The sequence below is a fragment of the Microcaecilia unicolor genome, chromosome 4, assembly GCF_901765095.1.
Source record: "Microcaecilia unicolor chromosome 4, aMicUni1.1, whole genome shotgun sequence".
Classification (NCBI taxonomy): domain Eukaryota; kingdom Metazoa; phylum Chordata; class Amphibia; order Gymnophiona; family Siphonopidae; genus Microcaecilia; species Microcaecilia unicolor.
In genome coordinates this window covers 90552271-90624359 of record NC_044034.1, presented here as the reverse complement: position 1 = coordinate 90624359, position 72089 = coordinate 90552271, and the positions used below count along the sequence as shown (strand labels likewise).

Below are 72089 nucleotides of genomic sequence, written 5' to 3'. Positions count from 1 at the left end.
CATTGATGCGGTGAAGTAGTCCTGTGCCCTTAGCAGAGAAACACCCCCAAAACATAACATTTCCACCTCCATGCTTGACAGTGGGGACGGTGTTCTTTGGGCCATAGGCAGCATTTCTCTTCCTCCAAACACGGCGAGTTGAGTTCATGCCAAAGAGCTCAATTTTTGTCTCATCTGACCACAGCACCTTCTCCCAATCACTCTCGGCATCATCCAGGTGTTCACTGGCAAACTTCAGACGGGCCGTCACATGTGCCTTCCGGAGCAGGGGGACCTTGCGGGCACTGCAGGATTGCAATCCGTTATGTCGTAATGTGTTACCAATGGTTTTCGTGGTGACAGTGGTCCCAGCTGCCTTGAGATCATTGACAAGTTCCCCCCTTGTAGTTGTAGGCTGATTTCTAACCTTCCTCATGATCAAGGATACCCCACGAGGTGAGATTTTGCGTGGAGCCCCAGATCTTTGTCGATTGACAGTCATTTTGTACTTCTTCCATTTTCTTACTATGGCACCAACAGTTGTCTCCTTCTCGCCCAGCGTCTTACTGATGGTTTTGTAGCCCATTCCAGCCTTGTGCAGGTGTATGATCTTGTCCCTGACATCCTTAGACAGCTCCTTGCTCTTGGCCATTTTGTAGAGGTTAGAGTCTGACTGATTCACTGAGTCTGTGGACAGGTGTCTTTCATACAGGTGACCATTGCCGACAGCTGTCTGTCATGCAGGTAACGAGTTGATTTGGAGCATCTACCTGGTCTGTAGGGGCCAGATCTCTTACTGGTTGGTGGGGGATCAAATACTTATTTCCCTCTGCAGAATGCAAATAAATTCATATACTTTCCACAATGTGATTTTCCGGATTTAATTTGTGATGTGCTATCTCTCACTGTTACCAATAACCTACCCTTCAATTATGGGCTGCTCATGTCTTTGTCAGTGGGCAAACTTACAAAATCAGCAAGGGATCAAATACTTATTTCCACCACTGTAGGTGTCCCCCTTCACTCATAAGGGCTATGGTAGTGGTGTACATTTGGGGTTACTGGGTTTTGGGGGACTCAGCAGGCAAGATAAGGGAGCAATGGTGAGATGTGTACCTGGATGCATTTTATAAAGTCCATTGCAGTGCCCCCTAGGGTGCCCTATTGCTTTCCTGGGATGTCAGGGGGATCAGTCTACTAAAAATGCTGGCTCCTCCTACATACCAATGGCTTGATTTTGTGTGTTTTACACTTGGACATTTTTTGTTTGAAAATGGACCAAAAAAAACAAAACGTCCAAATCACAAAACCTTCTATTTTTGAAAACAAAAGATAGACGTTTTTCTTCTTTGAAAATGACCTTCTTTCCTATTCAGATTTTGGATGTTTTTATAAAACGTCCAAAGTCGGACTTAGACATCATATTGAAAATGCTCCTCCACGTGTACAAAGAGCGCACTTGTCTTAGAGTGTGCACTCTTTCCTGATAGCTCAAATATGCAAACTGGTTTGCACATGCATGTAATATCAAGAAAGAGTGTGCACGCTTTAAGAAAAGTGTGTTTTATGTGCAGACAGCACATATTAACTTTCTCATTGCTTCATGTACAATTTCTCATTCATAATAGATTTTCTAAATGTTAAACTTCATAGTTATCCCAGTATGTTTATGATACTTTATTGTAAAATTGGATTCTCACAACAAATTACTTTCTTATGCATTATTCTTTGTTGTGTATCCTATACTGTTTAATGTAAGCCACATTGAACTCAAACTTGTTTGGGATAATGTGGGATATAAATGTTACAAATAAATAAATAAAATAAGTATCCTTAACAATGTTTGTTTTCTACCAAAAAACGAAAATAAATGTGAAAATTTATGGGTGCCCATGGGGAGGGGGTGTTATTTCATAACAGGTTGCTGATGTGGAATGTCCAAAAAATGTGCCTATTTCATGCATATTTTAAAAAGGCAATAATTTATTTATTTATTGCATTTGTATCCCACATTATCCCACCTTTTTGCGGGCTCAATGTGGCTTACAATTCATCGTGGATATGGGAAATAGAAGGGAACATACATTTATTATAACAGAGAGTTTTGGATTAAATGATAGTAATAAAGCAAAAGACAGTATAAAACATTTCTGGATAAGTCAGAGGTTATATAGTTACATGTGTTGCTCTTTGTTGTATATCTTGTCGAAGAGATAGGTTTTCAATTGTTTGCGGAAGTTTGCCAGTTCATAGACAGTTCTCAAGTTGCGTGGCAACGCGTTCCAGAGCTGCGTGCTCATATAGGAGAAGGTAGATGCGTGCATTAATTTGTATTTCAGGCCTTTGCAATTTGGTGGGTGAAGGTTGAGGAAAGTGCGAGAAGATTTTTTTGTGTTCCTGGGTGGAAGTTCTATTAGGTCTGACATGTAGGCTGGGGCGTCACCATGGATGATTTTATGGACTAAAGTACAGAGTTTAAACGTGATGCGTTCTTTGAGTGGGAGCCAGTGTAGTTTTTCTTGTAAGGGTTTTGCACTTTCGTATTTTGATTTGCCGAATATTAGTCTGGCTGCCGTGTTTTGAGCTGTCTGGAGTTTTTTGAGTATTTGCTCTTTACAGCCGGCGTAGAGTGAATTACAGTAGTCCAAGTGACTGAGTACCAATGATTGTACCAGGTTGCGGAAGATGTTCCTTGGAAAAAATGGTCTTATTCTTTTTAGTTTCCACATTGAATGGAACATCTTTTTGGTTATGTTGCTCGCATGATTCTCAAGCGTTAGGTGTCGGTCAATGGTAACTCCAAGAATTTTTAGGGTATCTGAAACTGGTAAACTTAGTTTGGGTGTGTTGATGGTGGTAAATTTATTCTTATTGTATTGCGAGGTGAGTATTAGGCATTGGGTTTTTTCTGCATTTAGTTTCAGCTGGAATGCATCTGCCCATGAATTCATGATGTGTAGGCTTTGGTTGATTTCATTAGAGATTTCCCTTAGGTTTTGTTTGAATGGGATAAAGATCGTTACATCATCAGCGTATATGTAAGGGTTTAGATTCTGATTCGATAGTAGTTTGGCCAATGGTGTCATCATTAGGTTGAATATGGTCGGTGAGAGGGGGGATCCCTGTGGGACTCCGCATTCAGGTGTCCATGTAGCTGATGTAGTCGAATTTGATGTCACTTGATATGAGCGTTTAGTTAGGAACCCCCTAAACCATTTGAGAATGTTGCCTCCGATTCCAAAGTATTCGAGGATGTGTAATAGAATTTCATGGTCAACCATGTCAAATGCGCTTGACATGTCGAATTGTAGCAGTAGTATATTATTGCCGTTTGCTATCAGTTGTTTGAATCTGGTCATGAGCGTAACTAGTACGGTTTCTGTATTGTGATTAGAACGGAATCCTGACTGGGAATCGTGTAGTATTGAGAATTTGTGTAGATACTCCGTGAGTTGTTTGGTCACCATTCCTTCTGTTATTTTGGTGATCAAGGGAATGGATGCTACTGGTCTGTAATTCGTTAGTTCGCTAGCATTTTTCATCGTATCCTTGGGTATGGGGGTGAGTAAAATGTTACCCTTTTCCCTAGGGAAGAGTCCATTTTGTAGCATGAAGTTCACGTGGTTTGTTAAGTCTGTTATGAATTGTTTGGGGGCCGACTTCATGAGGTTGTTTGGGCATATATCTAGTTTGCAGTGAGATTTGGCGAATCTTTTAAGTGTTTGTGAAATAAGATCTTCCGGTAGTATTGCGAATTCAGTCCAGATCCTATCTGCTGGGTAGACTCCAGGGTCCGGGTCTAGGCACTCCAGGAGTGTAGTGTAATCGGTTGGACTGACAGGTATTTTGAGTCGCAGTTGTATGATTTTCTCCTTGAAGTATTTCGCCAAATCGTCAGTTCCTGGTGTGTCTGTGCTGTTATTGGTGACTGGGGTTGTGTCTAATAGTTTATTCATGAGTTGGAAGAGTTTGTGTGTGTCCTTGTAATTTGGTCCGATTTCAGTTTTGTAGTATTGTCTTTTGGTTTGTTTTATAGTATATTTATACTTCCTTCGGAGTTGTTTCCAGGCGTTGACACAACTAACAATGGTAAAATCATGTGAAAAGAAAGGTGACTCTCAGTTATCTAAGCTGTGACTCCCACGTGTCTAAAGCTTACTTAGGCAACAAGATCTATGAGCCACTTATTTCAGGTTCTTTCATTTGGTGCCTAGCAAAAAATATCAAAGAGACGCCTACAAGCAATTTGGCAAAGTAGGCGTCTCTTTGATCTTTTTTGCTGCCTATTGGAGCTTGCAGAGCAAATCATCTTAACCTTGATATTGTATTTATTATCTGCATTTATGATTACATTGCTGGCTTATAAGAATGCCTGACGAAAGCTTAGGAGTCAAAACACGGCCTGTCTTGGGTTCAGTCTGTCAGCATTTTCATATATTGAATAATAAACGTGTTTTGATCACTTTGAAGATTGTGGTTGGCTACTTCCACTCCTGTGGAGTATTTTATAAAGGCTGATAGGCATCTACAGTGGTGGAAATAAGTATTTGATCCCTTGCTGATTTTGTAAGTTTGCCCACTGACAAAGACATGAGCAGCCCATAATTGAAGGGTAGGTTATTGGTAACAGTGAGAGATAGCACATCACAAATTAAATCCGGAAAATCACATTGTGGAAAGTATATGAATTTATTTGCATTCTGCAGAGGGAAATAAGTATTTGATCCCCCACCAACCAGTAAGAGATCTGGCCCCTACAGACCAGGTAGATGCTCCAAATCAACTCGTTACCTGCATGACAGACAGCTGTCGGCAATGGTCACCTGTATGAAAGACACCTGTCCACAGACTCAGTGAATCAGTCAGACTCTAACCTCTACAAAATGGCCAAGAGCAAGGAGCTGTCTAAGGATGTCAGGGACAAGATCATACACCTGCACAAGGCTGGAATGTGCTACAAAACCATCAGTAAGACGCTGGGCGAGAAGGAGACAACTGTTGGTGCCATAGTAAGAAAATGGAAGAAGTACAAAATGACTGTCAATCGACAAAGATCTGGGGCTCCACGCAAAATCTCACCTCGTGGGGTATCCTTGATCATGAGGAAGGTTAGAAATCAGCCTACAACTACAAGGGGGGAACTTGTCAATGATCTCAAGGCAGCTGGGACCACTGTCACCACGAAAACCATTGGTAACACATTACGACATAACGGATTGCAATCCTGCAGTGCCCGCAAGGTCCCCCTGCTCCGGAAGGCACATGTGACGGCCCATCTGAAGTTTGCCAGTGAACACCTGGATGATGCCGAGAGTGATTGGAAGAAGGTGCTGTGGTCAGATGAGACAAAAATTGAGCTCTTTGGCATGAACTCAACTCGCCGTGTTTGGAGGAAGAGAAATGCTGCCTATGACCCAAAGAACACCGTCCCCACTGTCAAGCATGGAGGTGGAAATGTTATGTTTTGGGGGTGTTTCTCTGCTAAGGGCACAGGACTACTTCACCGCATCAATGGGAGAATGGATGGGGCCATGTACCGTACAATTCTGAGTGACAACCTCCTTCCCTCCGCCAGGGCCTTAAAAATGGGTCGTGGCTGGGTCTTCCAGCACGACAATGACCCAAAACATACAGCCAAGGCAACAAAGGAGTGGCTCAGGAAGAAGCACATTAGGGTCATGGAGTGGCCTAGCCAGTCACCAGACCTTAATCCCATTGAAAACTTATGGAGGGAGCTGAAGCTGCGAGTTGCCAAGCGACAGCCAGGAACTCTTAATGATTTAGAGATGATCTGCAAAGAGGAGTGGACCAAAATTCCTCCTGACATGTGTGCAAACCTCATCATCAACTACAGAAGACGTCTGACCGCTGTGCTTGCCAACAAGGGTTTTGCCACCAAGTATTAGGTCTTGTTTGCCAGAGGGATTAAATACTTATTTCCCTCTGCAGAATGCAAATAAATTCATATACTTTCCACAATGTGATTTTCCGGATTTAATTTGTGATGTGCTATCTCTCACTGTTACCAATAACCTACCCTTCAATTATGGGCTGCTCATGTCTTTGTCAGTGGGCAAACTTACAAAATCAGCAAGGGATCAAATACTTATTTCCACCACTGTATGTGTATTTATTAAATACCAGCAGAAATTGTATAACTGCACCCATGTGCAATCAGGGCAATTGTGTGTATTTTATAAAGGAATGTGCATACTTTGCAGCTCTGCCCTCACTCCACCCAAGAATAGGCCTACACATGCATCACATACAAGTGTGCCCTCTTTTGTCACTGCAAATATTTGTAAAGAGCAATTCTATAACAGGGCACCTAGTAGAAATTTTTTCTATAAAGGAATGTAAGTGCCTACTTTTCTTCATAGAATACTAGCATAACTATGAAACAGCACTGGGTTTTAGTGTTTGTTCTGTTTTATTAGTTTTCTGATGATTATGGTTGTTGATTTTATGATTATATATATTTTTATGGAATCTGCCTAGCTAATAGGTGGAATATAAATGAATAAATTGTCATTGTAATATATGTTTAACCATAGGAGCCAACTTTTCGTAATTATTGGGGGTGCTAAGCCCAATGGAAATAACCCCTCCCTGGATACATACAAGGAATTTTCTCAATATTGGGGGTGCTCAAGCACCCACAGCACCCACAAAGTCGGCTCCTATGTGTTTAACAGTTATTCCCAAGCACTTAGGCCAGCCATAGAGCTGGTGTGTTAGTACCTAGGAGGTCAATATGCAAAGTGATTTAACTGGCCAGAAACGGCTCCTGGCTGGTTAAATTGCATATTCAGGGCTAACCGCAAAGTTTCAATGGTTAGCACTGCTGAAAATAACCAGTTAGGGCCAAACTTAAAACTGGCTATTTTGGGAGTGTTTCAGGGGCGGAGTCAGCACTTGGCTAGTTAAGTGCCGAAGACTGGCCAGATTAATTGCATAAATAGAACCACATAAGAGCTAATCCTACCTTTATGCAGTGCCCCATAGCCGATTAAGTGCTAAATATCACACTTAACCAGCTCTAGAAATCAGGAACTTCAATGCCAGTGCCCAGACATGGCCCGGCACTGGATTTCTACATTTAACGCCAGTGGCGGTCAGCAAAATGCTGATTGCCACCGGCGAGGGACGGGCGGGAGTTCCGTACCGCCCCAAGTGGATGTCGCTGGGAGCTGCGTCGGCTCCGCTGGTTCCCTGCTCTCTCTGCCCTGGAATAGGAAATAACCTGTTCCGGGCCAGAGGGAGCAGGGAACCAGCGGAGCCGACACCCCCCCAGCAGCGTGAACCCAGGGTGGACCGCCCCACCGCCCCCCCCCCTTCCTACGCCACTGCTTGCTAGGCATATTCTGTAAAGTGGTGCTCGTAAACTCTAATGTGTGCTGCCAAAAAGGGGGGTGACCATGGGCATGGAATGGGTGGACCAAGGGCATTCTGAAAATCTACACGGGCAGTTATAGAATACACCTGCTCCATGCCTAACTTTGGCATCAGTATTCACACCACGTTTTACTTCAGGAGTCCCTGTGTGTAGTTGCTCATCTTGTTTTGACAGTGCACACCAGAGAGAAGAAATTTTATCTTACCACAGCTTTTTGAGAGTTTGGTAGCTTCACATCTTCAGAAGACTTTGTCATCTTCCTGTAATTATTGTAGCAACTACACACAGAGACTCCTGAGGCAGGCCTGATCGGCCGAAACACGCCAGTTTGTTTCAATAAACTTTTGCTGTGAACTTTTTCAAGTCCAGTAGAAGTTTGTTTTGGGAATCACCTTCCTTGTCTCCTTCGCTGTGACTTTGTACTTTGGTTCCCCAGTGCGGAGGTTAGTTTTCTTCTGTGTTTGTCATGCACTACGATTTACTTGGCATAAATGGACACACCTAAAGTTAGGCACAGGCATGGCCGCTAGGCATATTCTATAAACCAGCTCAGTGTATTCTATAAACTACACCTAAATCTAGGCGTGGTTTACAGAATATGCCTAGGCAGAAATATTTTTGGTGCCAATTTTTCAGGTGTCACATATAGAATCTAGCCCTATATAAGTTTAACAGGTATTTGCAGAATAGCACTTAGATGGAATTTTGGCAATTACACAGGTATGTGTGCGCATACGTGTTTAAATACCATTATTCTAAATATGTATGTATGTATGTATGTAATGGGCACATAAATGTTAGCACCTATGTTACAGAATTGCCCCCTTAGGGTGTAATTCTCAATAGATTGCCTAAAGTTAGGCACCAAAATCACAATTCGGACGTTTTTGGCAGATGGACATGGGTTTTTGTTTGCCAGTTTGAGATGTCCATGTTCTTTGAAAATGAGTGCCGTGGAGAGGCATAATCGAATGGGGCACCCAAGTTTTCATGAGAGCATCCTCATAGGACGGACCCGTGAAGGGGCGGGGAAACCCGTATTATCAAAACAAGATGGGCATCCATCTTTCATTTCGATAATATGGTTGGGGACGCCCAAATCTCAACATTTAGGTCGACCTTAGAGATGGGCGACCTAAATGTTGAGATGGTCGACCTTAGAGATGGTCATCCCCGGTTTTTGGCCATAATGGAAATCGAGGATGCCCATCTCAAAAACGACCAAATCCAAGCCCTTTGGTCATGGGAGGAGCCATAATTCGTAGTGCACTGGTCCCCCTGACATGCCAGGACACCAATCGGGCACCCTAGGAGGCACTGCAGTGGACTTCACAAATTGCTCCCAGGTGCATAGCTCCCTTACCTTGGGTGCTGAGCCCCCCAACCCCCCCAAAAAAAACCCATTCCCCACAACTGTACACCACTACCATAGCCCTAAGGGGTGAAGGGGGGCACCTACATGTGGGTACAGTGGGTTTCGGGTGGGTTTTGGAGGGCTCACATTTACCAACACAAGTGTAACAGGTAGGGGGGGATAGGTCTGGGTCCGCCTGCCTGAAGTGCACTGCACCCACTAAACTGCTCCAGGGACCTACATACTGCTGTCATGGAGCTGGGTATGACACTTCAGGCTGGCATAGAGGCTGGCAAAAAATGTTTTTTTAATTTTTTTTAGGGTGGGAGGAGATTGGTGACCCCTGGGGGAGTAAGGGGAGGTCATCCCCGATTCCCTCCGGTGGTCATCTGGTCAGTTTGGGCACCTTTTTGAGGCTTGGTCACAAGAAAAAATGGACCAAGTAAAGTCGGCCAAGTGCTCGTCAGGGACGACCATCTTTTTCCATTATCGGCTGACGACGCCCATGTGATAAGCATGCCGCAGTCCTGCCTTTGCTATGTTTCCGACATGCCCCCGTGAACTTTGGTCGTCCCCGTGACAGAAAGCAGTTGAGGATGCCCAAAATCGGCTTTCGATTATGCCGATTTGGGCGACCCTGAGAGAAGGATGCCAATCTCCCGATTTGCGTTGGAAGATGGGCGCCCTTCTCTTTCGAAAATAAGCCTGATAGTAACATAGTAAATGTCAGCAGGTAAAGACCTGCATGGTCCATCCAGTCTGCTTAACAAGGTGGTCAGAGTTGAATTTAGCACTCTGCACAAGTTCCACTTCTTCATGATTAAATGCTGGTGTACTTTAGGTCCATCTCTCCCTGCCAATTTTGGAGCACAGACCATAGACGTCTGCCCAGCACTGGACCTAATTCCCAACTACTAGGGGTTGGCCTCGAAGCCCGCTCCAGCAGTGATGCAACTGGAAAATTCCTGAGCACTGTATGCTGAGGTGAAGGCTTGCATTACATCTGGCTGATCATTATGGAAAAAAAAATCAAACTCTGAGTAGATCAGTTACTGAACCTGGGTCACAGATGCAACAAGCTGCAAATGTAAAAGTCTTCATATGCAATCTCCAAAGAAAAATGATACAGATGGACATGCAGGATTCGGATCCTTGCATACATACCTCCCTCTCTCATTCTCTGGACTGATGCTTGGGCATTGTTGGCCAAAGTACTTAAGTAAAAGTAAAATAAATGTATATTTTAATGCTTAAGTAAAAGTAAAAAGTGCAGTGAAGAATGCATTAAAAAATGTACTTAAGTAAAAGTAACAAAGTTATTTCTTAATATAATACTTTTTGAGTAAAAAGTAAAAGTACCACAACTACAATGAATGCAACTATTATTAACATTTTTATCCCATCAACTTTATTGCTCTACAATTCAATCCACTTTGCTTTTAGTAAAACTGAATTTTTGAAAATGCGAGTGTGCTTGTGAGTCATTAATCCAGTACAGCTGAAAAGGTGTTTAACAACTGCACTAGCAGAAAGTGGATTTTTCAGCCTGATAAAAAGTTCCATCAAATCAGGCCAGGTTGCAGTATTATTGATGTCTTCTGCCTAGGTCTACAGGTTATGATCAAGGGAATCTCTGAAACACTTGACTTCCATATAGCAAAAAATACATTATCATCATTTATTGTCAGTATCATCTGCATTAAAAGAAGTGCTGTCTAATTCATCACTTGCATCTTCATCTTTATCTTTAGTATCATCGTCATGCTATCCTATTACAAAGAAGGCTTTCACAAAGTTGGAATCGTCTGTTGTTCTAATAATATTTCATCTAATGGCAAACTTTGAATATCTTCAAAAATTGATACAAAAGCATCAAATGTGTGGGAACCCTTCAGTCTTAAGGCCAGACAAGCAGACTTCCTCCCTAAAGACTCTTATCAATCCAGTCAATAATTACCCCAATATAAAATTTCCCATGGGATGACGTGCAGTCTGTTGTGGTAGAGACATATGTCTATTCACTTAAAATTGCTACAAGCTTTAGATTCATCTCCACTTTAAAGTGACCCAACTCATCACTGTTCTGTTTGGCTGGAGGCCACTAACCAGTTCAACAAACGCAGGCAGCTCCACTGTTCTTATAGGTTATATTCACTAAACAGCAACATTTAAGATGAGACGATCCACTGTTTGCGTGACAAGGTTTACAACAGCAAAATCCTGTTCCAGGTTTTGATGTTTCATTTGATTTACTGAGGAATCATCATTTAGGTCTCTCTGCCACTTTTACTTTTTACTTTTAACTGCAAGCTTCAGATGTAACTGAGTAAAAGTAGAAAACTTTTGGTGAAATTATTACTTCAGTAAAAGTAAAGTGTTATCCTGTACTTCTTTACAAGTAAAAGTAATAAAACTTTTACTAGTAACTAGTTACATTTACTTAGGGGCCATTTTACAAAGCGTTGGTAAGTCCAATGCGGTTTACTGCATGCTAACCCAGAACAACCGCCAACCCAGTGCACCAAAAATGGTGCACACTCGAGAACTAGCGCTGGTGGCCACGTTGGGCTGGCGGTAGTTCTTGAGTGTGCACCATTTTCGGTGCACTGGAATTTTTTTTTATTTTATAGCACAGCGCTAACCTTCTGGTAATCAGGCATTGCCATGTGCTGCCCAGCTACCACCGGATTACTCTGAGAGCCCTTACTGCCACCTCAATGGGTGGCAGTAAGTGCTCCCCCGCATGGCTATGTGGTAAGAATAATCTGACCGCATTACCATTTTTTTAGAGGCTTTTTACCCTCTGCGGTAAAAAGACCCTGGCACAAGGGGAAAATGGCCTCTGCCGCTACTGCAGGGCCGTTTTCCTGTGTCTTGGTGAAAGGACCCCTTAGTTACTATACTACACTGTGCTTGGGCTCCTGACTCCCTAAGGACCCTTGTACCTGTTTTACAAATGCTTGGATCTCTGCACCTTTCTCCCTTGGATTGGCGGACCAAATGGGTAACTCTCATTTTTAATAATAATAATAAAGCTTATATTCTGTAACTACCATCTTAGTTCAATGCAGATTACAAAAGACTAAGGGGGAAAGTTATCAATATGGGCTACCGTACTATGATTTTGACTGTCATAAAATAATTATTTTAACTGGATTAAGAAAGCAGAAATATGGAGGCAGCACAAACAAGGGAGAGAAGACTGTATCAGTGCAGTATGTTTCCTGGATTGCTAGGAAATGCAAAAACTGCAGAATTAGTGGATTGAATATCAAATTAGTGATGTTGATTTCTGACTTTCATTTTGACAAGTATTAAAGACCTCCATCTGGACTAGAGCAGTAGGTCCAAAGATGAAGGCACGGCATTTCATCTAGCGAGTCACCCTGACCCACTGACTATCAATTAACAGCTTACTGCAGAGGACACTTGCAATTTATTTGTAACATGTTACAATGTAAGAATTTGATGACTGCTAAGTCTTGACTCATAAAAGAAACCAGAAGTATTTTATTACATGCTGACACAGCACAGCTTTTTTTCCTTGTGCACATGTTCACTCATATGGGCTACAGTTATCTTTTTTGCCTCATCCTTGTCACAGACCGGGGGAAGGGTTCCAAGTAGATCACAAGTGATGTCACATGGGCCCAGATGCTCAAACATTGCCGTTAAATACCGCGTGTGTTTATATCCACTGTTGAACTTACCAATTTTGAAACAGCGACCGAGGTTCAAAGGAAATCGCATGCAAATCAGATGCACGGAAATTCTGCAAGCGGCTCGGTAGAGAATGTGCCTAGTACATGTGCAGATCAGTCTTGCGGTAAGCGTCGATGTTCTACACATGCCAGGGAAAAAAAGGTGACAACCACATTGTAGATGTGTCCAGTGATGTCACATGGAGTTTCATTTATTTATTTTGTTCCACAACAACTTTTTAACACAACTATTATGTACGGGACACACACACATATAATACATGCACATGGTACATTTCACACATGTGCAGATACTATTAACAAATGCAATCAGAGTAGCCTAGTACAGGCCATATGACAGTATATCAAGTGGAAATAAATAAATCAAATAGAAATCCTAGAGGTATGATTTAACATATTACCTGAATAGCAATTGAAAGATTAACATTCAGCCTCTGTCTGAAACACCGCTGTCCTTTACGTTTTGAAGCATGCCTCCAATATCAGGATTGTTTGAAATCTCCAGCCTTTTGTTAGTTTTAGCACTGTATAAGTGGGTCATTAATACAGTGTCCCTGCTTAAGGCAGCAACAGTTAACAAGCATGAGAAATCAGTGACTCAAGAGCTACATCCACTGGCAAAATCTTAAAGTAACACAAACGAGAAGGCAAACAGCTGGTGGCTCATATGAAGCTGATTTGTGGTGAATGTGGCAGAGAGATTGAGTTAGTTTACTAGCAAGAAACTCACAGGGCTGGCTTAAGAATTTGGCAGGCTAAATGGTCACATGAAAGGCAGTCTATAATCATGTGCCTGCAGTTACACGTGTCTTGTGCATGTAAATACAGCAAAAAGTGCCCTAAATGCTATTCTATCAAGGTGCAGATAGCATGCAATTGCAAGGGGGGGGGGGGGGCATACATGTGGGTGGAGCAGGATGAAACACAGGTGGGTCTCTCTCTTATGCACTCAGGACCCAATTCTATAATTTATGTTCCTAAATTTATGCTTCTAAATTAAGAGCATAATCTATTTTGGACCATAGAGTATGCTCATAATTTAGAAGCATAAATTATGCTCATAAATTTAGGAGCATAAGCTTTATAGAATAAATGACCTTTTTTTTGTTGTTGTTCTGATGGGACCTGCTCCACATCAGAACGCCACCTAGGACCTTGTTATTCTGCGGTGCTGTTTTTCGGCATAGCGCCGTTCAACAACTCTGTTCAAGAGGTGCTAGTTTTCGATCATCTGGGAGGAATGCAAAATGACCTCATTTACATGAGATTGACTACATTTAAATGTCCTGTGCGCAAGTGCCTGGCACGCTTGCAGTTTATGGCGGTAACCACGTTGATCATCCCACGTTGTTAAAAGCATGCGCAAAAACGGCGATAATGGGCTTGCGCACTCACGTCGACTTCTGATCATGAGCACCTCAATGAATAGTTAAGCTCTGGAACTCATTGCCAGAGGATGTGATATCAGCGGTTAGTGTATCTGGTTTAAAAAAAGGTTTGGATAATTTTCTGGAGGAAAAGTCCATAGTCTGTTATTGAGATGATGTCACGTTCACTAAACAGGAACTGGGTTTGTGAGCCCTTGGGCCACTGCCGAGGAGCAGCAGTGGCAGGCAAAACCACCCCACACCAGAAGCAAGGCAGAACAGACGTACCGGCAAATCCAGGCTAGGTCTCTGGCGGTCAGCCAGCAAGCAGAAGACAGGTCCAGGCAAAGGTTCAAAAGGCAGGCGGCAAGCAAAACAAAGTCCAGGTCCAGGCAAAGGTTCAAAAGGCAGGCTGCAAGCAAAAACAAAGTCCAGGTCCAGGCAAAGTTTCAAAGGCAGGCTGCAAGCAAAAACAAAGTCCAGGTCCAGGCAAAGGTTCAAAAGGCAGGTGGCAAGCAAAGCAAAGTCCAGGATCAGGCAAGGTTCAAAAGGCAGGAAACCAGCAAACACAGAAACAGGTCCAGACAAAGTCTCTCAGGCAGAAGTGCACAAGCACCCACGACCAGGGCCTAAGACGCAATGCCAAGGCAAAGCCAGAGAGTTTCAAAATGGCTAATAAGCCCAGACAGGAAAGACTCAGCTGCAGCAATCACCAGGAAGCTATGGTGGCTGTGCAGGCTCAATCCAAGCAAGCAAACCTGGCAGCCTGGAAGATCCAGACCGGACTCAGCTAAAATCTGGAATGGGTGATGGTCCATAGCAGCCACCTGTACTGGACACCAGAGGGCGAGGAAAGCACAGACGTAACAGTAGCTCCTCCTCATGACCCCCCCTACCTCCACGGGAAATTCAGGTCTCCACGGGTAGCAATGGTGGAATCTACGGAGGAGCCTCAAAGCATGACCAGGGGTAACTTGGCTGAAGCTGGAACCAGAGTCAAGACTGACATCCAGACAGGTATCAAAGCTGACCCTCGGACCGCTCTCAGGACTGGACCTCAAAGCAGACTCAGGCTGTAACTCAACCTCGGAGTGGACTCAGGAACAGCTGAGCTGGAACTCCACCTCGGAGCAGACTCCGGAACAGCAGGGCTGAAGCTCAAACTTGGAACAGACTCAGCATCCTCTGAGTTGGGATTCAAAACAGACTCAGGCAGTTGACTGGAACTCAGAGCAGGCTCAGGCACTTGGCTGGGATTCAGCGCAGACTCTGGAACCTCTTGGCTGGAACTCAGGGCAGGCTCAGAAACATCTTGGCTGGAACTCAGAGCAGACTCCGTCACTTGGCTGGAACTCAGTGCAGGCTCAGAAACATCTTGGCTGGAACTCGAACTCAGCAAAGGCATGGCTAGGAGTGCCACTTGAACAGGACTCCGGGGCTTGACCGGAAGCACCACCTGGACTGGAAGTGGCGGCTTGGATTGAAGTACCCCTCGGGCAGGAATCGGAGTTCGGTTAGAAGCACCCCTCGAACTGGACTCAGAGGCTTGATTGGATAGGTCCCTTGGTCTAGGACCGGAGGCTCGACCTGGAGTGCCACTTGAATAGGTCTCGGAGGCTCCATCAGAATCACACCCCGAGCTGGCCTCAGGGGTTTCACTGGTCGTGCCACTTGAACGAGGACTGGAGGCTCAGCCAGATGTGCCACTTGAGCAGGAATCAGAGGCTCAATCGAAAACTTCCCTCGGACTAGACTCGGCGGCTTAACTGGAAGCGTTACTTGAACTGGAATTGGAGCCTCGGTTAGACGCGTCACTTGGACAGGACTCAGAACTTGGCTGGAACTGGAATTTAGCATGGACTCAGCGGCTTGGCTGGAACTCAGCATGGACTCAGCAGCTTGGCTGGACCTAGACTGGTAAAAAGCCCGCTGGATAGCCAAAAACTCGGGACTTCTAAGACGCTCTCTTTCACCGTCGGCTTCAGGAGTATCCCTTAGGGCTGGATCCCCGAGAAGTCTGCAGGGGTAGTCGAGGAGTGTGATAGAAGGATCAATAGCAGAAACGGGGTTTACCACAAGCCCAAGCTGCCAGATACGCTTCCTCTCCGCTGAGGCCTCAGGAGTATTCTTCAAGGCAGGATCAAAAAACAGTTTATCCTGATAACTCTGGAGCGTTATAAAACTACTAAGAGCAGTCACAGTGGTGGGACCGGCATACAAACTGGAACTAGGAGTTAAACCTGGGCGGCAAGCCATATTGCCAACCGGGGGAAAAATCATAGGCTGGAAACCCCGCTGGAGTGATGATCTTGCCAAGCTCATGGCCTTGGCATTCTGTCACATTCACTAAACAGGAACTGGGTTTGTGAGCCCTTGGGCCACTGCCGAGGAGCAGCAGTGGCAGGCAAAACCACCCCACACCAGAAGCAAGGCAGAACAGATGTACCGGCAAATCCAGGCTAGGTCTCTGGCGGTCAGCCAGCAAGCAGAAGACAGGTCCAGGCAAAGGTTCAAAAGGCAGGCGGCAAGCTAAACAAAGTCCAGGTCCAGGCAAAGGTTCAAAAGGCAGGCGGCAAGCAAAGCAAAGTCCAGGATCAGGCAAGGTTCAAAAGGCAGGAAACCAGCAAACACAGAAACAGGTCCAGACAAAGTCTCTCAGGCAGAAGTGCACAAGCACCCATGACCAGGGCCTAAGACGCAATGCCAAGGCAAAGCCAGAGAGTTTCAAAATGGCTAATAAGCCCAGACAGGAAAGACTCAGCTGCAGCAATCACCAGGAAGCTATGGTGGCTGTGCAGGCTCAATCCAAGCAAGCAAACCTGGCAGCCTGGAAGATCCGGATCGGACTCAGCTAAAATCTGGAACGGGTGATGGTCCATAGCAGCTACCTGTACTGGCCACCAGAGGGCGAGGAAAGCACAGACGTAACAGATGAACACGGGGGAAGCCACTGCTTGCCCTGGAATTGGTAGAATGGAATGTTGCTACTAATTGGGTTTCTGCCAGGTACTTGTGTCCTGGATTGGCCACTGTTGGAAACAGGATACTGGGCTTGATGGACCATTGGTCTGACCCAGTATGGCTATTCTTATGTTCTAATGTCTAGAATCCTGTGGATTCACCCATTTACGCTTGACATAGACCTGGCATAAGTAGGCATGTCTACATTTAGGTGCACTGATTCAGGCTTATGCTAGTATTCTATAACAGAATCTGGACACTTCTCATGGTGCATTGTGTCACCTACGTCTGAATGCCCCTTAATAGAAATGCCTGCTTAGGACACAGATTCTGGTGGTAGCAAAGGGCAGCTGCAGCCAAAGCAAAATATAAGAACCTGACAGCAATACAGCCTCAAAGAGCATCAACCCGTATTTTTTACCCATAAGGAGGCAGGCAATTTTCTAACAGCAATTTAACCAGGTCTATGGCTTATGCAAATTGCTTTTTTATGTATATACATATGAATTAAAATTTAAATGGAAAAATACAATTGAAACAGGTCCTCTTACAGGATCATGCTGGGAGGGCTGGTGCTGGGGTGATCATGATTGTTGAGTTTAAATATTGAAATCTCAAAGGGAATGCAATGTTGAATATAGGGAGTCAGTGACTGCTATTTGGGGAGGCTGAAGTGGGGTGGGGCTAAAATAGGGTGGGGCAGAGTAGGGAGGGGAGAGTTAAGATCTTTGGGGTGGTGGGGGTTTGTTTCTTGGTCTAAGTCCATAATTATCTGAAATCATGCAAAAATAAGGTCAGTGTCCCTCTGACACTCAGCCACATAGGCCCCCCCCCCTTCTCTGTGACTGCCATGATGCTCCTTTGGGTCCTCCTCCCTAACATGCAGCTTCATGCCCTCTGGGTCCTCTTGTCCCTCAGAGCCATAATGTCCCCCAACCTATTCTTCCCTCCTTCCACTTGAACAGTTTAATTTTCCCTTGCCCCCTCCTGTCCCTGACACCACTATGATAATTGAAATCCTAGCCCTTCCTGAGCCTTTTCTCCTCCTACCAGCCATGTTGTCCCTCCTCCCTTTCCTTCCTTTTTGAACCTTGTCTCTACTGTCTCTGCACATAATTCTGTTCCTTACCAGGCTCAGACTGAGTGGAAGAGGAATCACAGTATATCTGCCCAACACAAACGGGAAGGCACAGTGGCACTGCAGCAGCTGTTGTACCAGCCCCAAATCCCATGGTACGAACAACATGGCAGATGAACAGTGATGCAAATATGAGGTTTGGGTGACTCCACCTTCTAATCTTGCTTCCAAGACATGTCCAACTTTGCCCAACATACATAGCTGCAGCAGCTTGTCAAAACAGCACCTGCACACTAGGCACCTTAATTCCTGTTCTCCTATGCTGCTGCACATGCAGGCTGTGTAGCCCATGCTACTTCTCATCACCTGTGCAACGCCGGAGCAACCGTGATTGAAACATTCAGCATGCAGCACCAGCTGTTAGCAACACTGGACCAGTAGAGCACCACTGATGGGAAGTGGGGTTTAGGAGCTGCTAAGATGATGCCATCACATCAATGCCAGTGTGGTCCATCAGCCATATTGGGTTGAATCAATGCTCAAAGTGATCACGCCCTTTTCTACCCTCTTCCCATCCCCAGAGGCCCCAGTCCCTCAACTTCAATGGGTTTGGCACAATGATTCATGTTCAAGTTCAATTTATTTGATAGTCTGAAATGTCAGGAAAGCAAGATAAAATACAACAATGCGTTACCATACCTCATTTCTTATATCCTGCAAATATCCCCGACGAAGTTCAATGCGGTTTACAAATCAAAGGGTCCTTTTACTAAGGTGCGCTGAAAAGTGGCCTGTGCTGGTGTAGACACGTGTATTGGATGCGCGCAGGTTCACTTATCAGCACACTTGAAAAAAGGCCTTTTTTTGTCTGAAAACGGACATGTAGCAAAATGAAAATTGGCGCTCATCCATTTTGGGCCTGAGACCATACCACCACCCATTGACTTAGCGGTAAGGTCTCATGCGTTAACTGGGCAGTAATCATCAGCACACGTACAATGCCGATTACTGCCTAGTTAGCACCACATGCCAGAATTTTTCCGGCGCATGTAGTGGGTGCATGTAAAAAATGAAATTACTGCCCACGTGGTAGCTGGGCATAGGCACCTATGCAGCTTAGTAAAAGGGCCCCCAAGAGCTGGGTAAACTCAGGAACAACAAAACCTGACTGTCATTAAAACAGAATTTATATATCAGACAATACAAATTTCACAAACAAAAAAGCTTTGAGCGATTTATGATATAAACCATAATGAACAATCTTTCTAAGCTTTGTGGGTAATGAGTTCCAACATCTAGCTGCCTGAAACTGAAAAGTTTCAATAAAAACAGACTTATAAACAATTTTCTTAGGACTAGGATATATAAATTCTGAACATCATCTGGCTATTCTTAATCTATTATGATTGGGTAATAAGGTTATATTATTCATTTAATCTGGAGCCTCACCATAGATAACGAGGAAGATAAAAGTTCATAACTTAAAAATTGCTCTAGCCTCCACTAGGAACCAGTGCAGATTGACATATAGCAGGGTAACCCTATCATACTTTGACACAGAAAAAAATTAACCTAGCCGCCATTTTGTAGTGTCTGTAGTTTTTTTCGAGCATCAACACCACATCCTACATAAAGTAGCTTACAATAATCAAGTTGTGGTGGAAACAGAGATTATACTATTAATCTAAAATTGTCTTGATCAACACAATGTCTAACACTCTCTCACAGTAGGGAAACATGGGAAGGAAAGATTGCGATATCTGAACAGAAGGAAGACTGGGGAGGGATAAAACAGTAGGAAGGGCTGGGACAAGAATATAAATGTGCACTGCTCAAAGGGAACAGAGGCTACTTTCCTCAATGACCTGAGATCATAAGATAAGGTAAACTACAGAATCACTCAGGAGAGGCATCTGGAAAGGCTAGAGAAAAATGGGAGGACAGTAAGTAGAATGGCTGACTGGAGGCAAGAGTGAGTTGCAACAACAACAAAGGACAGCATAGCAGAACTTTGGTGCTGCTGACTAAATTGTCATGCCCTGCAGCTTGGGGTAAATAAAGCCAAAATAATTTGCTTGAGGAAGTTAGCTGTGGGAGAGATCAGCCTTATATGGGGCACCTATGAGGCTGAAGGTCCACCTAAAGCAGCTAATATCTTTGTACCAGCCTTGAAGCACTGCAGTAGCTTGCTAATACAGGGAGCAACTAGGTGGTCCCAACCACTTTATAGGATTGTTGTTGGAAGTAAAGCAATCCACACCCACCATTTGTAGCACTCTTGTCATGCTAAACAAAATGTACAGTGAAATGAAGCTTTGCAAAAGACAAAACATTTTTTACACCTAAACTTGTGTCTCCAATTCAAAGTCTCATATGTTTTTCCATCAGTGGCAGGATTATAAACCCATGAGCCATATCTTGTTGCCTTATTTTAAAATGAAAATATAATGGAATACTTCACAGCTTGGCTGGTTGCTAGTTTTAATCTGTCATAATATTTTGGCATGGATGAAGGCCAGTGCATTGGTTTAGTGGCAGTGCAATGGGTCAGTTTTGAAACTGTGCACTCCATCAGTACCCAGGACCTTCTGGAGAAATAAATGATCCTACTAAAACAGACTGTATTCTAAGAAAACTCTGGAAAGAACTAACTCATGGAATCCAAGTTCTTGTACAATAGATAGCTCCAAAGTTGAACAACCTCCTAGGCTTTCTTGCAACAGGGCCTGCTCTTTGGATCTTGCATTTCAAAGTGGAAGGATTATCAACAGCCAAAGGCAACTTTTCTAAAATGATTGGATGTGTCAAAATAACAGAATGACCCTTCCCCAGACACCATGGAATAATTTGCTCAATATTTGCGATGCTCATGCACACAGTGTACTCATAGAACTGGTACCTATGATTTTATTGGTATTCTTGCCAACTATTAGTCCAGTGGCATCATCAGCCTGTAAGTATTCCACATTGGAATCATAGATAGATTAAAGCTGTTGAGCTCCTTTTCTCATACTAAGCTCAGACATATTTCCCCAAATTCTATATATGGCACTGAAATTTCGGCATGGGCCCAAGATGCACACGCAACTAACCCCCCTGTTTACTAAAGCTTAGCTCGAGTTATCTGCAGCAGGACCCATTTTATTCCTATCGGCCCTGCTGCAGAAAATTCAAGATAAGCTTTATTAAACAACCCCCTAAATTAGTTAACAAGCTATCAAGGATGAATTAATTGGCACTAATTTGGATTTGCACACACATCTGCTTGCATGCTATTCTATAACCCTAAGCATCTAAATCTCATAAGGTGCGTGGCCCACTTTCTGAGAAGTTCCGAGAGAAGAGGACATTTCTTTGGTAAGTGAACGTTATTTTGCTTTGTGCTTTGGGAACTTAAAGATTGGGGTTTAAAGGAGGAATTGTAGGTTAGTGTTAGGCAAAATAAAAATATAAAAAGCAAATGTTATCAACTAATCTCCATAGACTTTTCCACTTAGTTTTAAAAACTTTGTACCACAGCATTAACAGATAGAATCTAGCAAGCACTGCAGGATCTAGTTTAGTATTAAGGGGGACTAAAAAGACAGAGAGAGAGAGAGGGAAAAGCAAGCAGGACCTAGTTTAGTATTGAGGGGGGGAATAAAAAGAGAGAGAGCGAGAGAGAGAAGCAAGCATCATTAACTAGTTGCCATGGTGTGCAAACTCTTTCCCCATAGTTTTAAACTGAAATTTTTTCTAGAAATAGGCATTTTTCCAATAGTTTTAAACTGAAACCTTTTCTAGAGGTAGAAACGAAACAGCCAAAACCTCTTGTTCTAAAAGGCAGTATTTTCTGTTCCTTGGCTTCTGGAGAGGTAGCTCATCCAGCGACCTCAATTAAGTGTTGATTAAGGTGTGGGGAAGTAGAATACTTGCATAGGTTGCTGAGTCAGCTTCAAAGAGCATGTTTAAAAAAGGCCCTTTAGATTCAAAACTATATAAAGAGGAAAGGTCCCACTGAACTTTCTTTCTGAGAAGTTTCGAGAGAAGAGGACATTTCTCTGATAAGTGAACGGTATTTTGCTTTGTGCTTTGGGAACTTAAAGATTGGGGTTTAAAGGAGGAATTGTAGGTTAGTGTTAGGCAAAATAAAAATACAAAAAACAAATTTTATCAACTAATCTCCATAGTCTTTTCCACGTAGTTTTAAAAACTTTGTACCACAGCATTAACAGATAGAATCTAGCAGGCACTGCCTTTGTATTGCTCCATGGTGCGACCGCACCTCGAATATTGTGTTCAATTCTGGTCACCGCATCTTAAAAAAGATATAGTAGAATTAGAAAAGGTGCAGAGAAGGGCGACGATAATGATAAAGGGGATGGGACGACATCCCTATGAAGAAAGACTAAAGAGGCTAGGGCTCTTCAGCTTGGAAAAAAGGCGGCTAAGGGGCGATATGATAGAGGTCTATAAAATAATGAGTGGAGTTGAACGGGTAGATGTGAAGTATCTGTTTACGCTTTCTAAAACTACTAGGACTATGGGGCATGCAATGAAGCTACAATGTAGTAAATGTTTCTTCACTCAACGTGTAATTAAACTCTGGAATTCGTTGCCAGAGAATGTGGTAAAGGCGGTTAGCTTAGCAGAGTTTTAAAAAGGTTTGGACGGCTTCCTAAAGGAAGTGTGTGCAGGACATCAGACTCACAGAAACAGAAGCATGCGCAGCCTTCTACATGGAATGTTCCTAGTGGAATAGCAACATTCAATGTAGAATCTCCATAGTATCTATTTTATTTTTGTTACATTTGTACCCCGCGCTTTCCCACTCATGGCAGGCTCAATGCGGCTTACATATTGTATATAGGTACTTATTTGTACCTGGGGCAATGGAGGGTTAAGTGACTTGCCCAGAGTCACAAGGAGCTGCGTGTGCCTGAAGTGGGAATCGAACTCAGTTCCCCAGGACCAAAGTCCACCACCCTAACCACTAGGCCACTCCTATTGAGCTATACACTGAATTTCAGCAGACCTCTAAACTGAAAGTTGTCTATTTTGTGGGTCGAAATCGGCACATGTTTTGTTTAAAGAACTTCATTGACTGCTTTTTGCTGCTAGGGCTGATTTTAAGACTGTTTGCCTAGTTTTTAAGATCCTTTATGATAACAGCCCACTGGACCATATTGCTCTGTTACATTATACATCATTAAGTCGATCTACCCGCAGACACTATTCTTTGCATTTAGCTTGTCCTTCGGTGAATAAGATTAAATTTAAACATTTTTGTTGACAGTTCTTTCAGTTATTTTGCAGTTAAATTATGGCATTCCATCTCCACTCAACTTAGGGGTATTTCAGATTATTATCTGTTTAGGAAATCTTTGAAAACTTTTCTGTAGAAGAAATATCTAGAAGTATGATACAATGTCTGTGTATAGCTTGATTTGCTGTAACCTGCTTTGATTCTTTGAGGGAAATTAGCAGGATAGAAAAGCTGGAATAGAATAGAATTTAACCACCTAAGTTAAGCAGACAAATTGGACCACATAAACACAGTCCTATATAAAGTGCAAAACTGCTTCGCGAAAAACTACACTGGCTCCCAATCAAAGAACGCATTACTTTCAAAATCTGCACTCTGGTTCACAAAATTATCTACGGTGACGCTCCGGGATACATGACAGACTTGATCGACCTACCAACTAGAAACACATCCGAATCAACACGAACGTACCTAAATCTGCACTTCCCAAGCTGCAAAGGACTCAAATACAAATCAACTTATGCATCCAGTTTTTCCTACATAAGCACACAACTGTGGAACGCATTACCAAAAGCCTTGAAAACTACGAACGACCACCTAAACTTCCGGAAGACACTAAAAACTAACCTGTTTAAAAAGGCATACCCTACCGATCCAACATAAATGCCTGATCTCTGCAACACAACAAAACTAAATAACATAATGGACATAACACAACTCTTCCGTTGTACGATTCCCTAGTGTGGCTGTGCCACGTGAACTTTATCTTACCACATCACTTTGTATTTGTTTACACCGGAGTCTGTAATGCCTCTCCAGTACTATGTAAGCCAAATTGAGCCTAGAAATAGGTGGGAAAATGTGGGATATAAATGTAATAAATAAATAAATATATATATATATGTGGGGTCGCTTCAGAAGTTAAGTGCTGAATATTGCACAACCACATAAGAACAGGTCACATAAACCCAAATATTCAGTGCCAGTGCCCGGACATGGCTCGGTATTGAATATCCAGGGATAACACCACCGAGGCTAGAAAACACACTCAATGCTGCTGGCTGAATATCTATCCCTAAGTGTTCTTAGAGGGTACCACAAAATCGATATTTATCGTTGTTTTTGCACTACATGTACTATTGCTAGAGACCTTTTCCAGTGGACTCAGATAGTTAAGATCGTATCACTTAGAAGTCATCAGAGCAGTAATGGCACAAAAACTGAGTGGAGGACACAAGATAAATCAGGGGAGGGGAGAGACAGTGCTATGTGAAGTGGTGTTTATTCCATGTTTATCCAATAAACACCTATTTTACATTTTTTGCATTAGAGGGAGGGGGTATTTTATCAGTGTTGATTGATTAAAACCTAAATTCCAAAGCCCTGTTTATAGATTAGGCATAGGCTGGGGGTATCACTTCCTTACTCTCATAAACATGCTGAGAACTGATACAATGAATTCAGACCATTCCAAGTAGTGTGTGAGCAATTTATTTATGTGAAGATATTATTTAGACATCCAGTTTACAAGTACAATCACAAATAGATAAATTACTCCTTGAGTGAAACTGTGTGAGCAGCAAACAAATTACCACCTTTTTGGATTTTCCTTCTGGATAGGCTAAACTCGCTCACAAGCACTTCAAGGGCCTCTATAGATATTTCTGTTTTCATGAGCTGACTGGTAGCACATACAAGACAAAGTCCCTAAAGGAGAAAGATTCCATCTTGAGGGGCCAAATTTTCAGGACCCTACTATAGAGGAAGCTAGTTATTCAGCCCTAGCTGCAAAACGATAGAAAGAACTCCTGAAATGAAGGAATTCTTAATTATGCTGTTGGGGTTAAAGCAGTTGGCCAACCTAGGAGTGGTCTAGAAAACTGAATACCACCTTGATGAAGCTGGAAGCTAGCCTTCAAACATATTTATGTTCTGCAGATCTAAAACTTCTAGGAGTTGTCTTGACACTAGTCATATGTGGGGTCTCTGAAACTAATTTGCAGAGGCTTCCAGGACACACAGCTATTCAACCACTTGACATGCCCAACAATTCTCCTAATACTTTAAGCACACAAGGTCCCCCTCAAAAACATGTTAGAGCACCTAGTCCTAACATCACAGGGCTTCATTGAATACGCTGGCATTTTTGCTGCATCGTGCTTCCCAATGTCAAGGTACAGGAAAGCCTTTAGTAACCTAAGCTGATATTGCTCTAATGAATAGATTCTAAACGAAATAAATAGGTACCAGTTGCAAATACAGCAATATTGCATCAGGCTTGAATCACTAAGGATTTTTTTTCCTATTTCTCACCTATTTTTACTAAAGTGTGCTATAGGTGCATTAGCATGGTTAATGCACGTTAATGGTTAATGCACGTTAAACGCTAATGCGCCCATAGAAATGTATAGGCATGTTAGTGTTTAACGTGCCTTAACTTTTAAGGCACATTAAAAACGCTAACACTCCTTAGTAAACATACCCCTCTGTGTTTATGGGAGCAAGCCCTTAGTCTTAAACAACAGACAGAATAATTTTAATAAATAAGAATAGTATAAAATTCAGCAATAATTTAAAAAAAAAAACACTTTGGGGAAAATTCTGTAACTGAGCATTTCCAGATAGATGCCCTGAGGACACGAGGCACCTGGGCACCCAGCTTCCAGTAAAGAATATTAATATAACCTGATACATTTACCTACCCACAGTTACACCACACATAGACCTGATTCTATACAATTTAATTGAATAACAATCTAATTAGTGCCAATAGTTGGCTTTTTAACAAGCAATTATTGGCACTAATTAGATTCAATTGAAATGTACGTGTGTAAATTTAGATGTGAGTCAAAAAATGGGATGTGGAAATGGGAGGGTCATGGGCAGATTGGGAGCATTCCTTTAAGTTATGCGCATAGTTAGAAAAGGGGAAGGGAAAGGGAAATGATATACCTCCTTTCCGAGGTTTTTGAAACTACATTCAAAGTGGTTTATATATATTCAGGTACTTATTTTGTACCAGGGACAATGGAGTTTTAAGTGACTTGCCCAGAATCACAAGGAGCTGCAGTGGGAATTGAACTCAGTTCCCTAGGATCAAAGTGGGCTGCACTAACCACTAGGCTACTCCTCCAATAGCAATGTTCCATGTAGAAGCCTGCCCTTACAGATCACCAATGCGCCCGGCCGTGCAGGCTTCTGCTTCTGTGAGTCTGACGTCCTGCACAGCCGCATTGCTGATCTGCAAGGGCAAGCTTCTACATGGAATGTTGCTAGTGGAATAGCAACATTCCATGTAGAATCTCAAACAGGGAAATGGGACTTGATATACTGCCTTTCTGAGGTTTTTGCAACTACATTCAAAGTGGTTTACATATATTCAAGTACTTATTTTGTACCAGGGGCAATGGAGGGTTAAGTGACTTGCCCAGAGTATTTGCACCATGTTTTAGTTGGTTCAAATGGCTGTGCCTAAAGTTAGGCGTGATTCCCGGGTGTAAGCGCCATTCTATAAACTGTGCCTAACTTTAAGCGAGTTTTATAGAATAGTGCTTTCTTTGGTGCCATACATAGAATTTACCCCTATGGTACTTAGGTGCACCACTACAGAACAGCGCTTTCACAGGTAAGAGGCGAGTAAATGCAGGCAACCAGTTCTAGAACTGCCTTTGAAATACTACTGTAAAATCACACTCCCATGCCACTTTGATGTCTGAGCATAAATGGTTAAATGGGGGGGGGGGGGATTCTTTATATGGCACTGAACATTAGGCACTACTTCTGCACCAAATGTTCAGTGCAAAAAAGCATTATAATGGATGCAAGGCACCAAAACGGGCAAAAATGGCAGATCCACATGAAAACACACTTGCACGCCCATTTATCAAATAGCAACTATGTTTCTTTGTGGATCTGCAAAGGGGGTGTGGCCATGGGAGAATCATGGGCAGCCCAGGGGTATTCCTTCAAAATGCGAACAGAGAATTCAGCGGATCCGTGCTCAATTTGCGTTCTGGCATTTACACCTGGTTTTAGCTGGAGTAACTCTTTGCGCCCTAAGTTAAACGTGAAGCCTGGCGCTATGCACTATTCTATACAGAGCACTGATCCCGGAACACCCGTTATAGAATACCATTCAGTGCCAAATTCTGAGGGCCATTTACAGAATTTGACCCATAGAGTAAGGAAGTACTTTCGCATCCCTCACTTACAGGCATTTCTTTTTCTCTGACCTTGACTTACAACCTCATTGAAAGTCATTTAAAAGTCCCAGTATGTCAAATCTTTTTTTCTCCAAGAGGCAGAGAATAAGAGGAAACCCTCAATAAATCAGACCCGGGGACTTCCAGATAGGCAAAATTTGAAATATCTCCTTTTGAATCTGCAAACCGCAGTTACGCAGAAACATGGTAGAAGGGGTACCTCCTTCAAGCAAGCTGCACTTTCTTCAAGCGTTCCTTTGCCTGAGTGGCAGTGCCTCATCAGACCAGACTCCTTAAAGATGGAGGGGCTCACAGGTTGGCAGCATTTACAGCACCGTAAAACAAAATCACTGAAACACCACCCCTTTACCTTTAAGTGGGGGAAGGGGGATCTGATGCAACATTTGTGACAAAATGCCATCAAAATGGAGGAGAAAGAGGAGGCATTCCTTTCACCATTGTGTGTCTTTGGAAGATGACTCCCACCACCACTGCCTTCTCTGCTCCTTATCTTTGGAAGGGGTCCCCTTTTCCCCCCTTCTTGCATTTAAGGATGCTTAAGACTCTGCAAGGAAGTCGATGGGTTCCGATGTAAAGCAAAACAGCCATATCTGGATGAGAGACAAAGCTGTAGGGCTTTTCAGAGAACCACAGAAGCCTGGACCAATGCAAATTAGGAGGCCCCAGAGTCACAGAATTCATAAGTTAAAAATATATATATACAGTATGGAAGCAGTTGTGGCAGATTTTTAGCTGTAGAACTTTACAAACTTGTTCATAATTAAAGAAAAATCCAGTAGCCAAATTAATTTCATGTTTCTGAGAACCTTTGCAGTGCAAGACCTGGGCCAAATTGCCATGCTTCCCTCCTCCCCTTGTTCCCCCTCCCAATTTAATAGACCCTGCATAGCTATGGCATTTTTTAAAAAGTTCCATTAGGACATTCCAGCTCTACTAGACTTTGCATTAATAATAGACTGTGTCCAATTTAGCTTTTCAATGCGGTTGAATGAGTCTTGTCCCAGCAGAAGAGGGAGCAGGCATGCTGTTAAGCACTGTTCCTCCTGCTGCCACTGGGGAAGAAGCTGCTGAGGGTTTATGCTTCCTGGGGAGCCAGGGACAAGCCAGTAACTAGGTAAGTACGATCAGCCACGGGGGCCTGGGCCTCCCCCCAAATTTCATCTGGACCCCTAGTTTAGCTGGCGGGAGGCTATTCCATGAATTTACATCATAACACTGAAAAAGGTAGACGCTGTCTTCAAAGTTCCACTGCTTCGTATGTTCAACTTGTTATGGTCCTTTTCTCACAGACTATGTCAGACATCAGGGAGGTTTTGTAGGATCTGTTCTAGGGCAGCTTGGGCCATGGCATGGGAATCTGTGGAGAATTCTGCCAGTGACTGGATCAGGTTCTTAACAATGGTTTTCAGACTATCGTGCGCCACATTCAGATCTCTGTCAAACTGACGCCTCTCCATTTGTGAAGCCATATGACAGCAGATGTTTCTAAATTCAATACTATCCTAGAAATAAAAACAAAACAAAATGAGAACTATGTGAAACCAGACATAATTCAATAATACCAGAAGGGATTCTATAACTTTTAAATAAACACACAACTCATCCCATAAATCAAAGAATACTATGCATACCTAATACAGGCTTTGGGCTAGACACAACACAGCAGTTAAGACAATTCTATAACTAGACTTTTGCAATTACATGCACCTTGTACCTACAAGTGGTGATTTAATTGGCACTTAACACATGAAAAGTTCACTAAGTACTATTCTATAAGGGAACATCTATGTGCTATAGTGCATAACAGCAAGGGGGCATTCACATGGATGGAGCATGGGCATGTCTCCTACTTACTCCCACTCCTTATAGAATACTCTAATTTGTGTTGTTGCAATTGGGATTGTTATTTGTGCTTATCTTTTTGGTATTATTTAGGGTGTTGATCTCTAGTTTGTTTTGGTTTTTAGTTTGGTCTTTCCAGTCGGTGAGGGGGGTGTCATCTTGCTTGTAGTAAGTCCAGGGATTTTGTTCCATTCGTTGATTAAGGCGGCTTGTAACCCTGTTATCCATAGCATTATCGCGCAGTAGAAAAACCATGATCTAATATTAGCCATAATGGAATATGTTGTGGGACTTGTGGTAGAGTGGTGGTAATTAGGGGTTAGTTGCCAGTGTCGCCAGTGGTCTACACAAATGGCTTACAGGCTCATTTTCGAAAGTGATCGCCGGCCATCTTCCGACACAAATCAGAAGATGGCCGGTGATCTCCTGAACCCGGCCAAATCGGTATAATCGAAAGCCGATTTTGGCCGGGTTCAACTGCTTTCCGTCGCGGAGCCGGCGAGATATCAAGGGGGCGTGTCGGTAGGGTAGTGAAGGCGGGACAGGGGTGGGATGGGGGCTTGCTCACGAGATGGCCGGCTTCGCCTGATAATGGAAAAAAAAAGCCAGGCTTGACAAGCATTTCGCTGGCTTTACTTGGTCCCTTTTTTTTCACAACCAAGCTTCAAAAAGGGGCCCCAACTGACCAGATGACCACCAGAGGGAAATGGGGATGACCTCCCCTTACTCCCCCAGTGGTCACCAATCCCCTCCCACTCAAACAAAAAAAAACCAATTTTTAGCCAGCCTCTATCCCAGCCTGAAATGTCATACCCAGCTCCCTGACAGCAGTATGCAGGTCCCTGGAGCAGATTTAGAGCCAGGTGAACTAAGCTGCACGGAAGAGTCCTTCCCTTACCGATCCCTTCGCGAATCGGTAAGGGAAGGGCATACATGAAGAAAATCGCATGCAAATGAGCTTCTCACTGTTAGCTCATTTGCACGCGATTTCCTTCCCTAGAAGGGGAAGCCAGTTGGCCAGCTCGTAAAAAAAAAAAAAGGATCTTGCTGACTTGTTCTGGAGTGCTGTATTTTGTGATGCTGTTTTGATAAATGATCAATAAAGACTTCATACAATTTTTAAAAAGTGGAAAAGAAATCTAAGTGCTCGTCAGGGATGTCCTTTTTTTTTTTTTTTGAGTGAAAGGTCGTCCCTGACGTGCACTTTTTTGGCCGTCCAAATCAAAACTATTTTTGCTCACAGCTTTTTCAGTGATGAGCACTTGGATTTTTTTTTTCACTTTTTTAAACTGTATGAAGTCTTTATTGAACATTTATCAAAACAGCATTACAAAAAACAGCACTCCAGAACAAGTAAGTCATAGCATAACTGATCAGCAAGATCTAAACATCCAGAAGTACCGTATCCCAACAGTGTGGGCATCCTCCACTGCATGGGTCCCGCGTAGCCCCAACGAGAGGTGTAGACCTCCCATTTTTTCCACGGTGCATGGGGTCAGAAAACGGCTGTGAATCTCCTAATTAGCTCATTATAATAACCTGTAGATCATTTGCATTCCATTTTCGTTAACTGCTACAGTGACAGGCTGTCCAGTTGGTGTCCTGGCATGTGAGGGGGACCAGTGCACTACAAATGCTGGCTCCTCCCACGACCAAAGGGCTTGCATTTCGCTGGGTTTGAGATGGCCGGGCCCGGTTTCCATTATGGCTGAAAACCGAAGCCGGCCATCTGTAAACCCGGTGAGCTCAACATTTGACCTAAATGTTGAGATTTAGCCGGCCTCAACCGTATTATCGAAAGAAAAGGTGGACGGCCATCATTTTCGATAATACGGTTGGCTCTGCCCCTTTGCGGGGCTGGCCCCGAAGATGGCCGGCGCCGTTCGATTATGCCCCTCTTAGTAAACTTGACTTTATTCCACAGTATTTCCCTGATGCACAATGGTGCAAATTGTGTATTATAAAGACTGAGACAGAACAGTCAATAAAAAGCTTGTGACAGGAGTCTGATCTATTGTATCTAGGGGGGCTCTGCAGTCAATCGGAGCTGGACACAGAGACCATGAAAAGAGTGTTTGCCTTCCTGTTATTAGGTAGGGTTTCTCTTTCCGGATGCCGTTCTTCCATAGTCAGTCATGCAGCTGTGAATGGAGAGTTTAGAGTGGGCTACAGGCCACAGTGTAGCTCTCATGTTCATGGATTTGACAATTTCCTTAGTATGCTGTTTGAGGGAAGGTTACAAATGCAGACAGTTCTCCTTTTCAAGTTGCTGGCTTAGAAGTACTTCAAGCAATGGAGAGGTGAGGGGGAGGCGAGCCGAAGAGGATAGTTATTTTGTAAGACAGAGAAAAGTAGTTGACCTTAAGATTGGAATGCAGCTATGAGAAAAAGCTACCACAGTACTTGATTTGAGAAGGAACTGCCTTTAAATAAAAAGATGGACAAATATCCAAAGAACTTCCTTTCTTGGCCACTCTTCCCAGAAATTTTCCTATCATATTAGAAGAAACAGGGGAAAATTCATTCCATAATCTATCTCCTGGTATACCAACTATCTGGTTAGCCTGGCATTTAAATAGTGCTAAATCAGCATCAATATTATTTAATACAAATAACTGTCTAATGTTTTTAACTTTAGATTGAAAAACTGAGCAAGTTGATCTGCAGAAGGCTGAGACATTTCAGAAATATTCCTGGTTCTATCAGGACTAGTTTTGAGTTTTTTCATTACTGCTGCTGCCGGTGGTCTAGGGCAAGTTAAAGGACCACTGGGAGGGAGGGGTGGCAGGGAGTGAGTGAAAGATGCCAAACCACAGGAGAAGGAAGAGAAGAGAAATAAAAGAGATGCCATAGCATAAGGGCAGGGAGCAAGAAGCCAATGCTGGAGAAGCTAAAGAGTCATGAATATGATATACTGCCTTTCTGTGGTACAACCAAAATGATTTCATTTATTATATACAGGCATTTTCTCCATCCCTAGTGAGCTCACAGTTTAAGTTTTGTACCTGGGACAATGGAGGGTTGACTTGCCCAGAGCCACAAGGAGTTGCACAGGGAACTAAACCGAGTTCCCCAGGTTTTCAGTTCACTGCATTAACCATTAGGCTACTGTTTCAAAGGTACCTTGGTATGTGAGCTTGAGAAGGAGCCCAAATGTAAGTATCACATTCCTAATATGTTTGAATGTGCTATTGTGATATAAGCAAAACCACAGAATGAGCTAGTAACACATGGGACAGGAAAGCAATTCAGGGATTTCTGGAAAGGGAACAATAGTCAGCCTTACCTAGTACTCCCTGTTTTGCACAGCAGGATTTCCATGCGTTTTAGATTTTGTGAGATAATGTATGGAGGTATCGTGGGGTGGAGTACAATAAAATTATTAATCATTCACTTATGATGGCTAAAGAAAACTCATTCATGATCACTCCACTCATAACTACCACAGTCATCTTTAACAGGTAAAAATAAAACTTTATCACACCCCACTGGGTGTTTCTTATTCTATTAGTAGCTCTCGACTTACAGAAGCTGTATAAATAATTACCACCTCACAAAAATAACATATTGGAAGTATATATATGGTTTAGCCAACAGTTTACAGTCATGGGCTGTTTGTTTTTGTTTATGTATTCCTTCTGTGCTTTTTTTTCCTATTCTATTTTTTATTTATTTTTTGTATAATTGTAATGTATGCTATGCTATAGATGGTCAGAAAAAGAAAGACATAAATCAGAGATTCAGTAAATTGCACAAGTAGTAAAGGCACTTACAATATGTAAGATTAGACTCATATCTACTAAAACTTGTGATTTGGCTCAGTGTTTGTGATTGCAAAAGGGTCAATGATTGGACTGGCCATAGAATTCCAGGAATCCATGTTTCCAGTATGGCAGTTCTCTTTTGGTTGCTATTTTAACTAAAGGACACATAGGGCCTGGATTTGGGTGGTTAAAAAGTTGTTGCCCAAAATTCAAAGTGATTTCACCAGCCTGGTTAAATTGCTTGTCACTGACTAACTACTGATGTTCAGTGGAACCTAACCAGACAGTGCCGTTGAATTTAGAACTAACTGCCTCTGGACTGCCTGGTTAGTGCTGGGGTGGTCTGTGGGTGGAGCCTGGGAGGACCTGCTACTTAACCGATTAGCAGTAATATTCAGACTAACCAGTTGAGTAAGCAGCTAAAGTTAGGACACTATCCAGCTTATAATTGAAAAAGAAAAACGCCTATATTGCGACCCAAATCGGGAGATAGACGTTTATCTCACAAAAACGAATAAAGCGGTATAATCGAAAGCCGAATTTGGATGTTTTCAACTGCACTCCGTCGCGGATGCGGATAAAGTTGATGGGGGTGTGGTGAAGGCGGAACTGGGGCGTGGTTATCGGGCGATCAGAGATGGACGCCTTTCGCCGATAATGGAAGAAAAATATGCGTTTTAGCGAGAATTTAGGGCACTTTTCCTGGACCCTGTTTTTCCACGAATAAGGCCACAAAAAGTGCCCTAAATGACCAGATGACCACTGGAGGGAATCGGGGATGACCTCCCCTGACTCCCCCAGTGGTCACAAACCCCCTCCCACCACAAAATATGCCGTTTCACAACTTTTTATTTTCACCCTCAAATGTCATACCCACCTCCCTGGCAGCAGTATGCAGGTCACTGGAGCAGTTATTAGGGGGTGCAGTGGACTTCAGGCAGGTGGACCCAGGCCCACCCCCCCCCCACCTGTTACACTTGTGCTGGTAAATGGGAGCCCTCCAAACCGCCCCCAAACCCACTGTACCCACATGTAGGTGCCCCCTTCACCCCTTAGGGCTATAGTAATGGTGTAGACTTGTGGGCGGTGGGTTTTGAGGGGGATTTGGGGGGCTCAACACCCAAGGGAAGGGTGCTATGCACCTGGGAGCTCTTTTACCTTTTTTTTTGTTTTTGTAAAAGTGCCCCCTAGGGTGCCCGGTTGGTGTCCTGGCATGTGAGGGGGACCAGTGCACTACGACTCCTGGCCCCTCCCACGAACAAATGCCTTGGATTTATTCATTTTTGAGCTGGGCGCTTTCATTTTCCATTATCACTGAAAAACAAAAACGCCCAGCTCACAAATTGTCGAAGAAAACATGGACGTCCATTTTTTTCGAAAATACGGTTCGGTCCGCCCCTTCACGGACCCGTTCTCGGAGATAAACGCCCATGGAGATAGACGTTTTTGTTCAATTATGCCCCTCTACCTGAGCACCAGTCTGAATATTGGCTGGAGCCCAGTTAAATTCCAGTTAGCGACAAGAGGAGAATCATGTACTGCAAGATTGCCACTAGGGCTGTGGTGGCCATTTTGAGGCTAGATCTGTGACAGGCAAAAGCAAGAGGGTATCATCCTTGCCCATAGGACCCCCTAGAACACCAAGGAATTCCAGGAAGGCCTGGGGGGCCCAACAGGGTGGGAAGGAGGATAGAACCTTGGGTCAGGCTAATCATTTACTTCAGGGGTGTCACCTGATTCTTTTTATGCAAATTCTGACTGATATTCAGCCAGGGTCCCCCCTAAGTGTTTTATTCTGATCTTGGCTGAATAATAGCCAAGACCCACGTTACACCCAGAAGCTGGCACATTTTGAATTAGCCCCGGATATCCAGTCTGGACTTTTCCTAGCATTGAATATCCAGGGCTAATTCTGCCCAGCGCAGGCTGAATATTGACCAGCAGATCTTTTTCTCTAGCCACATATGTGACCTGCTGTCAACTAGACTATATTGTTTTTTTGTGTGTGTGTGTGTGTGTGTGTGTGTATGTGTATGTGTGTGTGTGTGTCTGTGCTAGTGAGGGGGGAGTTGTCTATAGTCAAGCATCATTCTGGTAATTGAAGTTCACAGAAACAAATTAAAATTCCCTGGAGTAGTAACAATCATGGTATAAAGCAAACAATGTTCATCCAAAAATCAATTTAAAAATTACCTTAGATGTACTGTTAGATAGGAGCCAACGTTTCAAAATGATGGGCGTGCTAAATGCAACAGAAACTACCCTGTTCCAGACATAGTGAATGAGCTTGCTCAATATTAGGGGCGCTCAGTACCCACAGACCTATCACCTATGAAATGTTACATGTAATTTTAGAGCTCCATCAATTGGCTGAATTTTGTGTCCCAGTTGTAGTCCTTGACTGGTTTAGGTTGTACCTTCACTAATCTGGTTCCAATTCCATTCCCCAAGTTCTAACATGTGGTGTCCCCCAGGGCTCAGAGTTGGGGCCTATGCTTTTTATTTTAAATCTTTATTAATTTTTAATCAAATTAACAATACAGTTACATTTGAATAAGCAATACAGAAAGGAAAATATAAATTTAAGTAAAACATTTTTACCAAGAAAAAAAACAAAATTATCTTCTTTAGACCACAATAGTGGGGGATAGTCTAAGCAAATATGAAGACTACACAAAGTAGAACAAAATTAAATAGGAAATATGCATTGCATGTATACCTATCTTATTAACAAATATTTATTCATCAGGACCTACGGTTTACCAAGTTTCTTCATATTTATAAATGCCTTCAACTGTTCAGGCTGGTAGAAATAATACTTAAGACCCAAATATTTAATAACACATTTACAAGGAAAATTTAAGTAGAAAACGGCTCCTAGAGATATCGCTTCTCTCCTCATTGCAAGAAACAGCTTCCTCCTTTCTTGGGTCTGCTTTATAATATCAGGATATATCCAAACCCTCTTTCCCCTGAACAGAGTCTGCATTTTCTTGAAGTATATACGCATAACCGCGTCCAAATCTTGTTGAAAAATAAACGATGCAATTAGAGTTGCTCTTTCAGAGTTTGAGTCCAAAGTTGTTTCTAGTAATTCAGATATATTCAATCCTGGCTCTTCAGGTGGAATTACTGGGAAAGAGGTTTCAGGAGGCTTTTTAATTGGTATATAATATACTTTGTTCAGTGGCGGAATACTTTCAGGGGAAAAATTTAAAACCTCCTGTAAATAAAGCTTGAAAGCATCCAGTGGGGTAATTCCAAATTCCTTGGGGAAATTCAGTAACCTTAAATTAAGCCTCCGATTGTAATTTTCCATCATCTCTAACCTACGTTGCATAGAAATGTTATCTTTTACAATTGTAGTCGTTACTTCATTTAATTTAGCAATGTCCTGCTTAAGAGCTCCCAATTGTTCTATAGTTTCTTGTTTCGCGGTATTAAATGAAAGGGAAAGATTTTCAACAGTACTTACAAGGTCTTTTATCTCTTTTGCTGAATTGGCCACCATAGCGTCCACCCTCTGCAGAGCCGCCCAAATGCTCTCGAGGGTCACCGCAGCCGATTTCCTCGTTGGAGCGCTATGCTCTGCCCGATATTCTCTCGGTATCGGGTCTCCCTCCGACGTTGCCTATGCTTTTTAATGTTTTTCTTTTACCCCTGGGTGTCCTTATGCAATCCCCGAGTCTAAATTTTTTCATCTATGCAGATGATATACAGATATTGCTCAAAATAGACACCTTTACAACTGACTAATGTTTCCATAAAACTTGATAGGTTTGTAATTTTGCTTGCATATCATGGCATGAAATTAAACCCATCAAAAACAGTTCTCTTCACCTGGCGTACGCGTACCCCTGATGTTACAGTGCTTAGGATATAAGGAACTCCACTAGTATTTAAAGATTCAAATACAATCCTTGGGGTTACTATGGACAGGTTCTTGACCTTCATATAACCGATCTTACCAGGAAATGCTATTTTACACTGATCCAACTGCACCATTCGCTCATTACTGGATCAAAATTCCTTAAACTGCTTCTTCATTCCCTCGTTCTGCCGCGCAAGGATTACTGTAACTCATTGTTCCATGGCCCACAATATACCATCAGAAGATTACAATTAATACAAAATATCTTGGTGAAACTTCCAAAAGGAATAAAGAAAGTTGTTCGGGTCATCCTATTACTATAGCACAGAATGAACACTGGCTACCAGTGTCCTTTCACATCCTGTTTAAGATACAATTGCCCATCGGGCCTTATATTCCGGATCACCTCAATTTCTCTTCAGCTTGCTGATTCCTTATGTCCTTTCATGCTCACTGCTCTCAACAATTTTTGCTGATTGTTCCCTTTCACTTAAAGATACATTTGGACCACATGCGACATGGCTGTTTTAGGGCCCCTTTTACTAAGCTGTGGTAAAAGGGGGCCTGCACTGGTGTCGGCGTGTGTTTTTGATGGTGCTGAGGCCCCCTTTTACCACAGCAGTTAAAAGGCTGCATTTTTTTTCTAAGAAATGGCCGTGCGGTAAGTGAACCACTTGCCACATGGCCACTTCGGGGGGAACACTTAGCGCCACCCATTGATGTGGTGGCAAGGGCTCCTGCATTAACCCAGTATAACCGGGTAGCACGCAGAATTACCCGGTTACCACCAGGTAAACACTGTTGGCCAGGGCCGCCAAGAGACTAGGCCAGGCCCGGGGCAAGGCCGCCCTGCCTCCGCCCCCCCCCCCCCCCCCCCGCTGTTGCCGATCCCCCTGCTGCTGCCGCCTCCTGTCGCTCCCCCACACCGCTACTGCCCCCCCCCCATCGCACCCCCGCTGCTGCAGTCCCCAGTCTCACCTGCCTGCCTCCACGGCTCCGGGCCCCCTGCATTCAAAGCGGCAGTCACAGATTGCCTCTCTTGAGTCATAGATCACCTCTCTTCGGGCCTTCCCTCCCTGTGTCCTGCCCTCGTCTGATGTAACTTCCGGTTTCCGCGAGAGTGGGACACAGGGAGGGAAGGCCCAAAGGAAGGCGATCTTTGACTGCTGCTTCAAATGCAGGGGGTCCGGAGCCGAGGAGGCAGGCAGGTGAGACCGCAAACTGCAGTGCCGGCAGCCTGATCCTGGCGCCGGGCCTCCCTTGGAGGCCCGGGCCCAGGGAATTTTGCCTCCCCTCTTGGTGACCCTGCTGTCGGCTACAAAAATTTAAAATATTTTTGTAGTGCTGAACATAGCATGTGCAGGGGGTGGGAACTACTGCCAGGCTGCTGCAGTAGCCTGGCAGTAGTTCAGGATTAGCAAGTGTTAAGCCTGCATTGGGCTTACTGCCACTTAGTAAAAGACCCCCTTAGTATTGTAACACCCACACTTTGGATTGCTCTCCCCTAATACTTCTGCTCAGAAACCTCAACATGATCTCTGATGGCAACTAACCTTTGTCTTCAGTGGAGAGTGACTTGTCACTGTCCTCTCCTCCTCATGTGTCTCAATACAGCACGCTATAAGTTCTGCTACTTAATGGAAAAATTCCATAAAGACAATATTGGTTAGCAGGGGCGTAGCTCTGTGGGGCCCATGGGGGCATGGGCCCCTGTAGATTTGGCTCTGCCCCCCCACCACCAGCCCCTTCAACCCCCCTCCCGCCGCCAACTCTCCCCTGCCGCTGGGTACCTTTGTATGTTGTACATGCAGGATGTCAAACTCACAGAAACAGAAGCCTGACCTTGCAGATCAGCAACACGGCCACGCCGGAGAAGAGAACTTCGGCTGGTGGGGGTTGGGGACCCCCACCAGCAAAGGTACCTGACGGTAGCGGAGAGTTGGTGGTGGCGGGAAGAGGGGGTCAAAAGGGTTGGCTAAAATGTGCCCCCTCACCTTGGGCTCTGGACCCCCCTCCCGCCAAAGTCTGGCCACGCCCCTGTTTAGTTATTGGAACTATTCCATGAAGAATATGTTACTGACAGATATAAGTCTTATATTGTAACTGAGATCCTCTTGTTTCATTCTTCCTTGTTTTTCAATATTCCCTTCAATTTTTTTCCTGTAAACCGCTTAGTTTATGTTTAGTGGTGTATCAAATAAAGCTGAATTATGAACTATAAACTAGTTATTATACAAGTTAAAATCAGGCATTTATCACAATAAAAATATTTTTAAATGATCTTCCTCTGAAAAAAATTCAACTTTATTAAATTGGTAACAAAACTGTACATAAAGAGCCAGAAGTAGCAAAGTGCAGGTATGAAAATGGCTGGCAGATCATTAAGCAATATATTTGTAAATTTAAGTCTATATCATGGAACCTGCATATTTAACCATTAATTCTCATCTGACATAAAATAATGAAGCCCATAATGTTGGTAGAAGCTAAGCTTTCTAAGTCTCAAATTAAATTGTAGTATCATCTCTAATTTTTTTCACAGGCTGAATTTTAATAATTTTTAATCTTGGAGATTAATTCTTTGGTCCATAGCCACAGACATATAATGAATTTTAACCACAAACTCCAGTTTTGTATATAATGTAATACACATTGCTGTATAATTTTTCTGCAAATGTATATATGCACTCTTTCCCCAGCGCTAAAAGAAAACTCTGCATTAAAGTGCATCCAACATAAATAGCAAAGTAAAGCAATAAATGTATTTAAACTGAAGAAAAATGTGTTATGCTTTAATCTTTTTACACTAAAGAAAGCCGTATAAATAGTGTGTGGTGCACATTTCTGTCTTAAATGTAATATAAAATAATGCCATGGAAGCTTTCAACTACCAGAAGAAAATCAAGTTAATCTCCGCATAATAAAAAACATATCTTAAAATGTGAAAAATTCGGCAATACTTACTTTTAAATGAATATTAAAAGGTTGGTTCAGTGAGAGAGGATACAGTAGGTTTTGTTCTACTGATAAAAGCTGTGATATGGACTCTGCTATCCGGGTCAGTCGATTGTCTGAAGCTCTCTCTGCAAGTGTGCGAGGTTTACAGGTTCCACCCCTCTGGCTGGGGCTCAAATATGCTGTGCTGGATTCATCCGTATTATCCAATTCTCTTGTGCAAAATTCTTGTGCACCAGGTAGGAAGACGTCAACTAAATCTGGTACCTCTGAGATATTGCCTGCCGCTGGCCTGTCACTACGCTCATGCGTACATCTGTCCCGTGCCAAGCCAGCCCAGCCGCTAACTGTAGTATCCTCTGTATTTGCTCCTCTGCTTCCATCCACATCCACATCATCCACACTGTTCTTGTTCTGACTTATGTCAGATCTGCTCCTGTCCTGTGCCAGCTGAGACGTGAACCTAACTCCAAGCTGGGGTACAATATACTGCGAGTTCTCTGTAGGTCCCTGAACCAGCGAGCAGGTGCTGGGAATCTCAAAGCCCTTCTCCTGCAACAGGACCTTGAGTGTTGTGAACGCCACAAGCTGGTGATTGATGGATGCAAGTATAGGCGCTGGTCTTGCCATCATCTAACTTCCCAGTGAGCTGAGCTCAGGAAAACCTTTCTCTGTAATGAGCCAGGCTGGAATTTTGCAAACCCTTTTAATAGCTTTATCACAGTATGTGTGTGTGGCCAGCCCCGCCCCTCTCTGTGTTAAGACTTACAAAGTGCATCTTCCCTGAAATACTTGTTAATGGGTTTGTTTGTAGTTTTACCCTGGATTGCGAAGAGTGAAGGATCTGAAGTTGTTGCCTTTCCCTATCTTGCTTCATCGTGAACAATTTTTCTTTAAGTTAAAAAAAAAAACTTTTCCTAGGAAAAACCAAATCTCTGCATCTCATGACTCAATGTAGATATAACTACTGACATACCATTTTTCATATCTATGCATACAAGATAAAAACCCAGCATGTGCCAGTGTATTTTGGTACCAAAACAGGAAACTTAAGTGCCTTGTGCACCACCCAGTACATTTAACAGACAGCTAAATCACTCACATTTCTGAGAAGCTGGATGCCTTATAAAGCACACAGAAGTAAACTGGGGATTTTAATGCACACTCAACATGAGAAATTCACCACTAGGTCCTAGGCAGCGTAGACAGGGTCCTGGTGTACAACCCCGGAATTCGATAACACTGTGCCTAAATATTGGATTGTCCCGACCCACCTATGCCCTTCCCATGGCCATGGCCCCCTTTGGGTTGCACAGAAAACACTTTGGGTGTGCAACATTATAGAATAGCTCATAGGCAGATGCACACATAAGTCCAAATTAATGCCATTAATTGATGTTAATTGGCTTATTTAACTAATTCAATTTGGCACATATCTGCTCAGATGTAGGCAACCTTTATAGAATCTGGGAGATGGCTACTGGATTTTTACTGCTACTTCTTGTGATTTGGGGCAAGCGACTTAACTCTGCAGTGCCTCAGGTACAAACTTTGGCCCCCGATGCTCAAAAGTAAACGTGGATGCTAGAGGCCATTAGTGCCGTACTAGTGCCTGCATTTACTTGTGCAGAATGTTCAGAGGGGTCTAGTGCAGAAAACAATGAACGTGCCAGGCACTAGCGCAGATAGCATACATATGTAATCAAGCTCATGTTAATGAGGTCATTTTGTATTCCTCCCCAATACTCAGAAATGAGCGCCTGACACAAAACTGCCTTACCGGCACCGCTGCAAAAAATAACACCAGGTCAGAGCAGGCATTAGGGTGCTGGACAAGAGGATTTCCCATGATTCATTCTGCAAAATCTGCTGGTTTTGATTGGTTTTGGAAGTAGAAGGAAGCCCATGCAAGCCCTTAAGCGCTGTTGTGAGAAACAGCAGCCACACACAAAATCACACATTGGCGTCTGTTTCTTGTTTCTAAATTTAAAGCATCCATGCTAAAAAAAATTAAAACACCCAGTGAAAGCACACATTGGCATATGTTTCCTGAGTCTAAATATAAGCGTAAAAGCTTTTAAAAACTGTTTTTAACGCTTATATTTGGGCCACAGAAAACAGATGCCAACTTGTGCTTCACGTTCAGGTTTTACCAGGTGCATGCGCTCAGGTGCCGAGCTTACTGTGGAACTGTTCTGTGCATGTGCCAAGCACAATCCTCCCACGTCAAAGCACAATCCTCCCACCGAACTCCCTAATGGTCAGTGCTACAAGCGTGCCTATATTTGCATCTCATTAGCATTGAGCATTAGGTTCTGCACTGTTCTGGTGGTATTTTCACAGTGCTATTTGGAATAGTGCTGGAGTTTTGAGCATTGAAAGCCTTAGATTGTAAGACCTCTGGGGGCAGGGAAATACCAACTGTATCTGAATGTGAATAACCTTGAGCTACTATTGAAAACACATGAGCTAAATCTAAATAAATAGTCTAAACTAGAGAGTTGCGTGGGGACAAAACTCTAACCTATCCCTGCCCATCCCCGCTGGAATCTAATCTGTCCCCACCCGTCCCTGCAAGAATTTAAATCACCCCCAGCCATCCCTGCAAAAATTTAATAGTACCTAAAGAAAAATTCTGGTCGACTCTCTGCCTCTCTCTCTGGGTTCGAGCCGCAGCACTTCAGGCAAGGAAAGAATAGCAGCTGGAGTTTGGAACACTCTGGTGCGCACATGTAAGACTCATTTCTGATTCTCTGACACTGTGTGCTGAGAGGCTGCCACATGCACACACCAGTAGGTCAGGTGAGCTCTGATGCTCCTGCCTATGTCAGAGCTGAGGCCTGCACATCAGCCCGAGAGCAGAGAGAGTTAATGGAAGACTTTCCATATCTGTACCATTAAAGCAAGGGGGAGGAGGAGTAGGCTGCACATAAAGAACCTGGTGCTTTGTAGGTGAGAGACTGGCACAGGTGCACCTTACACTTCCAGGGGAACCCTGCAGGAACTGCTTCCGTCCCCACAGGAACCCCGCAGAACTGCTTCCATCCCCATGGGAACCCCTCAGCCCCAGAGGGAATTCCCGCAAACCCCGATCCCATGCAGGTCTCTAGTCTAAACATTTATGCACATATGGAGTAATTCTCTATGGGTCGCCTACAGCATAAATTCTATATCGGCATTTATATATGCAATTGCCATTATATAATACTAGCGTAAGTCTGCATTTACATGCCTAACTTTAGGTGTGAGCACTTATAATAGGTCAATGGCTGGTTTAAATGCTCATGCCTAATTGCTAGTCAGTTAGGCGCGTAACTGAGAGTATCCTGTAACATGTGTGCATAAGTGGTAGCAGGGCCAACCCAAGGCAAGATGCTGCATGAGGCAGAGCTAAAATGCCGCCCCCCCCTTCCATAGGCCGAGATGCCGCTCCCCCCGGGCCGAGATGCCGCTCCTCACCCCATGCCGAGATGCTGCCCCCCCCCTCCTACCTCCAGCTCATTTGCGGCGTTTACCTTGTCACATTCCAACCCTGGTAGTGGCAGCGATTCCCATATGCTGCCCTGCTGCCGGCACCCTCCTCTTCCCATTACTGCGGCTGCCTGAGCCTCTGACAAAACAGGAAGTTACATCAGAGAGGTGGCCGCAGTAAAGGGAAAAGGCGGTGTTCCGGCGGTAGGGCAGGATATGGGAATCACTGCCACTGCTGGGCTTGGAACGTGACAAGGTAAATGCTGCAGAGGGGGAGATGCCACTCCCTGAAGAGTGGGGAGATGCCACTCCTGAAGAGTGCTATCTGAGGCCCCACCTCAGGTGGCCTAATGGTTGGGCCACCCCTGAGTGCTAGACACGCCCCTGTCCTGCCTATGCCCCTTTCAGGTCCACACCCCCTTCCTATGGATTGCACACGCTCAATTTGTAGAATACCAACTAAGGGCACCTGTTTTATATAATTACCTCCTTAATGAAATCATGAGTAATTCTCCTTTACAATATGACTATAGCTGTAAGAAAAGAAGCAATTTTAAATTCATTTTATCTGCAACCATCTAGCAGGCTCCTACTGGAGAACTTTTTGCTGATTGCTTAGCATGACATTCATTTTCTAAAGTGGATTGGCACACTCTCTCAACAGATTCTGAAAAAAGAACCCTTGAAAAGCAATTAGAAAGACTGCATGAAAAACATACAAAATATACAGTGCAGAACAAAGTGCAAGCTGTGAAAGCAAAAGTATACACTGCCCTCAAAAAAGGCAGTTAAAAAATGTTGTGCATTATGTTGCAAAATGTAAAACAACACTGAGTACAAAGTAAAAATCATGCAATTAATTAAACAGAAACCAAAAAGGAAAATAAGCAGAAATTCATTGCCCGATAATCTTTATAAGCAGTACTTTACTGGTATGGCATAAGAAAATTATACAGTACTCATCTTTATTAGCCATCCTCCATGATACAAGCTTTAGCCATTTTGAACCACCCTTGGACAAATTCTTTCTGTTCCTGGTCCATTGGTGGGAGAACATATGGTTTCAGCTACAAAGGAAAGAGCAGTATGGGAAGACTTCCTGTTCCTCAGCAGTATCACCCAGTTCCTCGACCTGACTTCCTGGTGGAAGCTGACATTCTTTGATTGCATCATGAGCCCTGACGTACAGCATAAAGCAGTAGAGCAAGTTCTGAAAAATAACCAGTCTAACGGGTTTTGCATTCCTGTGAAGGAAATGAGATGAAGAATGGAGAAGAGGGAGTTACTGCATAATTTGGCTCTGACAGCATATATATAAATCAGGGCTTCCAAAACTTGTCCTAGGGTTGAGACTTAGGGCTGGATTCAGTAAATGGCGCTCATAATTCAGTGCCAAAAAAATCGGCGCTGAATGGTATTCTGCAATGGGTTTTCCAGGATTGGCACCCTTTATAGAATAGCACATAGCATGGGGATCCATGCAGTGGTGTAGCTAGGTGGGGCGCAAGGGGAGCGACTGCTCCCCCAAATGGACCTCTGACAGCACTGACACCTATTTTCACATGGTCTGACACGCCTACGCAGTCTGCTCTCATCTGACGTCACAACCTGGCTATATTTCTGGATCCATGCCCAACTTTGGCCACGAGGATTTACACCAGCTGAAGCCTGGTGTAAATCTTGATGTGCAAGTTAGGCATGGATCCCTGTTATTCAATAATACTGCATGCATCTTTATTGAATGCCCCTAATCCGCCCATGCCCCTCTAATGGCCATGCCCCTTCTGAGTTGTGCACTATAAACTTTATGTGTGCATCTTTGTAGAATAATGCATAGCAAGATATGAGCACAAATCCTAATTGGAGCCAATTAACTGCAATAATCGGTTGTTAGCTAGTTAAGGGCTCGTTACTCAATTAAGTTGTGTGCACAATTTGATCTTAGAAATTTGGGTGCCATATATATTTATCCCACATTTTCCCACCTTTTTGCAGGTTCAATGTGGCTTACATAATACCGTGATGGCTTTCGCAAACACCGGTAGAGAAACAAATACAATATGGTGTTGTGGTCGAACAAGGTTCATGTGTACAGACACATTAAGGAATCATTAAGAGGAACAGAAGAGTTAGTTTATGACCATTACGAGCTTTGGTTTCGTTGTGTTGCAGGGTTCAGGCATTTAAGTTGGGTCTGTAGGGTATGCCTTTTTGAACGTGTTGGTTTTTAATAGTTTTCAGAAGTTTAGATAGTTATACGTTGTTTTCATGGCTTTTGGTAGTGCGTTCCACAATTGGGTGCTTATGTAGGAGAAGCTGGATGCATATGTTGATTTGCATTTGAGTCTTTTGCAGTTTGGGTAGTGGAGATTTAGACATGCTCGTGTTGATCCGATTGTGTTTCTGGTTGGTAGGTCTATAAGGTCGGTCATGTATCCTGGGGCTTCATCGTAGATAATTTTGTGAACCAGAATGCAGGTTTTAAAAGCAATATGTTCTTTTATTGGGAGCCAGTGCAGTTGTTCTCAGAGGGGTTTGGCGCTTTCAAATCGCGCTTTTCCAAATATGAGCCTGGCTGCTGTGTTTTGGGCGGTCTGAAGTGTTTTTATGAGTTGTTCTTTGCATCCTGCATAGATTCCGTTGCAGTAGTCAAATTATGAAATGTTTCCCTGGGGAAGAATGGTTTCACGCGCTTAAGTTTCCACACTGAGTGGATCATTTTCTTAGTTGTAGATTTCACTTGGCTCTCAAGTGTAAGGTTTCCGGTCGATTGTAACGCCGAGGATTTTCAGGCTATCTGAGATAGGGAGGGTGTAATTTGTGGTGTTTATATTTGAGGGTTTGTATGTATTGTGTTGGGATGAGAGGATAAGGCAGTGTGTTTTTTCTGTATTGAGTTTTAGTTGAAATGCATTAGCCTATGAGCTCATGATGTTCATGCTGAGTTTGATTTCATTGGTAATTTCAGTCAGGTCATGTTTTTAAGGAATATATATATTGTGACATCGTCTGTGTAGATGAATGGGTTGAGGCCTCGATTGGATAAGGACTTGGCTAGTGGGGTCATCATTAAGTTAAACAGGATCAGTGATAGTGGTGATCCTTGAGGTACTCCGCAGTCTGCTTTCCACAGGGATGATATTTTTGAATTTGATTTCACTTGGTATGTTCTGGTGGTTAGAAAACCCTTGATCCAGCTGAGCATGTTTCAACCTATCCCGAAGTAGTCTAGGAGTCGTAGTAGTATATTGTGGTTTACCATATCGAATGCACTAGACATGTCAAATTGGAGGAGAAGTATGCTTTTACCTGTTGTATTTCCTGCTTGAATTTGGCTAAGAGAGTAACTAGTACTGTTTTGGTACTGTGGAGGGGGCAAAATCCTGATTGTGATTCATGTAAAATTGAGAACTTGTTTATGTAATTATTAAGTTGTTTGGTTACCATGCTTTCCATCAGTTTGACAGCCAGTGGGATAGATGCTACTGGGCAGTAGTTTGTAAGTTCGTTTGTTTTTTTCTTAGTGTCTTTTGCTATTGGGGTGAGTAGGATGTTGCCTTATTCCTTGGGGAAGATGCCTTGTTGGAGCATGTAATTTAGGTGGGATGTGAGGTCTGCTATGAAGTGGTCAGGGGCGGATTTATAAGGTAGCTGGGGCAGGTATCTAATTTGCAGTGAGTGTTGGAGAACTATAAATCGCCTGGGTAACTGTTTCGACGGAGAGGAGGGCGAAGATAGTGCAGATTCGGTCCGCTGGGTATTCTCCAGTAGTTGGGCCCAGACTGATGGTGAAGTTTTCAGTATCGGTTTTGTCCTGGGGTAGTGTTTTGCGTAGATTTACAATTTTTCGTTGAAATATTTGGCAGGTTTATCTGCAGATGGGATGTCTGTATTGGTTGTGGTGACCGGGGTTGTGTCTAGTAATTTATTAACGAGTTGGTATAGTTTCTTTGTGTCTTTGTAATCTGGCCCTATTTTAGTTTTGTAATAGGACCTTTTAGTATATCTTATTGCATATTTGTATTTTCTTTGTGTTTGTTTCCATGCATTGAGTGTGTGTTCATCTTTGATTTTTTTTCTATGCTTGTTCAAGTTTCCTGGATTGTGTTTTTAATTTTTTCAATTCGTCATTGTACCATGGTTAGTGCTTGCAAATTGATCTCATGAATATTCATTGAGGATACCCTGAACACCTGACTGGCTGAGGGGTCCTCATGACAGGTATGGGAAGCTCTGGCATAAATGGAATCCTGAATTTTCCTGCAAGACTTGTAAGGGAACATTGTTACCTCAATGTACATGCAAGTGCATATCGACTGCAAATATAAAGACAGACCAAAACTCTGTAATTGGAGAAAAGTTATGGGACTTAGGAAAAAGGTCTTGAATGTCTTTTTTTATTTTAATTTTTATAGCATTGCATTGAATTATTAATTAAGTAAATACACTTGTACAGCAAACCAAGAAATTATAAGGAAAACTGGGTTATGGCAACAAAGGTCATTACCCGACATAAATAAAGAAATAATAATATTCAAACTACTACTACTACTACTTATCATTTCTATAGCACTACTAGACGTACGCAGCGCTGTACAATAGTAATCATAACTATCTTGCTAAAAGCCTCAATTTTAGGATGATCCATTAGAAAGTTAGGAAAAACCAAGGAAATTTTTTAAAAATTGAATGTCCTTGAAATTAGTTTCTAATGATATGCTCGATAAAGATGTCTTTCTAGGAAAAGGAAGTACAGCTATTGATTCAGCAGCTATTTCATCCACTTTTCTGGCTGAATACAAATGTATTTCAGGTTTTGACTTTAGCTTAAAAAAAAAAAATCCCCTCTCCCTGACCCTCCAACTGAAAATAGGGGAAAACCCCTCATAAAGCAAAAGTGGCTTATTGTTTTATGTTTAAATCTTTTTTATTAGTAAACAACATTTGGAAAGTATACATTGCATAATTTCTTCCAGTTCCACTATTGTTCACATTGATCCATACTTTGTTAAACAATGGTTTTAATTTTCACCCTCCCCTCCCTTAACTTCCTCCCTCCCATCCCTACCCTCCCCTCTCCCCTCCCTACTCCTTCATCTTTCCCGTATCCTCCTGTTTTCAAAAACATTACTATCAGGGGTTTAATATGTGGCTTCTCGCTGCTGGTGTCATGGTAGTCCAAAACGGGCTCCAACGTTGTTGGAATTGTGTTCCTTCTGTAGAGTCAAGATCCCTTATAGCCATGCGTTCCATACGCATCATATGTATCATGCGTGTCCTCCACTGCTGCACCATGGGAGGTTGATGGGATACCCACTCCGACAGTATTGTCTGTTTACCTGCAAGTGTGGCTCACATCACAAATGCTGCATATCCTCGTTTAGGTCTTTTTCCCAATTTTGGGTGTCCAAATAATAAGTGAGCGTCATAGTGCCATGTTTGTCCCCACATGTTGGTCACCTGAGTCACAATCTGCTGCCAAAAGCTTTGCGTATGTATACAATGCCAGAGCATGTGTCCCGTTGTAGCTCCCGGGGCTCCACACTTTGGGCACTCACCCCAAGGTGACAGTTCCATGTGGAATGCCCTTCTCGGTGGAACATGCAATCGCAGAGCCACCTTATATTGTAGCTCCCAGTGTGCAGCTGCATTTGTAGTCTTCCGAATCTGCAATATATGGGTTTGTAACACCTGTGCAGTTATTGTAATTTGTAAGTCCAGAGTCCAAGTACGTGCTAATTTGACATAGTCCAGTTCCAAAGCCGTGTCTCGTATATGTCTATGATGATATGCCATGGGTACTTTTTGTTGGGATTCCAGAGAATAAGCTGAGGAAATTTCTTCCTGTACATCCTCTGTTAATGATGTCCATGGTAGGGATGACACGTAGTGTCGCAACTGTCTGTAGTAAAATTCATCACTGGTAGGCAAGCCATATTTGCTCTGCAACTCATTAAATGGTTTAAGTCTGCCCTCTGTAGTCACCACCTGAAGGAGATATGCTATACCTTTCCTTTCCCATCTTTTAAATACAGAGTACATTTGTCCAGGTACAAAGGAATAATTGTTACAGATAGGCAAATATGGTGTCACCCTAGGTGAGAAGTGGTGAAGGCGACACACCCATTCCCAGACAGCCCTAGCAGCTGTCATTATCCCAGAGTGCTTCAGGGGGTATGGAACCTCCGCTCCAGTACCATGCAGATAGTTACCAAAATGTATCCCTGGGGACACACCCAGTTCCAGGGATGTATTAGTGTAATCGCTGGTATGCCTGAACCAATCATTTATATGTCTCATACCACTAGCTATACTCAAAAAGCGTATGTTCAGTAATCCCAGCCCCCCGTATTCCACCGGGATGGTCAATGTAGAGATCGGCAGTCGTGCTTTCTTCCCCCGCCAGAGGAATCGCTGTGTGTGGCGGTGTAATGTGCGTTCATCTTTTTTTTTCAAGTATAAAGGTAAGGTTTGGAATATATATGTCCATCTTGGGGCAATAACCATGTTAAAGAGTGCAACCCTACCCAATAGGGACACTGGAAGTGTGCCCCAAGCCCGCAAGGTCTGTATAGTCTCTGTGAGTAATTTATTTACATTAAGATCGTATAACTGGGAAAGGTCTGTCGGTATATGCACTCCTAAATATTTAATAGAATTCGCTTCCCAGGTGAGAGGAAATTCATCAGTCCATCCCTTGTGTGGGCATTTTACTATTTCAAGAGCTACCGTCTTGGTCAAGTTTAATTTGAATCCTGAGATTTGTCCAAAACGTTCTATCTCCTGTATCAACAGGGCCATGGATCTAGGAGGGTCTGTTATGGTCATCATTAGATCATCTGCGAAAGCTAGTACCTTTATACTTTGGCCTGCTATTCGCACTCCCGAAATAGCTGCCTGATTTCTCAATATATGTAGAAGTGGTTCCAATGATATCACAAAAAGGGCAGGAGAGAGAGGGCATCCCTGTCTAGTTCCCCTCATTATTTTGAATTCAGTCTCTTTTATACCATTGACAAGGATGCTCGCTCCAGGTCCACAATATAGTGTTTCAATTGCCTGCATGAACCAGCCCTCAATCCCCATCGTCCTCATAGTCTGGAAGAGATACTCCCATCCCACCCTGTCGAAGGCCTTTTCTGCATCTGCGCTCATTATTACCGATGGGATTTCTTGCCCCTGGCATGACGCTATAGCTAATAATAACCGACGGACATTATGTGTTGCTTGTCTATTTCTAACAAATCCAACTTGTTCGGGGCTTATTAATTTAGGGAGGCATTTTGCCATACGATCTGCCAACATTCCTGCCAATAATTTGGTATCAACGTTTATTAGGGAGATTGGGTGAAAGTCTTCTGCTTTATTCAGTGACTTTCTCGGTTTAGGAATTAATGTAATTAAAGCTGTGTTAGCATATTTGGGAAATGTTCCTGCGGCAATCACCTCTTCGTAGTACTCCAACAGTGTCTTTTGGGCTTCTAGGGGTAGGGTCTTATAAAATTCCCCGGTGTATCCGTCTGGCCCTGGTGCCGATCGGTTCTTTAATTTTTTTATGGCCTGTTGGAGTTCCGTTAGGGTTAGGGGGGCATTAAGCATAGCTAGGTCTTCCGGTGTTATAGTTGGTAGACCCGCCTGGATTAAGTATTCTTGTATCGATTGCTTGTTTACTAGCTTCTCCGCTGAGTACAGTTGTGTAAAATGTTTGGTGAAGATTCTCCCAATTTCGCTTTGTGTAACTTTAAGTTTACCGTGTTCATCCCTCAGGGTCGCCACCGTCCGGGAACCCCCCCAATGTTTTATTACTTTACTCAGTAAACGTCCCGTTTTGTTCCCAAATCGGTGTAATTTATATTTATAATACACTGTGGACCTTTGTTCTTTTTCATGGAGCAGAGTATTGAGGGTGATCTGTATGGCCTTTAAGTGTTCCAATGTGGCCTGGGTGGGTCTGGAAATATGTATGCGTTTAGCCATGGAAAGTTGTTTTTCCAATTGTAGTATTGTCGCCGCTCGGCGTTTCTTTTGGGTACTACAATAAGCAATAATGTCCCCTCTAAGAACCGCCTTTAATGCGGACCAAAATAAGATTGGGTCTGTCCCTGCATGTTCTTTGTTGTGAAATGCGTAATCTCCCCATTTATCCAATAGGTATTTTTGGAATTGGGGATCCTTATCCAGGTATGCCGGGTATCTCCACCCTACCCCTCTCATCTTGTCGCCCGGTATTTCTAAATCCAGCCATACCGGCGCATGGTCAGAGATCTCCTCCGGTCCTATGATTGCCCCCCTCACCTGGTGGAACATGGTACGGCCTAGAAAAATATAGTCCAATCTCGATTGTGTGCCATGCGCCCTTGATCTATGTGTATAATCATGTTCCCCAGGGTGTAATGTCCTCCACACATCCACCAGGTCTAAGGTCTTTAGAAACATTTGTAATTCTCCTGCCCGTTGTCATGAGTAGTGTGCCGACTGCGGGTTAGTGGTATCCTCTCTTGGGTTTAGAACTAAGTTAAAGTCCCCGAGTACTAAAATCTGACCTGTTGGTATTGGAGACATTTACTTCCCAGCGTCTGGTAAAATTCTTTGTCATATTCGTTAGGCCCATATACCCCGATCAAGTAGAATTCAAACCCTTGTAACCATATTCACAGCACTATATAACGACCCTGTTTCCCTTTTTCCACCGCTGTTACTTTACAGGCCAACCCTTTGCGAAATAGGACTGCAATTCCTCCCTTTTGCCCTTGGGCATTTACCGCATAACATTCACCAACCCATAATCTTTGTAATTTAGAATGCTCTGTATCATTTAGTCGTGTTTCCTGTATACAGGCTATGTCTGCCCGATGTCGCCTGAGGGCTGTAAGTATTTTGTTCCGTTTTACAGGGGATGTTATGCCCCCTACATTCCATGTTATAACTCTGAGTGGCATAATTGTATGAGTACACATATATCCTTACGCTTATAAGCCATAAGAGCTGTGCCCACGAGGGACCCTGCATATGTCCTGGTTAACAAATTCCCATTATTTACCATTACAACAATGTCTCTGGAGGGATCCAACTTTTGTTCCCCATTTACCATATTTGGAGTAGGTTCTACCTTCCCTGTCCCCCCCTCCCCCCTCCTTCCCAACCGCACATGTAACCTTTGAACAGCCGCCTGGATATTCCAGGTGGATGTCCTGTGACTTCTGTGATCACCTGAAGCTCCCAATTCCCCAAAATTTTAAACAGTAATCTTGCTATCCACATATTCAGTTAATACTTGCAGTGAATTGCATATTATTTCTGTTTTGCAAGGAATCTTAATCAGGCTGCCTCCAGGATTTTATTGTCCGTTAGATGTTTTCTGGCTTCGGCTGCCGTGGAAAATGACTGCCATTTCTCCTGCGTATATATTTTTAGTTGAGCTGGGTATTGTAGTCGAAATCGGACCTTTTTCTGTGCCAGCTCTGAGCAGAGCGGATGGTATTGCTTTCGTTTTTCTTGGACAGCAGTAGAGTAGTCTTGAAATATCAAAATGTTCCTCTTATTATATTGTAGTGAGTCCCGTTTAATTTTGAAGCCTTGTATTATCTCTATTTTATGGCGGTAGTTCATTAGCTTCGCTATGACTGCACGTGGTCTGTTTCTATCTTCCGTTTTTCTGCCTATGCGGTGTGCTCTTTCAATAACCATTGGGCCCATCGTGTCCGTGAGCGCTAGTTCTTTAGATAGCCAAGATTCCAACCATGTTTCAAGATTGCGCTCAGGGACAGATTCATCCAGTCCAATAATACGTATATTATTCCTTCTTGCTCTATTTTCATAGTCGTCTAGGAGGTTGCGCTGCTCCGCCAATTGCTGCCTTAATTCTGCAATATCGGGGCCATACCCTTGTGAATCATCCTCCGTTGCCGAGACCCTCGCCTCTAGGTCTCCAAGCCGGATACTGAAGCCATCCAAAGTCGTCTGATAGGCCTCTAGTTTATTATTCAAACTTATCCATTTGGGTTCCCAGGCCCTCTCGGTCGCTTGCGTCAACTGATGGAGTTGGGCCTCCGTAAACGTAGGTCCTGATGGCGCGATCTCCTCCAGCGTCTTAGCGTCGCCGCTACTCGCTTTACTTCTATCTTTTTTTAATGTTTTTTGCGCCATAGTTGTGGGCAAACTTGTTAGAAATTTTTCCATATAAGGTAAGTACTCTGCCTTGCTTCTTATTGTGGATAGTGATGTTTTAACGGGATTAAGGCTTCGGAGCTTCAGTATCGAGCTGCACTCGAGCTCATGACGTCACCGGAAGTCCGCCGGCTTATTGTTTTATAACACATTACAGGCTGACTGTATTTTGGTTTTGGCTTTGGCACTGAAACCAGCCCAAAATCCGCATCAGGCCTTGTGTCGGTTTTAGCCGAAAATGCTGGTGCATTTTTGGCTGGAACCAAAAGTCTTTTTCTGTTCCTTGACTCCCCCCCCCCACACCTGTAAGCCGCCCCCAAACCTACCTTATCACCCTGATGGTCCAGCTGATTTTGCAGTAAGGCATAGGCATAGTTTGCCTACTTTGTTTGTGGGAGGGCCAAAGGATAGGGAGTTCAGATTAGTGGCGTAGGGATAATTTCTCTCCCTACCCTGAGATGGACATTAATTAGCTTTCTCTCTCTCTCGCCTCTCTCGCCTCCCTTTCTTTTGTTTTCACCTTTTCCTTATGTTTCCCTTTATCCCAAATATACTCTTCAATTTCCCTCTCCCCCCTCATCTTTCCACACACATTATTCACCCCAACTATTCATAATTCCTTCATCTTTCTCCTCTTTCCCCATCCCTCCCTCCTTGCAACTCTCCTCCATGCCATCCTCTTCCTTCTTCCTTCTTTCTACTTCTGGCCTTTCCCACTCATATTTCCTCCCACCCCTGTCTCAGTAATTCTTCCTTTCCTCTTATCTCTATCCTTCCCCCATCCTCACCCTCCCTCTCTTCTTAATTCTCCTTCACTCCCCCCTCCCCAATGGTCCAGCATTTCTCCTTTTTCTTTCCCTTCCCTCCCTAATGGACCAGCATATCTCCTTCTCCCTAACCTTCCCTCCCTAATGGACTAATATTTCTCCTTCTCTCTCCCATCCCCAATGGTTCAGCATTTCTCCTTCTCCCTTTCCTTCCCTTCTCTTCCCTTCCCTCCCTAATGGTCCAGCATTTTTCCTTCTCTCTCTCTCTCTTCCCCAATGGTCCAGCATTTCTCCTTCTCCCTACCCTTCCCTCGCTAGTGGTCCAGCATATCTCCTTCTCCCTACCCTTACCTCCTTAATGGTCCAGCATTTCTCCTTCCCTCTCCCCTGCCCATTGATCCAGCACTAACTGATTACCACAACCATGCCCACTATCTGCCCCCAGACACATCCCCTCCAAGATAAAAATAAAAATAATTTTTTACCATATCGTGTTAATGTGCTAACCCACAACTTACCGCAGGATGCCTGAGCATGCTGTCACAACTGTCAGGAATGGTGAGCCCTTGGACCAAAGCCGAAGCTTTGGCAGACAAATCACCGGGGCTGGCACAGGCAGGAATCAGAACAGATTGGACTAGGATAAACTAACAGACTCAACAAGGCAGGACAGAGATAACTAAAAACAATGGACAACACAATAACTGGATCCAGACGAGGCAAGGAAAAGAAGGCAAAGGGCCAGAACTGGAACCCAGACAGGACAAGGCAAGACTTGGAACTGGATTAAAACTAGGACTGAGACACAGAAATGCAAGACAAGGCAAAACACGGAAGTAGATTAAAAATGGGTCCAGAAAAGGGCAAGACAAGGACAAGGCAAGGACTGGATCCGGACAGGACTAGACTGAAAGAGACAAGACAAAGCACAACTAGACAGGCAAGACAGGGTAGGAGCTAGGCAACAAGAATAACAGAAGCAAGACAATAAACAAGGCAGGGACAGGATTCAGGATTCTCGAACAGGCTTGGCTGGAACAGGATTCAGGATTCTCAAACAGGATTCAGGATTCTCAAACAGGCTTGACTGGAACAGGATTCAGGATTCTCAAACAGGATTCAGGATTCTCACACAGGCTTAGCTGGAACAAGATTCAGGATTCTCAAACAGGATTCAGGATTCTCAAACAGGCTTGTCTGGAACAGGATTCTGGAAAGGGCTTGGCTGGAACAGGATTCTGGAACAGGATTCTGGAACGGGCTTGGCTTGACTGGAACAGGATTCTGGAACAGGCTTGGCTTGGCTGGAACAGGATTCTGGAATGGGATTGGCTTGACTGGAACAGGATTCTGGAACTGGCTTGGCTGGAGCAGGATTCTGGAATGGGCTTCGCTTGGCTGGAACAGGATTCTGGAACAGACTTGGCTTGACTTGAACAGGATTCTGGAACGGGCTTGGCTTGGCTGGAACAGGATTCTGGAACAGGCCTGGCTTGGCTTGACTGAAACAGGATTCGGGAACAAGATACTGAAAGGGACTTGGCTTTGCTTGACTGGAACAGATTACTAAAAGGGATTTGGCTTGGCTGGAACAAGATATTGAAAGGGACATGGCTTGGCTGGAAACTGGGACAGAACTAGCTCAAACATAGAGCAGGAGCAGAACCTGGCTCAAACACACAACAGAAACAGAACTTGGCAGAAACAGAGCTCAAGAGCCAGGAAGCAAACATAGCAGGTAAAGGATTAAGCAGACTAAGGGAAGACAAACAAACAAAGAAGCAATGTGCTTACCAGCACCCACAACTGGAAAGGGAAAGGCCAGGCAGACTGAGAGGCAGCAGACACAGGTGCATAGCAGTGAAATAAGCAGGGATGATGCTGGTTTCTACAGACTCTCAGAATTAACAGACAAGAACTACACACACAGGAAACAGAACAGGGAAAACAAGAACAGAGCTTGGCTAAACACAGAGATTGGCTTAAACACAGAGCTTAACTAGAACAAGAGTCAAAAGCAGGGCTAGACTAAAAGCATGAGGCAAGGGTAGAGTCAAACAGATACAGACACCAAGAGCAGGGTGTGGCTCTACAGCCAGGCTTTCAGGATCAAGGTACTACTACTACTACTTAGCAAACACGCAGAAACAAAGCAAAGCATTGAAACACAAGACTCAAAGAAACACAGAACAGACCTTCAGGAGCAAGATTCTCAGGAACAAAGCCAAGCAGGGAAATGATCTAAACAGGTAACACAAGATTAAGAGACCTCTTGCAAAGGCAACGTAGGAAAGCTCCCTAGGTCCTTATAAAGAAGTAGGTTGATGATGTCACAAGTAGGAAATGAAGCAGAAGCAGGGAGACCAAAGCGAGGCTTGGCTTCAGGAACACCAAAGTGAGGCTTGGCTAACAGGAAAAACAACAACAGGAAATGAAGCAGAAGCAGGGAGACCAAAGTTATGGTGGTGGACTTTGGGCCTGGGGAACTGAGGAACTGAGTTCGATTCCCGGCACAGGCAGCTCCTTGTGACTTTGGGCAAGTCACTTAACCCTCCATTGCCTGCCGCATTGAGCCTGCCATGAGTGGGATAGCGTGGGGTACAAATGTAACAAAAAAACAAAAAAAAAGTGAGGCTTGGCTTACAGGAAGAACAACAATAGGGACTGGAGAGGTCACAGAGCTAGATACAGAGAAACAGTAGGTCTGAACATAAGGGCACTGCCACAACTGTGACACATGCCCTGTGGTAAGCCCCTTTAAGCTGTAGTAAGCATGCACTTGTGCTTACTGCAGCTTGGTAAAAGGACCCTGAAATGTCCCTTTAAATATAAAATGATTAGATTTTCCAAGTTCTTCAGCCATAACAGTCCGAGAGAAATGTCGGCTATCACGGGGGCAGGGTGGGGGAGAGAAATGGTCATTCAGGGAGAAGGGCTGGAGAAGAGAAATGGTGGTTATCGTAGGGAGGAGGGCTGGAGGAGAGAAATGGTGGTTATTGTAGGAAGGAAGCCTGGAGGAGAGAAATGGTGCCTCCATTAATAGCCTAGACTTCAAAAAACCCAGCCTGGCCGATATTCAAAACTATTTAACCAGCCAGAGATGGCTCCTGGTTGATTAAATAGTATTTTAGTGCCTAACTGGTTATCTCCACTGAATATTCACAATTAGTGACTAGCTGCTAACCGGTTATATTGTACGACATAGCCAGTTAGGCTTGGATATTCAGCGCCAAACCAGCAATGTTTAGCAGTTAAAATAGACCGCATATATAGCAGGCCTATCTTTAACCTTCAAACACGTAACCGGTTAGCGCTGAATATTGGCTTAACCAGTTAAGTTGCCACAGTCAAAAATGAAACTGGATATTCAATGCCAGTCACTAGAAACAGCCTGGCATTGAATATCTGTTCTGACTGCCGCTGGCAGGCAGTCACCGTGCAGCCTGATGCTGGCTGAATATTGAGGAGAGTGTTTATAATAATCGCCCAGGCGATTATTATAAACATTATTGAAAACATGACTTTTTACAACTTAGCAGATTCCGATTGTGATGACAGTTATTATTCTTAAAGAGGCCTGAAATGCCTCACAATACTGATATTATGATAGTGAATATTTTAAGAGGTCTTAAATTATGTGTGTATGTTTGTAATATGTTTTATGCATTATTTTGCTTTTATGGATGTGGTTTTATGTCAATATGTGTTTGTAAAGCAACAGAGAACAATTTTAATAAAGAAATAAAAGATATTAAGGCAAGTCAGAGATCTAGTGACTGATATGAGTACACACAAGATTATCAAATGACAAGAGAATGTGTAATCTCTGGATTTTAACAAGTAAAACCAGTTTCACATACTGCAGTGATGCTTCATGTGGCATGCTTAGGAGTGTGATGTGATTTGTAATAACTGAATGTTGTTTTCAGTGACAAAGGAATCTGTGTCGAACTTAGATCAAAACAGTTCATGAGGAATACATAAAGCACAACCACAAAGACTGCAAAATGTAAATGAGCATGTTAATTTCAAACATCTAAGTTTCCTATTCTGTACCAGGAAGGGCATAATACAGGGGAGCAGTGACATGATAGAGGGGCTTGGGTGGGGGGGTAAAAAACTAACCGAGCATTAACCCAGTTTTAATTTCTGTAAAGAAAAATTAGGGCTTGATATTTAAAATGATTTAACCAAGCAACAGAGGCTCCTTTGTCCTGTTAACTTGCTGAGAGGATCAGGAGAAGATATCCAGTGTCACTGAAGTGCAGAGTGCTGCTTATTATCTGCAGCCTCTGACTGCTGCGGGCACTTCCGGTTAGTGCCGGGGAGGTCTGGGGGTGGAGTCAGGCAGGGAAGACCCAGAAGTTATCTGGGTACTGTCAGTATTCAGTGCCAGTGCCCGGATACTTAAATAGGCAAGAAGGACTGAATAAAAAGCAGTTCCAGCTATGCCTGGTTAGTTATCCAGGTACAAAATATTGACTGTACCCGATTAACCTTTGGGTGCTGCCAAACACCTTGATAATCAGTTCAGTGCCCAGATAGGAGCAGACACTGAATATCCAGGACTTATATCATCAGCTATCAGGCCTGTATTTTATTAATATAAAAGGCATTTTACATGTATACATCATCCCCCAGATTCTAAATATGGTGCCCAGATTTGTGAACACAAATTAATTGACTAACAAGCACTTAACTATTCAGTGATAGCAACAAATTATTGATGCTAATTGGCAGCCAGTAAAAATTGCACCCGCATATGGTTGCATGCTATTCTATAAGGCAGTGTGCCTAACTTCCATAGCATGTACTAGCTCAGCATGCTCAACTTGGATGCTAGCATTTATTCCTGGTTTCAGAAGGCGTAAGTCTGGAGTCTGGCACTTAAAGTTTGGGCATGGGAATCAATGCCAAGCACGATTCTACAAAGCAGACGTTTTCAACCCAGTCCTTGAGACACACCCAGCCATTCAGGGTTCTCAGGATATAGCTGCGCAGGAGTAGCGTTAGGGGATATTCCTGCTTTGCAAATTTAAGAATACCGTGAGTGTTCTTTAAGATTTATAGAGGTGGCACAAATCTGTTAAAACAGTATCCATCAGATGTATTGAGTCCTGAAATTGCCAAAACATGGCTCTGTGCATAGGTGCCGACTCTGTGGGTGCTGTGGGTGCTCGAGCACCCCCAATATTTTATGCACCAGAAGTTCCCTTCCAGCCAAGCCAGAATTTTAAAAATCCCTCCCTCCGAGTTCCAGGGCTCACCCTCCGTCCGTCCGTCCGTCCGAATTTTAAAAGCCCTCTTACCTCATCAGTGAAAAGCGTGCACTACAGGCTCGGCGGCGCTTCAGTCTTCCCTTCTGTCTCTCGGCTCTGGTCCCGCCCTTGCGGAAACAGGAAATGAGGGCGGGACCAGAGCCGAGAGACAGAAGGGAAGGCTGAAGCGCTGCCGAGCCTGCAGTACACACTTTTCACTGACAAGGTAAGAAGAGGGCTTTTAAAATTCAGACGGACGGAGGGAGGGGGGCCCTTGGAACTCGAAGGGAGGGGGGGCCTTAGAACTCGGAGGGAGAGAGGGGAGGGAGGGGGCCTGGAACTCGAAGGGAGGGAAAGGAGAGAGGGGAAGGAGGGAGGAGGGAGCCTGGAACTGGGAGGGAGGGAGGGAGGGGGGCCTGGAACGCGGAGGGAGGGGGGACGAGAGAGAGAGGGAGAGGAGAGGGGGGCGGAGGAGAGGGGAGGGGGAGCGGGGGGGGGGGGGGGAATGCACCACCTGTAAAAACAAAAATGTCAGCACCCCCAATCATTTTGAAAAGTTGGCTCCTATGGCTCTGTGTCAAGTGTTTTTCCAATTGTACCAGCCTCCTGTGTATATTATTAATAAATTTCATCCTTTTTTGAGACCTTGTATTGGAAGCTCATTGGTCCTTTACATTTTCCTTTGTTGGATTTTACTGTTAATCCCAGTTATTAGTAACTAGGTCTCATTGCAGAGTTGCCTTTATATGCAGGCTTTTTAAAGTTATGTTGTTCATAATAAAAAGTAGATGTAAGTCTTTACAACATAGCAGCTAACAAAACTGAAAGCATGAATACATGTATGTAGGTGCACAAATACCCTGGGCTAATTTTCAAAGCAAAAATAGCGTATGTTTTCATTTTGAAAGTTGATTGAAGCTAAGGGTACTGGCATAGCTAGGTGGGACCACGGGGGCCTGGCCCCCCAAATTTCATCTGGGCCCCTGGTTTTGCTGGAGGGGCTCCCTAACCCCCGCCACCTGAAGCCTTGTCCAGCACTGGTCTCCGCCGCCACATTCTCTGCCCTGCTCTGCTCTCTCTTCCTCCTCACATCCTGCACTCTCCTTTTAGTGAATTCAGTTTCACTTAAAGGAGCGTGCAGGACGTGAGGAAGAAGAGAGAGGAAAGGGAAAAGAGAAAAACTACACATGGATGGAGAAAATAGACGCTGGATGGAAAGGGGAAAGAGAAGGGATAGATGCTGGGTGGAAAGGGGGGAGAGTTAAGATCGAGGAAAGAAGAAACAAGAGACTGAGACCAACACAATTAGAAACAGTAAACGGCCAGACAACAAAGGTAGGAAAAAATGAATTTTATTTTTAGTTTAGTATAAAGTAGTGTGGTAGCTGTGTTAATAAATACAGAAAATGGAAATAAGGTAATATCTTTATTGGACTAATTTTAATACATTTTTGACTAATGTTTGGAGACCAAACCCTCCTTTCCCATGTCAGAACAGAATACAGTAACAGCAGTGTACTGTCCTGACCTGAGGAAAGAGGTTTTGGCCTCTGAAAGCTAATTGAAAAATGTATTTAGTCTAATAAAATGATATCATATTTTCCATTTTTTTGTTTTATTTGTATTTTTTAACCTATAGTATAGTGATTGAAATATGTCAGTTTTTGAAATTTGCATCACCTTATATTTGCACAGTACAGGGGGACTGAGGGGCGGGACTGTTCAAGGAAGAAGTCCTGGTGCAGGTTGCAGGGAGCCTTTGAGTGGGATTCCTGCAATCCCCATTCCCCTGCAGCTCTCTACTGCACAATTCTGCAGTAATGGCTGGATTTTGTGCTCTAGCTGTAGATTAGCCAGAGACAGGTGCTCTGATATAATTCATTGCTCTGTGAGCACAGCAATGAAATATAGTCACAGGCCGTGAAGTGTGAGCATGGTTAGCAAATTAATTAATAGTGAATAAATAGGCAGTATCAATAAAAAAATAAATCAGTTAAAGGGTATCTGGCAAAGAGCAGAGTGAAGAAAGGTAATGTTATGCTTCCTGTAAACAGCATTTTTATTTTCCAAACCCAGTATTAAAAACTCCTAGAATAACTAATCTGGGTGGTGTTCCCTGTGCTAATGGACAATCTCCAGTATGTTTTTTATTGATGCAATGGGGCTCTGCTAATAATATCTCTGTCATATAATTATAATGCTCCTTATTCAGCTCAGAGGTAGATACCTGGGTTTGAAATTTTGGGCTGGATTTAGGTAACACCCTTTCACTTCCCTGCTCCTAGCACGTGGAGAAGGAAGAACCCAGCATTGTGAATTCCCTGTACAGTATATAAATACATGCTGTTGTATTAAATGGAGCTGGAGTTATGTCATAGAAGGCAGTATGAATGGTTCAAACTTGCTCTTGCAGAATTTTGTATGGATTGTTGTAAATTACTTCCTAAATTCAGTGTCGCAGTGAGACAAAGTTGAGCCTGGGGCAGGACCACTGCAGCCACCCCCCTCTTCACTTGAGCCACCACCACCCCTGCCACCCTCATTTGAGCAGCTGCCGCCCCCTGCCCCTCCCCACACACTCGGGCACCCACTGCCCCCTACTCCCTTACTTTCCTACGTCTGCTTCTCCCTCAGTCTGTCACTCTCCAATGCAATCACCCAGGTCCGGACACACAGGAGCGACAGGCCCTGGAGCTAGACCCTCCCCCCACTTGGAGGCCAGACCCAGAGAATTTTGCCCTCCACCCCCACCCTCTCGGCGGCCTTACCTAAATTCCTCCATCTGCTACAGCTGCCATAACCAATTGGAAAGAAGGAAAAGAGAAATAGTACCTGTTTAATGTAAACTAGTGAACAAAGCATGCAAAGCACAGTTTATATAATTCTTTCCAATATATATGTGTCTGTGTTACCTCTGTGTGTGTCCACGACCTGGAGAAAAAGGAGAAGGAGTGCTTTACTACTACTACTACTACTATTTAACATTTCTAGAGCGCTACTAGGGTTACGCAGCGCTGTACAAATTAACAAATAAGGACAGTCCCTGCTCAGGGGAGCTTACAATCTAAAGGACGAAATGTCAAGTTGGGGTAGTTTAGATTTCCTGAGAAAAGGCTTTGAATGGAGCAGTTCCCCAAACATTCAATTGATTTGAAAAAAAATAGTAAATGAAACCAAATATGAACAGTATATCTAATTGTTAGATGTCACTGTGAACAGATTTCCAAGGATGCATTTTACAGTTTAACCACAGGGTGCCAATGTCCCAAGGCAATATGTAGTAATGATAAGTAGTAGAACCAGATATTACTATGCTAGAAGGCAGGACACATAACACCCAGCATCAAGCTATATAGTGCCATCACCAAGGGAGTAATTTTGTAAAGGATTTTTTCATATGTGAACCCTGTTTTAGGTGTGTAAAAAGCCTCTTATAGACGTTCCCCATGGGTTATGTGCATTGTGTGGTACGTTCTCTTGGATTACTTGCATTCGGCTTCGGGTTATTCTCCAAGACTTACTTTGGAGGGTGTGCTGTTCAGTTATTTTACTACGGTGGGAGGGAGGACTAGGGGTTAAGCATTTCCTGGGGAAAGGTTGCATCTTGGAGAAAAAAATGTATTCTCAATCATTGGCTCTCGATTCTCCCCCAACGTTTTGGTATTGGAGGAATAAACTGCATGAGCTTATATTGTGGGAGTCTCAGGAGGGCCCTCCTCTTTCTGAGATGAAAAAAGAAATCCATGTCGGTTTGGGGTCTGTGCCTGCAGCAGCTATCTCCCAGGGCACATAGCAAAGTGATAGATTTCATGCAGATCCTTTAGCTTTACACTTTAATGGGATCCCTTTGGGGGAAGGGCAAAGGAGGGGTTTAGAGGGTAGGGTGGGCCCAAGCATACAGCATATACTGGGGCTTAAGAGACCAGGCCCCAGTAAAAGTGCCTGTTTCATAAACAGTATTGTTGCATTTTTTTTGTTGTTGCATTTGTGTGTGTGTTTGGGGGGGGGGGGGGGTGACCAGGGGGACTGTGTTTTTCTTGGTCAAACTTTCAATAATAATTAAAAAAAATAGAAAAGATTTTCAAATAAATAAAAGTGTGTGTGGTGACAAGAAGATACATATTTTTGACCCACATGTAGGCTTCTGGGGTATAGTTTGAGTGGAATCATGAAGGATGTGCGTAGTTTATGAAATATTTGTGGAGAGAGAAATATCTGTAGATGACACAGAAAAGTAAACACAATGAAAAATTTTGGGCTGCCCACCCCCAGCTGAGTTACTTATTTTAGAAATCATATTGGAATAACCCCTCAAGTGGCATGTTTCTTTTCCTGTATCATTACATTTCAGCATTCTGCGCCCCCCCCCCCCCCCCCCATATTAACAGCTATCAGGAAGTAGCCAGCCTTGAACATATTCAAAGCAATTTAAACGGGCATGAGAGACTCCTACCCACTTAAATCACCCATTGCTACTTAACCCCCCAATATTCAGTGGCACTAAAGCAGGCAGTGATGCTGAATATCACCTCTGACTGGCCCCAGAAAATGTAGGCAGGTCAGGGGCGGTGATAGGGAGGAACCCAGGGTTATGTGGGAGCCAGCAATATTCAATGCCAGTACCTGTATAGCTAAGCAGGTGAATTTAGGACAGATCAAAACCTGTCCTAATTCAACCCATTTAGCTATGCAGATGCTGGCATTGAATATTGTCCAACATCCGCATAAAGTTTTTGTGTTTTAGTGCAGTGATTCCCCTCCCAGCTTCCTCAGAAAACCCACACCCACACCATGCATAAGCCCCACCCCGGCACGATGTTCCTACCCCAACCCCCCCCCCCCCCCTCCCGACAGCCTAGGTAGGCCTGGGGGGGCTGGATTGGGGGTGACTTTTGGGGGGCTGGGGGCTTATATGTGGTGAGGGAGGATGGGAGGGAAGGAGTGGGAGGGGGGGCCAGAGGGGGATTGTGGCCTTAAAACAAAAAAAAAGTTATGTGGGTCCTTGCTGAATATTGGCAGGAATCTGCATGAGTTCCGGCGGCCAAGGCCCTTTCTGTTAGCCCTGGATCTTCAGTGCTGGTGCCTGGACAAGGCCTGGCACTGAATATTGGGGGATAATCTAACCGGTGAGTCAGCATTTAAAAAGTGCTGACTGTCAACGGCTGAATATCAGCCGGATGACCTTCTTGTTAGAAGGCAGCTGCCTTCCAGGAAGAGATATTCTGATTCCTGGTTAGTCTTGTAAGAACCAGTTGAGAGCAGGTCAGTGGTATTCCTAGCTTGTTGGCTAAGCGGGGTGGGTCGCTGCTGAGCCCCCCCCCCCCCCCATCGTGTCACCCCCTTGACGCATGCTCCCCCATGGCTCACCACACCCCCGAAGTGTGTCACACACTCTACCTTGCTTCCTAGGTGTGCAGTTGTCAGCTCTGCTGGTCCCCTGCCCTACAACAGGAAGTAACATCAGAGGGGGCAGGAGACCAGCAGAGTCGACAGCCATGTACCTGCTCCATGCACCCCCTTGCTGCCTGCACTCGGGGTGGATCGCCTTCACTGCCCTGCCCTTGGTACGCTACTGGAGCAGGTTTGAGCAATTCTACCCTATTTCTAGGCCTGTTGTCTGTTGCTTCCATGTTGTTCTCCTAAGTCTTGAATACTAGACTAAATCAATACAAAGACTAGGATACTTGATATTTTGGGGCAGTCCTTGTTCTTGTCTCATTCTAGTTTAGTATTCAAGCATCCAGAATCCTTGCTAAGGAATCTGTGACAGAATGAACCAGACAAAATAAAGGTACTGGAAGAATAACTCAGGGCCCTTTTTTTTTTTTTTTTATTTTAAACCAGACGTTTATTAATGAATCCAGCAAATATACATTGTACAAAACAGTGTGACGTAACAGTACCAACAGGCCCTTTTACAGAGTGGAAGTAAGTCCAACGTGGGCTTACCACTCGCTCATTCGGGACTACTGCCGGCCCAACGCAGCCACCAGTGGTAGTCCTACCCTGAGCATGTGCTATTTCCTGGGGGAAAGAAACCCCCCAAAATGACTTGCACTACAATAACCCAGTGGTAATCGCTGCTGGGTTAGCACGGGACCACTTATTGCCACCTCATTGGGAGAATGTAAGGGCTCCCCACCACATGGCCATGCGGTAAAGGTGTGCCAGGGGTCTTTTTACCCGCTGCGGTAAAAAGGGCCCTGGCGTATGGGAAAAATGTCCCCCCAATGCCAGCGCAGGGCCCTTTATCCAGAGAAGAACCAGGCACGATGGAGAGGGAAACCAAAGAGCACAAGCAAAAGTACGTAGCCAAAGAAGCACAGGGAGCCTTCAAGAGTGGGGGCATCACAACTATACTTCATTAATTTTGTGTCATCTGTTTTATGACACACAACTTGCTTTTTTCAAGGCAAGATAGTATCCTTCCATTGGATGGTCGATACATTTGAATTTTGATACTACCACTAAACCCCTTAAGCAGGCGATTTCGCCGAAACACAGGCTGTGTCGGGCCTGATTAATAAAGTATAGTTGTGATGCCCCAGAGAAGAACATCATTATTCAACACCCTGCCCAAAGACTTGCCGGAAATGATGTTTTAAATTTTTTTCAGAAGTTCAGATCATCAAATTTCTGATGGAAACTTCAAAGGGAGAGAATTCCATAATATTGGTCTCAATGGGAAGCAAACTCTTGTAGAGATTTCAGAAGGTTGGAAGGCTTTTATTGGGAGATTACAGGGGGTCCAATATTTAGTTGGCAGTGATCAGCATTTTGCTGACTGCTGTTGTCATTAAACCCGGAAAACCAATGCTGGGCCATGTCCAGGAACCGGCATTGAATTTTCAGGTTTTCTGGAGTAAGCTAACACATAAGGCCCTGTTTACTAAGCCACGCTGTAGGCATGCTAACTTTTTAACGTGTGCTAAAAATTAGTGTGCGCTAACTATAGAGATACCCATATGAGTGTCTCTATTGTTAGGGTGTGCTAATTTTTAGAGAGTGCTAAAAAGTTAGCACACCTACAGTGCGGCTTAGTAAACAGGGCCCACAGTCTGTTAAGTGCAATATTTAGCATTTAACCGGCTATGGATTAGGCATAAAGACAGACTGACTTATTCAGGTCCTATTTATGTGGTTAACCTGACTGGTTAAGAACCGAATATTGGCACTTAACTGACCAAGTGCCAACTCTGCCCCTGGAACGCACCCCAAAATAGTCGGTTTTCAGTTTGGCGCTAACCGGTTATTTTCAGCAGCACTGTTCCAGCTTGTTCCGGCTTGTTCCAGTCCACCCGTTCCAGCTTGTTCCAGTCCATCTATTCCAACTTGTTCCTGTCCGTCTGTTCCAGCTTATTCCAGTCCATCTATTCCAGCTTGTTCCTGTCCTACTGCTCCAGTCCATCCATCCATCCATCTGTTCCAGCTTGTTCCAGTCCGTCCGTTCCAGCTTGTTCCAGTCACAACGCATCTGCCCCAGCCTACCTGCCTGCCTGCCTGCCATCAACTACCTGCCTGCTTTCAAGCCTGCACAACTACCTAACTGCCTCCCCGGCTGCCGGCTTGCCAGCCCATTAACCTACCTGCCTGCCAACTCACCCATCACCTGCTTGCCTCCCAGACAACCTACCTGCACCTGCCCACCCATCAACCTACCTACCCACCTGCCAGCCCTTCAGGCCCGTGCCAAGAGTCTATGTCGGCCCCCCCCCCCCCGCAGACGAAATGTTGGCGCCCCCCCCCCCCCCCGCAGAAGAATAGTTGGCGCACGCGTGCGCGCCCCTCTCCCCCCCTTTCCCCCATGAAGATGATCGCTGCGCACCCTGGGGGCCTTTAAATCTTTTACTTGCAGTCGCAGCAGCGTCTGTGAAAACGGAGCGCTGCCGACGTCTCCCTTCCCTTCGCGCTCTTGGTTCCCTCAGTGTCCCGCCTTCTTCTGATGTCAGAAGAAGGCGGGACACTGAGGGAACCAACGAGTGCAAGGGAAGGGAGACGTCGGCAGCGCTCCATTTTCACAGACGCTGCTGCGACTGCAAGTAAAAGATTTAAAGGCCTCGGCGTCGCGGGGCGAGGGTAAGCACTGCGGCGGCGCCCTCCAGAGGTGGGCGCCCTCCTTCGGTGCTTACCCCGCTTACTGCATCGGCACGGGCCTGCAGCCCTTCTACCTACCCCCCACCTGACATTCTGCCTGTCAAACCTGTCTACCCGCCAGCCCTCTGTTCCAAGTTGTTGCCTGCTGTTCCAGTTTTAAGCCTCCTGTCCAGCTTTCCTGCTCTATCTGTTGCTTAACACCTCAGTCACTTTATATGCACCAGTAAACACCTCAGTCATTACTCATGGCCCCTATACACATTCTCTTCATCGCCCTATCCCTTCCTAATCTTTTCCCCTACCGCTGTCTACCGTAGGAACTCACTGCCCATCCATGTCCTCTCCTGTCCTGCTCACTACTGCACTACCCTACCCTCCCCCGTCCCTCACTACCTCACCATCTCCTCTATCCACCCTCCCTCCTAGCTCTCAACCTTCAACATTTACTTCCTGCCATTAGCCCATCCCCATTCCTCCTAAGCTCATCCCGTCTTCGTCACCTTTGTCGCCCTACCTCCCCCACCCTCCTCCGCACTCTCTTGCTCCTTCTCCTGCTATCCGCCGGAGACATCAATCCCAATCCAGGTCCCCCACACCTGTCCTCCCCTGGCAATCGATTCCGGGATGTCTCCAAACCCATTTCTATTCCCCTCCTCCCCCCCTCTTCCCTTTCCTTCTCATGTGCCCTGTGGAATGCCCGCTCTGTCTGCAACAAACTTTCCTTCACCCATGATCTCTTCATCTCCCGTTCCCTTCAACTGCTCGCCCTAAATGAAACCTGGCTCACCCCCAATGACTCTGCCTCAATCGCGGCCGTATGCCATGGAGGTTATCTTTTCTCCCACACTCCCCGCACAGTCGGACGTGGAGGAGGTGTCGGGTTACTACTTTCGCCTGCCTGTAGTTTTCAACCCCTCCCCCTACCGCAGTCTCACTGCTTCTCATCCTTTAAAGTTCACTCCATCCGTCTATTCTACCCGCTGCCACTCAGAGTTGCAGTCATTTACCGCCCCCCTGATAAGTCCCACCCCTCCTTCCTTACCGACTTCGATGCATGGCTCTCCGTTTTTCTTGAACCCTCATCTCCGTCCCTCATTCTTGGAGACTTTAACATACACGCTGACGACCCATCTGACTCTTACACTTCTCAGTTCCTCACTCTGACATCCTCCTTCAACCTCCAGCTGAGCTCCACCACCCCTACTCACCAAACTGGCCATTGTCTTGACCTCGTCCTCTCCTCTACCTGCTCACCCTCCAACTTCTGCTCCTCAGTTCTTCCTCTCTCAGATCATCACCTGATCACCTTCACACTTCATCACCCTCCCCCTCAGTCCCGCCCTACACTAACCACTACTTTCAGGAATCTCCAGGCCATCGACCCTCCCACCTTATCCTCTAGCATCTCTAATCTCCTCCCCTCCATCATGTCCTCCGAGTCTGTCGACAAGGCTGTCTCCACTTTCAATGCCACTCTCTCATCTGCTCTGGACACCCTTGCACCATCCATCTCCCATCCCACAAGGCATACTAATCCCCAGCCCTGGCTGACCCCTTGCACCCGATACCTTCGCTCCTGCGCCCGATCAGCTGAACGCCTCTGGAGGAAATCTCGCACCCATACTGATTTCATTCATTACAAATTCATGCTATCCTCCTTCCAGTCCTCCCTATTCCTTCCCAAACAGGACTATTACACCCAATTAACTAATTCCCTCAGCTCCAACCCTCGTTGTCTCTTCGCCACCCTTAACTCCCCCCTCAAAGTGCCCTCCACTCCCACCCACCCCTCACTCTCTCCTCAATCACTGGCTGACTACTTCCGCGATAAGGTACAGAAGATCAACCTAGAATTCACTACCAAACCACCTCCTCCTCCTCACTGTTTAACCCACTCCCTCAACCAACCAAACCAACCCAGGCCTCCTTCTCCTCTTTTCCTAATATCACCGGAGGAAACCGCCCACCTTCTTTCCTCCTTGAAATGCACCACCTGTTCCTCTGACCCCATCCCCACCAACTTACTTAACACCATCTCTCCTACTGTCACCCCCTCCATCTGTCATATCCTCAACCTCTCCCTCTCCACTGCAACTGTCCCCGACACCTTCAAGCATGCTGTAGTCACACCACTCCTCAAAAAACCATCACTAGACCCTACCTGTCACTCCAACTACCGCCCCATCTCCCTCCTACCCTTCCTCTCCAAGATACTTGAACACGCTGTTCACAGCCACTGCCTTGATTTTCTCTCCTCTCATGCCATCCTCGATCCGCTTCAATCCGGTTTTTGCCCTCTACACTCGACAGAAACGGCACTCACTAAAGTCTGTAATGACCTGTTCCTTGCCAAATCCAAAGGTCACTACTCCATCCTCATCCTCCTTGACCTGTCCGCCGCTTTTGACACTGTCAATCATAATCTACTTCTTGCTGCACTGTCCTCATTTGGGTTCCAGGGCTCTGTCCTCTCCTGGTTCTCCTCTTATCTCTCCCACCGTACCTTCAGAGTACACTCTTATGGATCTTCCTCCACCCCCATCCCACTCTCTGTTGGAGTTCCTCAGGGATCTGTCCTTGGACCCCTTCTTTTTTCACTCTACACCTCTTCCCTGGGCTTGCTGATCTTATCTCATGGTTTCCAATATCATCTCTATGCTGACGACACCCAGCTTTATCTCTCCATACCAGACATCACTGCGGAAACCCAGGCCAAAGTATTGGCCTGCTTATCCGACATTGCTGCCTGGATGTCCAACTGCCACCTGAAACTGAACATGGCCAAGACAGAGCTTATTGTCTTTCCACCCAAACCCACTTCTCCTCTCCCTCCACTCTCTATCTCAGTCGATGGTACCCTCATCCTCCCCGTCTCATCTGCACGCAACCTCGGAGTCATCATCGACTCCTCCATCTCCTTCTCTGCGCATATCCAGCAGATAGAAGCGACAGGTCTTGGCTTTCTCTATAACATCAGCAAAATTCACCCTTTCCTCTCTGAGCACACCACCCGAACTCTCGTCCACTCTCTCATTACCTCTCGCCTTAACTACTGCAACCTACTCCTCACTGGCCTCCCATTTAGCCATCTATCCCCCCTTCAATCAGTTCAGAACTCTGCCACACGCCTTATCTTCCGCATGGACCGTTATGCTCATATCACCCCTCTCCTCAAGTCACTTCACTGGCTTCCGATCAGGTACCGCATACAGTTCAAGCTTCTCCTACTAACCTACAAATGCATTCAATCTGCAGCCCCTCATTACCTCTCTACCCTTATCTCCCCTTCCACTCCTACCGAAACCTCCGCTCACAGGACAAATCCCTCCTCTCTGTACCCTTCTCCACCACCACCACCGCCAACTCCAGGCTCCGCCCTTTCTGCCTCACCTCTCCCTATGCTTGGAATAAACTTCCTGAGCCCATACGCCAAGCCCCCTCCCTGCCCATCTTCAAATCCTTGCTCAAAGCCCACCTTTTCAATGTCGCCTTCGGCACCTAACCATTTCACCTCTATTCAAGAAATTTAGACTGCCCCAATTTGATTAACCGCACATTTTGTCAATTAGATTGTAAGCTCCTTTGAGCAGGGACTGTCCTTCTTTGTTAAACTGTACAGTGCTGCGTAACCCTAGTAGCGCTTTAGAAGTGTTAAGTAGTAGTAGTAACCAGTTACTTACCGGTAAAAATTAGTCATTAGCTCCGAACAGGTGATTTAACCAGCCAGGAGCCATTTCTGACTGGTTAAATTGCATTGAATAACGACCCCTAGCTGAGCACAATACTATTCGGGGCATATTCTTTTAGGACAGACCTCACAAACTCACCTCCCTACCCGTGGCCGGCCCTCAAAACTAGTGAAGTCAATATAGGAGTAAAAAGCCCCTGACATTTCATTCTAGCAACAGAATGCAAATGAATAATGGTGGCAGGACTAAGAAACCAGAATTGTGATAATGGTCACCCAACATGACCTATGGATTGGTCAATAGTTTCCAGGTCTCCTGGAGAAATGTTAAATCCCAAATGTAATATTTTAAAACCCCATGCATAATATTTTAAACCATGAAGCTGTACAAGCCACTGCTCCAATGTAAACTTTCATTGAAATCTCTACATAACAGAGTTCCAGTGATTCTGATCCACATATGCTTTCTATAAGAAGACATTACAAATGTTATGTGCTCGTGTGAGTAGGACAAAATTATAAAGCAAAATGTCAAAGTTAGTAATACTGTAAAAAGCACAAGAACATGAAACTTGGATAAAAGCGAGTATGAATTATATATAAAATTGCAAGTGTTTGCTCTTTCATGACAGATGTTTTAGTCAAAAAAATCCATTGCTGGCAATTTTCAGCACCCTTCTGATGTTAATTTATGTAATATTCCCTTGTAAGTGCTGATATCTATTTATAACATCTGTTAAGGGTCTGTAACCTGAATCTGACAGAAAAAAATCTAACAAACTTCAGCTGGAGTCCTTCCATTTAGTGCACGTAACAGCTGCTGAAAAAATCTTAAATCACTGTCCTAATCATCAACAGCAGTCTTGCACAAATCAGGCCCTGAGAAC

General features: G+C 44.2%; 1 protein-coding gene across 1 annotated transcript; it reads right to left on the bottom strand.

Moving 5' to 3' along the window:
* Nucleotides 1–26622: 26622 nt before the first annotated feature.
* Nucleotides 26623–40421, bottom strand: DLEU7 (deleted in lymphocytic leukemia 7). Its single transcript, XM_030200450.1, has 2 exons — nucleotides 39767–40421; nucleotides 26623–28827 (listed from the first exon to the last, which is right to left on the bottom strand). The coding sequence occupies exons 1-2, from the start codon at nucleotides 40388–40390 to the stop codon at nucleotides 28621–28623; spliced, it is 831 nt and encodes a 276-aa protein (XP_030056310.1). The 5' UTR covers nucleotides 40391–40421; the 3' UTR covers nucleotides 26623–28620.
* Between the last annotated feature and the right edge of the window lie 31668 nt (nucleotides 40422–72089).

Coding starts and splice junctions, on each gene's coding strand:
- DLEU7 (XM_030200450.1), bottom strand. CDS start 40,390: ATGATGGCAAGACCAGCGCCTATACTTGCATCCATCAATCACCAGCTT. Junction 28,828..39,766: donor CTTTTAATATTCATTTAAAA/GTAAGTATTGCC, acceptor TTTTATTTCTAG/GATAGTATTGAATTTAGAAA.